The sequence below is a fragment of the Mustela nivalis genome, assembly GCF_964662115.1.
Source record: "Mustela nivalis genome assembly, chromosome: 9".
Classification (NCBI taxonomy): Eukaryota; Metazoa; Chordata; class Mammalia; order Carnivora; family Mustelidae; genus Mustela; species Mustela nivalis.
Window position 1 is genome coordinate 65,529,795 of NC_139028.1, and position 71,717 is coordinate 65,601,511.

At 41.0% G+C, this 71,717-nt stretch overlaps 3 protein-coding genes and 2 pseudogenes across 6 annotated transcripts in view; 4 read left to right on the forward strand and 1 right to left on the reverse strand.

Moving 5' to 3' along the window:
- Nucleotides 1–18,607: 18,607 nt before the first annotated feature.
- Nucleotides 18,608–19,047, forward strand: LOC309840239 (large ribosomal subunit protein uL23 pseudogene; annotated as a pseudogene). Its single transcript has one exon. The product of its transcript is annotated as a large ribosomal subunit protein uL23 pseudogene (transcript).
- Nucleotides 19,048–28,664: 9,617 nt separating this feature from the next.
- Nucleotides 28,665–33,568, forward strand: LOC309840092 (olfactory receptor 52I2-like). The gene has a single exon (XM_082682159.1). The coding sequence runs from the start codon at nucleotides 32,322–32,324 to the stop codon at nucleotides 33,294–33,296; it is 975 nt and encodes a 324-aa protein (XP_082538285.1). The 5' UTR covers nucleotides 28,665–32,321; the 3' UTR covers nucleotides 33,297–33,568.
- A 751-nt stretch (nucleotides 33,569–34,319) lies between these two features.
- On the reverse strand, nucleotides 34,320–46,276 carry TRIM68 (tripartite motif containing 68). Of its 2 annotated transcripts, none has more exons than XM_082749898.1 (7): nucleotides 46,200–46,276; nucleotides 42,925–43,398; nucleotides 41,203–41,298; nucleotides 40,105–40,365; nucleotides 39,694–39,716; nucleotides 39,027–39,127; nucleotides 34,320–38,829 (listed from the first exon to the last, which is right to left on the reverse strand). In XM_082749898.1, exons 2-7 carry the CDS (start codon nucleotides 43,348–43,350, stop codon nucleotides 38,279–38,281), a joined length of 1,458 nt encoding a protein of 485 aa, XP_082606024.1. In that variant the 5' UTR covers nucleotides 43,351–43,398; nucleotides 46,200–46,276; the 3' UTR covers nucleotides 34,320–38,278. The 2 variants fall into 2 exon arrangements, with proteins under 2 accessions (XP_082606024.1, XP_082606025.1); XM_082749899.1 differs by having other exon boundaries at nucleotides 40,105–40,359; nucleotides 46,200–46,268.
- Nucleotides 45,954–52,982, forward strand: LOC309840285 (annotated as a pseudogene). Its single transcript has 3 exons — nucleotides 45,954–46,031; nucleotides 46,104–46,629; nucleotides 52,047–52,982. The product of its transcript is annotated as an uncharacterized misc_RNA (transcript).
- A 17,921-nt stretch (nucleotides 52,983–70,903) lies between these two features.
- LOC309873707 (olfactory receptor 51D1-like) overlaps nucleotides 70,904–71,717 on the forward strand; it is a gene marked incomplete at both ends in the record, with an annotated part of 1,017 nt that continues 203 nt past the window's right edge. The window contains one exon of the mRNA XM_082749908.1: nucleotides 70,904–71,717. This exon is cut by the window's right edge and continues 203 nt beyond it. Coding sequence (XP_082606034.1) covers nucleotides 70,904–71,717 — 814 coding nt within the window.

Sequence of the window (71,717 nt, forward strand, 5' to 3'; positions counted from 1 at the left end):
AGTCTTACATGGGTTGAGAAAAACCAATGTTTACTATAGATGCCATAGGTGATATTGGCTTAGTTGGTCTAGTTTTTGGTAATCAAAACTCATTTTCAAAGAAGGATACATATTTTTACAGTTCAGGTAGAAAACGCTTTCAGGAAGTAGCCATATTTGACCCTTTAAAAATAGCAATTACTTTTAAATGCATTTCAATAGTGGGGTGCTTGGGTGGCTCAGTCTGTTAAGCAACGGACTCTTGATGTCAGGTCCTGACTGAGCTCCCTGACCACACACAGCACAGTGCCTGCTGGAGATTCTCCTCCCCCCTTCCTCTCCCTCTGCTTATGTCTAAATAAAATCTTTTAAATGTACTTCAGTAAAAAGCTCACAGAGGCCTTCATGTTGACTAAATGAAAGCAAAATAATCCTTTTAAACTTACCTTATTACATGTGTTTAACAATAGTTAGATTTCAAATTCGGCTAAAAATTTAACTTGAGAATCTTTGAGTATGAGATTTCACAGCCAGTTCCACATAATTCAAAAGCTCCCAGTTAGAATGGCCAAAATTAGCAAGACAGGAAACGACACTTGTTGGAGAGGATGTGGAGAAAGGGGAACCCTCTTACACTGTTGGTGGGAATGCAAGTTGGTGCAGCCTCTTTGGAGAACAGTGTAGAGATTCCTCGAGAAATTAAAAATAGAGCTTCCCTATGACCCTGCCATTGCACTACTGGGTATTTACCCCAAAGATACAGATGTAGTGAAAAGAAGGGCCATCTGTACCCCAATGTTTATAGCAGCAATGGCCACGGTCCCTTCTAGAGAGAAATAAAATGGAACAACAATTGTTATTAAGCTCAGTAGTTGGAAAAACAAACAGCTTTGGTCAGGAGAGCAGGAGGAAACCCCTGTTGCCTATCTTTTTTTTTTTTTTTTTAAATTTATTTTTTATTTTCAGCATAACAGTATTCATTATTTTTCACCCCACCCAGTGCTCCATGCAATTCGTGCCCTTTATAATACCCACCACCTAGTACCCCAAACTCCCACCCCCCACCCCTTCAAAATCCTCAGATTGTTTTTCAGAGTCCATAGTCTCTCATGGTTCACCTCCCCTTCCAATTTCCCCCAACTCCCTTCTCCTCTCTAACTCCCCATGTCCTCCATGCTATTTGTTATGCTCCACAAATAAGTGAAACCATATGATAATTGACTCTCTCTGCTTGACTTATTTCACTCAGCATAATAATCTCTTCCAGTCCCATCCATGCTGCTACAAAAGTTGGGTATTTGTCCTTTCTTTTTTTTTTTTTTTTTTTTTTAATAAACATATATTTTTATCCCCAGGGGTACAGGTCTGTGAATCACCAGGTTTACACACTTCACAGCACTCACCAAAGCATATACCCTCCCCAATGTCCATAATCCCACCCCCTTCTCCCAAACCCCCTCCCCCCAGCAACCCTCAGTTTGTTTTGTGAGATTAAGAGTCACTTATGGTTTGTCTCCCTCCCAATCCCATCTTGTTTCATTTATTCTTCTCCTACCCACTTAAGCCTCCATGTTGCATCACCACTTCCTCATATCAGGGAGATCATATGATAGTTGTCTTTCTCTGCTTGACTTATTTCGCTAAGCATGATACGCTCTAGTTCCATCCATGTTGTCGCAAATGGCAAGATTTCATTTCTTTTGATGGCTGCATAGTATTCCATTGTGTATATATACCACATCTTCTTGATCCATTCATCTGTGGATGGACATCTAGGTTCTTTCCATAGTTTGGCTATTGTGGACATTGCTGCTATAAACATTCGGGTGCATGTGCCCCTTTGGATCACTACATTTGTATCTTTAGGGTAAATACCCAATAGTGCAATTGCTGGGTCATAGGGCAGTTCTATTTTCAACATTTTGAGGAACCTCCATGCTGTTTTCCAGAGTGGCTGCACCAGCTTGCATTCCCACCAACAGTGTAGGAGGGTTCCCCTTTCTCCGCATCCTCGCCAGCATCTGTCATTTCCTGACTTGTTGATTTTAGCCATTCTGACTGGTGTGAGGTGATATCTCATTGTGGTTTCGATTTGTATTTCCCTGATGCCGAGTGATATGGAGCACTTTTTCATGTGTCTGTTGGCCATTTGGATGTCTTCTTTGCAGAAGTGTCTGTTCATGTCCTCTGCCCATTTCTTGATTGGATTATTTGTTCTTTGGGTGTTGAGTTTGCTAAGTTCTTTATAGATTCTGGACACTAGTCCTTTATCTGATATGTCGTTTGCAAATATCTTCTCCCATTCTGTCAGTTGTCTTTTGATTTTGTTAACTGTTTCCTTTGCTGTGCAAAAGCTTTTGATCTTGATGAAATCCCAATAGTTCATTTTTTCCCTTGCTTCCCTTGCCTTTGGCGTTGTTCCTAGGAAGATGTTGCTGCGGCAGAGGTCGAAGAGGTTGCTGCCTGTGTTCTCCTCAAGGATTTTGATGGATTCCTTTCGCACATTGAGGTCCTTCATCCATTTTGAGTCTATTTTTGTGTGTGGTGTAAGGAAATGGTCCAATTTCATTTTTCTGCATGTGGCTGTCCAATTTTCCCAGCACCATTTATTGAAGAGGCTGTCTTTTTTCCATTGGACATTCTTTCCTGCTTTGTCGAAGATGAGTTGACCATAGATTTGAGGGTCTATTTCTGGGCTCTCTATTCTGTTCCATTGATCTATGTGTCTGTTTTTGTGCCAGTACCATGCTGTCTTGATGATGACAGCTTTGTAATAGAGCTTGAAGTCCGGAATTGTGATGCCACCAACGTTGGCTTTCTTTTTCAATATCCCTTTGGCTATTCGAGGTCTTTTCTGGTTCCATATAAATTTTAACATTATTTGTTCCATTTCTTTGAAAAAGATGGATGGTACTTTGGTAGGAATTGCATTAAATGTGTAGATTGCTTTAGGTAGCATAGACATTTTCACAATATTTATTCTTCCAATCCAGGAGCATGGAACATTTTTCCATTTCTTTGTGTCTTCCTCAATTTCTTTCATGAGTACTTTATAGTTTTCTGAGTATAGATTCTGTGTCTCTTTGGTTAGGTTTATTCCTAGGTATCTTATGGTTTTGGATGCAATTGTAAATGGGATTGACTCCTTAATATCTCTTTCTTCTGTCTTGCTGTTGGTGTAGAGAAATGCAACTGATTTCTGTGCATTGATTTTATATCCTGACACTTTACTGAATTCCTGTATAAGTTCTAGCAGTTTTGGAGTGGAGTCTTTTGGGTTTTCCACATATAGTATCATATCATCTGCGAAGAGTGATAATTTGACTTCTTCTTTGCCGATTTGGATGCCTTTAATTTCCTTTTGTTGTCTGATTGCTGAGGCTAGGACCTCTAGTACTATGTTGAATAGCAGTGGTGATAATGGACATCCCTGCCGTGTTCCTGACCTTAGTGGAAAAGCTTTCAGTTTTTCTCCATTGAGAATGATATTTGCGGTGGGTTTTTCATAGATGGCTTTGATGATATTGAGGTATGTGCCCTCTATCCCTACACTTTGAAGAGTTTTGATCAGGAAGGGATGCTGTACTTTGTCAAATGCTTTTTCAGCATCTATTGAAAGTATCATATGGTTCTTGTTCTTTCTTTTATTGATGTGTTGTATCACATTGACTGATTTGCGGATGTTGAACCAACCTTGCAGCCCTGGAATAAATCCCACTTGGTCGTGGTGAATAATCTTTTTAATGTACTGTTGAATCCTATTGGCTAGTATTTTGTTGAGTATTTTCGCATCTGTGTTCATCAAGGATATCGGTCTATAGCTCTCTTTTTTGGTGGGATCCTTGTCTGGTTTTGGGATCAAGGTGATGCTGGCCTCATAAAATGAGTTTGGAAGTTTTCCTTCCATTTCTATTTTTTGGAACAGTTTCAGGAGAATAGGAATTAGTTCTTCTTTAAATGTTTGGTAGAATTCCCCCGGGAAGCCATCTGGCCCTGGGCTTTTGTTTGTTTGGAGATTTTTAATGACTGTTTCAATCTCCTTACTGGTTATGGGTCTGTTCAGGCTTTCTATTTCTTCCTGGTTCAGTTGTGGTAGTTTATATGTTTCTAGGAATGCATCCATTTTTTCCAGATTGTCAAATTTATTGCCGTAGAGTTGCTCATAGTATGTTCTTATAATAGTTTGTATTTCTTTGGTGTTAGTTGTGATCTCTCCTCTTTCATTCATGATTTTATTTATTTGGGTCCTTTCTCTTTTCTTTTTGATAAGTTGGGCCAGGGGTTTATCAATTTTATTAATTCTTTCAAAGAACCAGCTCCTAGTTTTGTTGATTTGTTCTATTGTTTTTTTGGTTTCTATTTCATTGATTTCTGCTCTGATCTTTATGATTTCTCTTCTCCTGCTGGGCTTAGGGTTTCTTTCTTGTTCTTTCTCCAGCTCCTTTAGGTGTAGGGTTAGGTTGTGTACCTGAGACCTTTCTTGTTTCTTGAGAAAGGCTTGTACTGCTATATATTTTCCTCTCAGGACTGCCTTTATTGTGTCCCACAGATTTTGAACCATTGTATTTTCATTATCATTTGTTTCCATGATTTTTTTCAATTCTTCTTTAATTTCCCGGTTGACCCATTCATTCTTTAGAAGGATACTGTTTAGTCTCCATGTATTTGGGTTCTTTCCAAACTTCCTTTTGTGGTTGAGTTCTAGCTTTAGAGCATTGTGGTCTGAAAATATGCAGGGAATGATCCCAATCTTTTGATACCGGTTGAGTCCTGATTTAGGACCGAGGATGTGATCTATTCTGGAGAATGTTCCATGTGCACTAGAGAAGAATGTGTATTCTGTTGCTTTGGGATGAAAAGTTCTGAATATATCTGTGATGTCCATCTGGTCCAGTGTGTCGTTTAAGGCCTTTATTTCCTTGCTGATCTTTTGCTTGGATGACCTGTCCATTTCAGTGAGGGGAGTGTTAAAGTCCCCTACTATTATTGTATTGTTGTTGATGTGTTTCTTTGATTTTGTTATTAATTGGTTTATATAGTTGGCTGCTCCCACGTTGGGGGCATAGATATTTAAAATTGTTAAATCTTCTTGTTGGACAGACCCTTTGAGTATGATATAGTGTCCTTCCTCATCTCTTATTATAGTCTTTGGCTTAAAATCTAATTGATCTGATATAAGGATTGCCACTCCTGCTTTCTTCTGATGTCCATTAGCATGGTAAATTCTTTTCCACCCCCTCACTTTAAATCTGGAGGTGTCTTCGGGCTTAAAATGAGTTTCTTGGAGGCAGCATATAGATGGGTTTTGTTTTTTTATCCATTCTGATACCCTGTGTCTTTTGACAGGGGCATTTAGCCCATTCACATTCAGGGTAACTATTGAGAGATATGAATTTAGTGCCATTGTATTGCCTGTAAGGTGACTGTTATTGTATATGGTCTCTGTTCCTTTCTGATCTACCACTTGTAGGCTCTCTCTTTGCTTAGAGGACCCCTTTCAATATTTCCTGTAGAGCTGGTTTGGTATTTGCAAATTCTTTCAGTTGTTGTTTGTCCTGGAAGCTTTTAATCTCTCCTTCTATTTTCAATGATAGCCTAGCTGGATATAGTATTCTGGGCTGCATGTTTTTCTCGTTTAGTGCTCTAAAAATATCATGCCAGCTCTTTCTGGCCTGCCAGGTCTCTGTGGATAAGTCAGCTGCCAATCTAATATTTTTACCATTGTATGTTACAGACTTCTTTTCCCGGGCTGCTTTCAGGATTTTCTCTTTGTCACTGAGACTTGTAAATTTTACTATTAGGTGACGGGGTGTGGGCCTATTCTTATTGATTTTGAGGGGCGTTCTCTGAACCTCCTGAATTTTGATGCTCGTTCCCTTTGCCATATTGGGGAAATTCTCCCCAATAATTCTCTCCAGTATACCTTCTGCTCCCCTCTCTCTTTCTTCTTCTTCTGGAATCCCAATTATTCTAATGTTGTTTCGTCTTATGGTGTCACTTAATTCTCGAATTCTCCCCTCGTGGTCCAGTAGCTGTTTGTCCCTCTTTTGCTCAGCTTCTTTATTCTCTGTCATTTGGTCTTCTATATCACTAATTCTTTCTTCTGCCTCATTTATCCTAGCAGTTAGAGCCTCCATTTTTGATTGCACCTCATTAATAGCTTTTTTGATTTCAACTTGGTTAGATTTTAGTTCTTTTATTTCTCCAGAAAGGGCTTTTATATCTCTCGAGAGGGTTTCTCTAATATCTTCCATGCCTTTTTCGAGCCCGGCTAGAACCTTGAGAATTGTCATTCTGAACTCTAGATCTGACATATTACCGATGTCTGTATTGATTAGGTCCCTAGCCTTTGGTACTGCCTCTTGTTCTTTTTTTTGCGTTGAATTTTTATGTCTTGTCATTTTGGCCAGATAAGAGTAAATGAAGGGGCAAGTAAAATACTAAAAGGGTGGCAACAACCCCAGGAAAATATGCTTTAACTAAATTAGAAGAGATCCAAAATCGTGAGTGGGGAGAAAGGGGATAAAAAGAGGTTCAAAAAGGAAGAAAGAAAAAAAAAGAAAAGAAAAAAATTTTTTTTTTTTTAAAAAGAAAACACCTGAGAAAAATGTAAAAAAGAAAAAATATATATATTAGATAAACTAGTAAAAAATCGTTAAAAAAGAAAAAGGTAACAGTTAAAAAAAAAAAATTTACCCGAAGGCGAGAAGCAAAAGAAAAAAAGAAAAAAAAAATGAAAAAGAAAAAATTAAATTAACTGCAAGACTAAAAAAAATCACAGGAAAAAAGCCATGAGTTCCGTGCTTGGCTTTCTCCTCCTCTGGAATTCTGCTGCTCTCCTTGGTATTGAATCCGCACTCCTTGGTAGGTGAACTTGGTCTCGGCTGGATTTCTTGTTGATCTTCTGGGGGAGGGGCCTGTTGTAGTGATTCTCAAGTGTCTTTGCCCCAGGCGGAATTACATCGCCCTTACCCGGGGCTGGGGTGAGTAATCCGCTCAGGTTTGCTTTCAGGAGCTTTTGTTCCCTGAGCGCTTTCCGTAGAGTTCCGGAGGACGGGAACACAAATGGCGGCCTCCTGGTCTCCGGCCTGGAGGAGCCGAGAGCCCAGGGCCCCACTCCTCAGTGCGCCCTCAGAGAACAGCGCCCAGTTACTCCCGTCTGCCTGACCTCCGGCCGCGCTCCGAGCTCACCGAGCCTGCGATCGGCTCAAGGTAACACCGAGCTGTGAGCTTACTGTCGGCTCTGTCTCTGTAGCCGGCTTTCCCGTTCCAATACCCGCAAGCTCTGCGACACTCAGACACCCCCGATCCTTCTGTGACCCTGCGGGACCTGAGGCCACGCTGACCCCGCGTGGGCTTCGCCCCGGTTTAGCCTCTGGAGTGATGTCCCTCAGCGGAACAGACTTTTAAAAGTCCTGATTTTGTGCGCGGTTGCTCCGCCGCTTGCCCGGAGCCGGCCCCTCCCCCCGGGGTCTATCTTCCCGTCGCTTTGGATTCACTTCTCCGCCGGTCCTACCTTTCAGAAAGTGGTTGTTTTTCTGTTTCCAGAATTGCTGTTCTTCTTCTCTTCGGTCTGCCGATGGATTTTCAGGTGTTTGCAATCTTTAGATAAGCTATCTAGCTGATCTCCGGCTAGCTGAAGCAGTCTCAGCTTGCTACTTCTCCGTCATCTTGACCCAATATCTCCCCTGTTGCCTATCTTTTGTGCTTTCTCCCGTGAGGGTTTCTTTCCCAGAAATGAACATTTTTGTTCCTTCTTGGACTTATTCCTTCCCAAGAGGAAAATATTTGATTGTATGTTCATAAAGCTGATGCTCTATTCTGATCTGGTTGCTTGTGCTGATTCCATTGTCAATGACAACCTCTGGAAGGAGAGGTTTTGTGTTCTGGGAGGGCTGATAACCTCTATTCCCACCTGTTTAATGAGTTACTCTGTGCAACATCATGAAGTCTGCTCAGCTGTTTGATTTCATCTGTTCCTTTCAGATTATGGAGCACAGAGAGCTTAGAATGGCAAAGAGGCTGATTTGCTCCATTCTTATGTGGCAGGAATCACAGGATCCTAGACATGCCTGAAGAAGGGCCATCACAGCCCGACACAGAAGATTTCATTTGAGTTACTCTGGATCCAGAGAAGTTTGCCAAAGGAAGGTAGCTACAGGTGAGGACAATCTAACCCTGCTGGGTCAACAGTTCTCCGGAAGTGTAGAAAGCCATTTTTGAGCTGCTGTATTTAGGGATGAGGGGGTTCTGGAATTTCTTAACAAAATACAGTTATGAATCTGTTCTGGAATTTGAGTCTGATGACCTAGGTCAACCTGTAGGGGCCTACTTAGCCAGAGTGACTACATCTTGGTTAAACAGCCATTTTGTTGTTTGTGCAGTAAAACTTAAACTGACCCTGCCCTCCTCCCCCGAGATGAACTTACTTAAAAACAAGTCTGGGAAACCAGTAAAATATGGTCAACCAGTCCCTGATAACAGAGCCCAAATACAAGGACAGGTCAGGTCAGGTGGAGATAACAAAGCCCAGAATGTAAGGACAAGTCAGGCCAAGTGGAGACAATCTCATTGGCCAGGCTCGACCACATGGCCTTTGCTGTATAAAAGCTAGTCTGTGAAGCTGGGGGTGGTCGCTCTCTCTGTAAGAGACGGCCTCGGCTGGTTTTTGATTCTTGATGTTGGTGCAAAATAAAGCCTTGCTTGACCTTTGCTTTGTATCAGTCTAGCTCCTTTGATCACAGGCCCCTCAAACCCTTAAACATTCAGGAAGAATTAACTTTTCATGTGCTTCAAGGAAAAACACTTGAGACCTTGTTGCTAGGAGAGAACCCATAATCAGATGGGAAGGCTGAAGAGCATGATGCCAATTTGGGTGTATAACTAAATTCCTTAACCATTTCATCTCTCCTGATCAATTCACCCTATAAACTTTAGCTAACTAGTTTAGTTCAATACTACAAGGTGGTTTGATTTTCCTAGACTCCCTACTAAGTTACAGATGTTATAGTTTGAGTTGCTTCCTGAGGGGGAAATAATTCTTGGAAACAAAGGCTTTTAAGCTTCAACTACTGTATCACACACTCAACAGCATAACATAGCCCTTTCCCCAAGAGGCAGAGTGGTTGGATCTCAGACCTTCCCAGACCTTCCCCTCCGATCCCAAACTCTGTGCTGCCTCAGTATCCCATTAAACAAGGTATCATTCTTGACCTCTCATTTCCGGTCTTGTGGTGAGATACTCCTGCATTCATTTTCACTCAGCCAATATATTGAAATATATTCTGCCACTACAAGGTTTCAGCTATTGGTCATATAGAGGTGAACATATCTCACAATAGGAATTAGTCTAGCAGGAGAAAGGGCCTCAAAAAAACATGCTTCAAGCAAGATTCCTTCAAGTGATAGCTGAAGGCTAAGTGATAGAAGACAAAATTACACCTATTAAGAAATCTTCCAGACTGAAGACACTGGAAGTGTGAAGATATGGAGGACAAAGCTTGGTAACAGAGTTGGTGTGGATAAACTATAGAAGAGCCGGGGTTCCCAAGTGATAGTTACATTCCTTCTCCTATAGGTGCTTAAACAATTAGCAGCTGTGAACCAATATTTTAGTGCCTGCTATCATTTAGATACTCTAAGCTCTTTATATCCATTTACTCCCTTGGTTTTCATGACCATCTTGTAGTCTAAGTACTATCACCCTGTTTCACAGGCACTGAGGAGCAGAGGTTAGTTTCAGAGGACACACAAGTCCTAAGTAGGAGAGCTGTGAATCAAGCCCAGATAGTCTGGCACCAGCATCCAGGCTTCTAACACACAACTGCCTCACCATAGGAACTGAAGTATTGATTTGATGGATTCACCTGAATTGGAGTATGGGAACAAGACCTAAAGCCATTCACTACCCATCTGCTTCTCAATCCAAAAGGATAGTTGAGCGGGCTGAGCAAAACACTAGTCCACTTCGTGAAGAAGTCCTTTTATTTAAAAAATATATATATTTATTTATTTATTTGACAGACAGATCACAAATAGGCAGAGAGGCAGGAAGAGAGAGAGAGAGAGGAGGAAGCCGGCTCCCTGCTAAGCAGAGAGCCTGATGTGGGGCTCCATCCCAGAACCCTGGGATCATGACCTGAGCCGAAGGCAGAGGCTTTAACCCACTGAGCCACCCAGGTGTCCCAAGAAGTCCCCTTTTATTGCAGGCTACAGATGGCACCAGGATTAGATGTAATGGCTTAGAACAGTGTGGACCAGTACTTGGCTTTTGCCATCTCCATGAAGCTGATGGATTGATAAGCATCCCTTGTGAAAGGGCCAGTGTGGTGGAGAGGAGTCACAGGTGGTTTCCAGTGCTGCTCCCTTCATGGGGGTGTAGAGGTCAGACTTCAGGGACATGGAGATTAAGTGGTCATCTTTTCATTGATCCAGCAGTGGAGGCAAGCAGGAATGGGATTCCCGTAGTACACCAGACTTTGTGCATTCAGAAGACTAGAGACTTAAGCAAAGTTCCAATTTCAGGAACCACATGCAAAGTTCTAAAAGAATCTCGTTAAGTCTGAAGATGATTTTTGTGGGCAAGGATAAGAAATATTTTGAACATTAGGCGTCCATCACTGATGAAGGGACTGCTTATAAGAGCTACTGTTAAAAGGGTGGGTGTTTGTGTCTTGTGATTTGACAAAGTGATAGAGAATGTGCATTATTAAAGTAATTGCAGGATTACAAATATGACAAAGCAACAAGTAACAGCAGCTGGAAGGAAAAAAAAGTACTACATTTGTATTAACCGTATGTTCCCACCAACACATCCTTTATAGTTGTTAATGCCACTAGCTCTATAAAAACTTGGAGTAAAGCACATAATCACAAGTCTGCTTTTAGGAAAAGAGAGGAGAAAAATAACTTGCATTATGAGTTTTTCTCCTATGCTAGTTGAATATAGCCTGAAATCAAGCATTTTTGAAGGTGAGAAGAATGGGTTCAAAGATACATGTACTGCAGTCATTAGTAAGGGCTACAGGAAATTCAGGTATCTCACTGCAGAAAGGCCTTTAGTGTAGGTCTGTGAAGGGAATCTGGGATTACCTGTTTCCAGAAGGACTGCTTCCTATCTCCATCTACTCAAGTGAAGTCTTAGTACAAATGTAGGATATGCAAACCCTGGGGAGCCTTTGAATGGAATTTGGGATTGTCCGTGACAGAACACAGCAATGACAGCTGAAGGAAGATGCGGTCACCATGGCCATGTTTTCTGAAACTGACCATTCACCTTGCTCTGACCTTGACTGTTGTCATAAGACCAAACAGCCCAGGTGTAAGAGGGCTTTAAAAAGCATCCTAGGGGGGCACCTGGGTGGCTCAGTGGGTTAAAGCCTCTGCCTTTGGCTCAGGTCATGATCTCAGGGTCCTGAGATCGAGCCCCACATCCGGCTCTCTGCTCGGCAGGGAGCCTGCTTCCTCCCTCTCTCTCTCTGCCTGCCTCTCTGCCTACTTGTGATCTGTCAAATAAATAAATAAAATATTTTTTAAAAAAGCATCCTAAATTGAATCCAGCTCAGGAGTCATCAAGTAAGAATTATAAACAAAAAACTCCCAGGGGACTGGAATAATTTTCAGCTGAAGACATTACTCAGGTACAGAAATCTAGTGAACCACCAATTAGACCATCAACCTTCAGTTCATAGGAGGGGGAAAAAAAATCCTATGGTAAGACCAAAGCAATACTGGGAACCAGGGCGGAAAACAGGAAGATCTCCACTGGGATGTAATGTCTCTAAGTGTCAGCACTAGGATGTGTTAGGTTGAGCAGCAACTCCAGGTGCTCTGCTGCACTTCCCCAAGGGAATCCTTGAGACACCGACAGCCATGGTGCCCCACTACCAGGAACACCTCCTGGAGCCAGAGGGTTGTCCCCACCCTTGTCTTCCCTGCTCCAAACTCCTTCAACATTTGATCCAGGTTTTTAACACCTTCCCCCCCCCCACCAAAGGTCAGTTTGCACTTTCTACCACTCTAATTGCCATTGTTAGGGGGTAGTTTGTCTGCTGTAGGACATCTTTAGATCCAAACCTCTGACAATTACTAGGAAATAGATCCTAAGATATTTCTATCATGAGTCACAAAACAGGAATTTTCATTTTACACTGAATCAGCATAAGCTCTCCAGGGAAGCAGCCACAATGAGGTGATCCAACTCTGCTGGGTTGTCTTGTTAATGAGTGATGAACAGCATCTAAGTTTCTGAATTAAGGACACAGCTCATCCCTCAGACAGGAGTAAGTGCTTGTATATTTCAAGGAAAAAATAACCTTAAAATGCCCTATAAGGGACAAAGGATTTCTTCTATAAGAAAGGGCCCTTAGAGTTCACCCCTCAATAGGTTCTCAATGTTCATGGCTACTTCTACTTGTATCAGGATTCATGCCCTGTGTACAGAAGTAGCACGAGGGAACGAGCGAAGTTTTAAGATCAGCATCACAATCCCATCTCCTGGTTCAGTTCCATCACCTCTACAGCTCATAAACATTCTGGGAATCTTGTTGCTTAAATTGGTGTTAAGTGGAGACCCTTTAGGCTGAGCAATGTCTGAATACAAAGCCCTAGGAGAAAATGGAGTTCTCAGGCAGATTTTTGAAATATCTGTAGGTTCAACATGAGGAAGTAGGAAAGGGAACTCTTGGGTCCCACAAAAACACTGAAGACTGGACTTTAAAGGACTGTTATGATCTACTGTCATCTAAACCCCAAGGGCAGGAAAGATTGAAATGAGGCCACTTAGGACGGAAATAAAATCTCAAGGACTAGAACAGCTAGGGGCCCAGGAAATACACAAGAGGGACCATATACTTTTATGAGGACAAAATAAATACCAAGTCAGGAGCTTCAAAGAAAGGGAGAGCTGAACAGGAATAGAACTAGGTCCCAGTAAAAGCCATTCATTTAGAGCCTGCCTCTCAAATTCCAGCAAGATGAATTAGAACCTAAGTGAACACCAAAGTGTTTCTCTGGTTTCAAGCTACCTGATTGAGAGGAAATATAGAATTAAGGAATGTTCAAACAGTCCAGGGGTCCTGAGGAAAGGATTTGTAAAAGATCTCAGACAAGGCAGTTATCCTATAGCTTTCTCTAGACATTATGGATCATTCCTCAAAGAAGGTTAGGATGGCTTGGAGGCAGAAAGTAGCTATAAAGCCAGCCTACTGAAAGCACCAGGAGGATAATGGGCTACAAGTAAAGCGCTCTTCTGACATGAGATATTTTAAGTCAGAATAGGAAAGATAACAGCCAGTAACACTATCAAGAATGAGGGAGGGTTGCTTTAAGAGATTATGCCAGAGTTAGAACCAAAGATTGAAACAACTAAAGAAAGTCCTTCCTGCAACCTTGCATTGTAAAACACAGTAAATCTAGGAGTTAGAAATACCCTTCCTAATAAAAGGGGGGTTAATTCTCTTATCCCAACCAGTAGCTAGCATCAACCTCTAATGTTCTTTAGACACTGTTCCTGTCCCAGGTTTTCCAGCAACCCCACAACAGCAAAGTAAAGGAAGCCCGGATAGGAAAATGAGCTCCATCTGGTCTAAAATGGTTTCTAGTATTTGATCAGCTCAAAGCGCTTCTCTCAACTCAATACCAAATTTTGCTCCGATGTTAGTGAAAATAAAGTGCTGTTTACTGCTTAGGTCTCAACTAAATTTTGTGATTTAGTGAGATAAAGGGAATTAAGTCTAGGTGTCTCGTTCATCTTGCTTGTCTTTCCCACAGCCAGGCAGCAGGAAATTCCCGGTCTCTTAAGGCAGAAAGAGAAAAGCAGAGAGAAAGACACTAACAGAAAAGAGAAACTGATAGATCCAGTCACCCACATTCAACCTTCACCTTAGTTAGCCCACAAAGACCCTAGTGGACTCCGGAAGTCTCACTTAAATAAAAGGTGAAAGGACGTGATTGGGCAGAGTTGGAAGCTGGAGCCAATGAGCCAATGAGCTTCCTGTGTCTTTTTTTTAAATTGGGAGACCCCCTCAGTGCGTACACCTCAAAGATAATTAACTCTCCAGCATTTATTCTCGGGATTCACATGGAGGTAAAAATGTTGCAACTATCAAAAATAGGATTGAATCTGAAATTTGGTAGTAAAGAAAATAAACTCAATAAATAGTGATAGGACTCTATTCCACATGAAAAACAATAAATATTTTTTCCTTATTACTACAGATGACCCAAGTCATATAACTTTCTGTGTAAACAGAGACCACTGCCAACACCTCCTTTTTAAAGTCTTTTCTAAGAAGACTAAACTTCTTCCTCCAGAAACATATTTGGACAAAACAAGAATGTGGAAGTAGTGGCCATCCAGTCACTTTGTGGTCTCAAGCAGATGGCTTCTCTTGATATCAAAACCTACTTTTCATATCTGAGACTGTTATTCAACAATAAATCCACGTCCTCAGCACCGAACTTAGGAAAATTGGTGAAATCTCTAAGGAAGGCAGCAGGAGTACAATTATTATCTGTACTTATTCATGCAATTCATTTTTCTAAGTATTCCTGGCAGGTTTCAGACAAGAATAAAGAGATCTCAGGGGTGGTTACTATATGGTTATTTTAAATCTATGATTTATTTTTCCTAGGTTGCAGAAAGTTATCAGAGGTTAGGTGTCCACCCAGAGAAGACGTAGATGCATCATATTTCAAAAGGGATGCCAGGGATCCTACTAGCAGTACTTAAAATTCCCCATATATGGAAGCCTCAACCTTGCTGCACCTGCCCTCTTAGATTGGGGAATTATGTCACCACTCAAGAAAAGTTTAAAGGGGCACCTGGGTGGCTCAGTGGGTTAAAGCCTCTGCCTTTGGCTCAGGTCATGATCCCAGGGTTGGGCTCTCTGCTCAGCAGGGAGCCTGCTTCTCCCTCTCTCTGCCTGCCTCTCTGCCTACTTGTGATCTCTGTCTGTCAAATAAATAAATAAAATCTTAAAAAAAGAGGAAAGAAAAAGTAACAAGCACTAATTTTATGTGTGTCCTACAAGGGAATGTTCACAGGCATCAGCTCCTCTATCTTCTTGAACCAAACTCCATGCGAATTAGGCAAAATTTTCACTCATGGCTAGAAAGCAGAATGAGTGCCCATGAATTTTTTTTTTTTTTTTTGCCTGAATCTTTAAATACCATTTCCACCTCCAGCTTCTTTAATTCTTAAAATATCATTTCCTTTCAATTATGTTAATAGAATTAACACAAAATTACTATTTCTTTCAGTTATTTAACTCATGTTTAACTGTCTATTACTTGATAAGAATGTTACTGAGGAAAAAGGGGGCAAACCAGAAAGACACAGTACCTGCCTGTATAGAGGACAATTCTAGAGTAGAAGCTTAAGAAAAGTGTTTTTGCCTGGGTTCCACTGGAAGGAAAGCCCGAGTCATTAGCATATTTACTAGTGCTTTATTGAGGGTTGTAATTTCAGGCAAGCAGGAGAGACAGAAAGGGGAAATGATTAGACAAAATAGGCAAGTCAGTGTAATGTTATACCAAGCTGGTTACCATTTTGAAACAAGTGTGACTGAATGTTACCATCATGGTACCATCTTTGCATTTTAGAAAACCTACTCAGAATAAGGAGAGAGGGAGGAGAATTTATCTGCTAGCTTCCATATCTTGTTAAAAAATAAAGGTTGGTTGTTTTAGGAGTTAACAGATGCTGCTCTGCATTGTCCCTGTATGAGCACAAAGCAGATTTTATAGGATCTTAGGACTTAGTGTCAATAAGAAAAACCAGAGATGAGAAGTGAGAGATAGGTTCTTTTGGGCAAGAACTGTCTGCTAGTGTATACATGAACTTGATCAGGCTCCACATGGAGAAGCTGCTACAGCTGGGGATGGAAGGAAACAAGCAGACAAATTTCCATGGGACAGCTGATGATGAGAGGATCCAAAATGGTGTGTACAAAGAGTTAGATATATTGCACTCCTTGCACCATGCATATCTACCCATGCCCCATTATATCCAGCTCCTCTACCACAGTGAGTACAACAGTTATGTAGGAGAATGTCCTTATGCTTAGGAGATGCACGTTGGAGTAAATGTACACTGTCTTCATATGTGTATCAAGCGTATGTGTAAGATATGGTTTATATATAAATACACTCATACACCTATCCATGCGTGCATTTATTTATTTATTTATTTATTTTTAAAGATTTTATTTACTTATTTGACAGACAGAGATCACAAGTAGGCAGAGAGGCAGGCAGAGAGAGAGAGAGAGAGAGAGAGAGAGGGAAGCAGGCTTCCTGCGGAGCAGGGAGCCCGATGCGGGGCTCGATCCCAGGACCCTGAGATCATGACCCGAGCCGAAGGCAGCAGCCCAAACCACTGAGCCACCCAGGCGCCCCTCATGTGTGCATTTAAAACAAATATGGCAAAATGTTAATTTAATCTAGGTGGGGGGTTTACTGATATTCATTGTACTATTTCAATGATTATGCATATTTAAAATGTTTTATGGAGTTGAAAAAATTGTCCTACCACTCCATCAACTTTGCTTTCATGCTTGTTTAAAAGTGAATACTAATGAAACATTGAACACCACACCAAAAACTAATGATGTCTTTCTCTGCTTGACTTATTTCGCTAAGCATGATATGCTCTAGTTCCATCCATGTTGTCGCAAATGGCAAGATTTCATTTCTTTTGATGGCTGCATAGTATTCCATTGTGTATATATACAATGAAACAAGATGGGATTGGGAGGGAGACAAACCATAAGTGACTCTTAATCTCACAAAACAAACTGAGGGTTGCTGTGGGGAGGGGGTTTGGGAGAAGGGGGTGGGATTATGGACATTGGGGAGGGTATATGCTTTGGTGAGTGCTGTGAAGTGTGTAAACCTGGTGATTCACAGACCTGTACCCCTGGGGATAAAAATATATGTTTATAAAAAATAAAAAATTAATAAAAAAAACTAATGATGTACTATATGTTGGCTAATTGAACTTAATAAAAAATACATAAAACATTCAAAAAGAAAATGAATGACACTATTTTTAGAGACAGATGTCTTTAAAGTCAACTTGTGAGGAAATACAGTACTCAGTTATCCACTACTATCCTAACCCCAAAGCCATGTCCTTTTTATATGATTCCAAACATGCAATTTATCACTAGATTCTGGGGCTCTATGCTTAGCACTTGATTTGGAAAGGCTCATATTAATAAGGCTAGGGGAAAGTATACCGTAAGAAGTATCAATCCTCTGTTTTAGTTACCTATTGCTGTATAACTAACGACCCTATATAAATATAATGTTTATTCTGAATTGAAATTAAGATCTTCAAGTTATATCAGCACCCTTTTGTTCACTGCAGCACTATTCACAATAGTAAAGATATGGAAACAACCCACCTGTCCATCAACAGCTGAAAGGAAGAAGAAAATATGTATATGCATAGAATGGAATGTTATTCTGCTTTAAAAAGAAGGAAATACTACCATTTGTGATAACATGGATCAACCTAGAGAACATTACGCCAAGTGAAATAAGAGAAGGCATGGAAGGATAAATACTGCATAATCTCACTTATATGAGGTATCTAAAATAGGCAAACTCACAGAAGCAGAGAATAGAATGGTGGTTACCAGGAACTGGGGGGAGGAGAAATGGAGAACTGGTGCAGGATAGATACACAATTTCAGTTCTGCATGTTGAAAAAGTTTTAGAAATTTGCTGTACAATATAATACTCATAGTTAACAATGAAGTATATGTCCCTTTAACGCATGTTAAGAGAACAGTTCCATGTTAAGTGTTTTTTACCACAAACATACAGATATAGGGAAATTTCTGGAGGTGGTGGATATGTTTAGTATTTTGATTGTGATGATGGTATGACAGGTATATGTACATATCCAAACTGAAGAAAATGTATACATTAAATAGATATAAATTTTTGTTTGTCAATTATAGCTCACTGAAGCTTTAAAATTATAGGTTTAGTAGCTTAAAACAAATGTTTATCATGTCACAGCAGTCAGAAATCTGGACATGACTGAGCTGGATGGTCTGCAGTCAAGGTGTCATCCAGGCCTTAGTCATCTCAAGGCTCAACTAAGGGAGGATCCGATTCTAAGCTCACTCATCTAGCTCAGCCTCAGGTCCTCTCTGGCTGCTTGCTGAAGACATCAGTTCCTTGCCACATGAACATCTCCAAAGGGCTTCTCAAAACATGGAAGTGGTCAACACTCCTAGCTACTGAGTGAAATGCTTCAACCCTGCAGGGGGATCTGTGTGTTGCTCTGCAGTCTAGAACTAGGGAATGTTCATAACTAAGTAGTCTTCTGAGGGGACTTGGAGGTGGGTGAGGAAATAAACCCTTAAAAGTTTTCCTGGTTGGAGAATGGATTCTTCTACTGTTGCTTCTGTGCTTAATATCATATTTCTTCTTGGTTAAGAAATCATGAAATAGATACCATAAAAGTGAAAACAGTTTTTAAAGATATTATTAAGACCAAACAAATAGACAAAAATCCCAGAGAAAGAATGTAAACAGACATTATAACAACAATACATCCACCTCAATTTTGATTGTTACTTTTAAGATACAAATAAATGAGCCTTTTACAAAGATGGCACCGAAAGCTAAGAAGGAAGCCCCTGCCCCTCCCAAAGCCGAAGCCAAAGCAAAGGCTTTGAAAGCCAAGAAAGCGGTGCTGAAAGACGTCCACAGTCACAAAAGAAAAGAAGATCCGCACATCACCTACGTTCCGACGACCCAAGACTCTGCGTCTCCGAAGGCAGCCCAAATACCCTCGAAAGCACACCCCCAGAAGAAACAAGCTTGACCACTATGCCATCCTCAAGTTCCCCCTGACTACTGAGTCAGCCATGAAGAAAATAGAAGACAACAACACACTTGTGTTCATTGTGGATGTCAAGGCCAACAAGCACCAGATCAAACAGGCTGTGAAGAAGCTCTATGACATTGATGTAGCCAAGGTCAACACCTTAATCAGGCCTGATGGAGAGAAGAAGGCATACGTTTGACTGGCCCCTGACTATGATGCTTTGGATGTTGCCAACAAAATTGGGATCATCTAAACTGAGTCCAGCTGGGTAAATCTAAATACAGTTTTTTCATGATTAAAAAAAAAAAGATACAAATAAATGAGATATAACTATTACAACTAAAATATGAGAAATGCATAAGTTCAGAAAATAAAATCAAATAATTTCTTTTGTATTTATTGGTTAACTTTCTTTTGTTTTAATTTAAATGAAAGATTGTGGGCTCTGAGAAATAAATTGAGGATTTTGGAGGGGAGGAGAGAGGGGATTAGGTGAGCCTGGTGATGGGTATTAAGGAGGGCATATATTGAATGGAGCACTGGGTGTGGTGCATAAGCAATGAATCTTGGAACAGTGAAAAAATTAAAAAAAAGATTTTGTATGATAATATTCACTTAAAATTAATAAATTTTGTCAAAAAAATTAAATTCAATTATCCAACATACATCATTGTTTCAGATGTAGTGTTCAAGAATTCATCAGTGTATAACACCCAGTGCTCATCACATCACATGACCTCTTTAATGCTCATCACCCAACTGCCCCATGCCCCCACCCACCTCTCCTTCCACAACTCTTTTTCCAGAGTCAAGAGTCCTTCATGGTTTGTCTCCCTCTCTAATTTCTTCCCATTTAGTTTTCCCTCCTTTCCCCTATGATTCTCTCTGCACCATTTCTTATATTCCACGTAAGTGAAACCATATCATAATTGTCTTTCTCTGCTTGAATTATTTCACTTAGTATAATAGTCTCCAGTTCCATCCACGTCAAATGGTAGGCATTCATCCTTTTTGATGGCTGATAATATTCTACTGTATATATAAACCATATCTTCTTTATCCATTCATGTCTTGAAGGACATGTCAGCTTCTTCCACAATTTGGTTATTGTGGACACTGTTGCTATGAACTAGGGGTGCAGGTGCCCCTTCTTCTCACTTATCTGTATCTTTGGGGTAAATACCAAGTAGTGCAATTCCTAGGTCATAGGGTAACTCTATTTTTAACTTTCTGAGGAAACTCCAAACTGTTTTCCAAAGTGGATGTACCAACTTGCATTCCCACCAACAGTGTAAGAGGTTTCTCCTCTCTCCACATCCTTGCCCACATTTGTTGTTTCCTGTCTTGTTAATTTTAGCCATTCTGACTGGAGTGCGGTGGTATGTCATTGTGGTTTTGATTTGTATTTCCCTGATGCCAAGTGACGTTGAGCATTTCTTCATATGTCTGTTGGCCATTTGTATGTCTTCTTTATAGAAATGTTTGTTTATATCTTTTGCCCATTTCTGGACAGGATTGTTTGATATTGGGGTGTTGAGTTTGAAAAGTTCTTTATAGATGTTGGGTACCAGCCCTTTATCTGATATATCCTTTGCAAATATCTTCTCCCATTCTGTAGGTTGCCTTTTAGTTTTGTTGGCTGTTTCTTTTGCTGTGCATAAGCTTATTTTGATGAAGTCACAACAATTCATTTTTGCTTTTGTTTCCTTGCCTTTAGAGATGTCTCTACCAAGAAGTTGCTCCAGCTGAGGTTAAAGTGGTTGCTGCCTGTGTTCTCCTCTAGGATTTTGATGGATTTCTCACATTGAAGTCTTTTATCCATTTTGAGTTTTTCTTTGTGTATGGTATAAGAGAATGGTCCAGTGAGAAGCAAGACGGTGGAGGAGTAGGAAACTGAAATAGCATTAGGTCCTGGGAGTTCAGCTAGCTAGTTATCAAACCATTCTGAACACCTACAAACTCAACAGGAGATAGAAGAGCAGCTATTCTAGGAACAGAAAATCGACCACTAAAAGAAGTCCTAGCCTCAGCAATCAGACAAAAAAAGAAATAAAAGGCATCTGAATTGGCAAAGAAGAATTCAAACTCTCACTCTTTGCAGATGATATGATACTTTATGTGGAAAACCAAAAAGACTCCACTCCAAAACTGCTAGAACTCATACAGGAATTCAGTAAAGTGTCAGGATATAAAATCAGTGCACAAAAATCAGTTGTATTTCTATACACCAATAACAAGACAGAAGAAAGAGAAATTAAGGAGTGGATCCCATTTAAAATTGCACCCCCAAACACAAGATACCTAGAAATAAACCTAACCAAAGAGGTAAAGGATCTATACTCAGAAAACTATCAAGTACTCATGAAAGAAATTGAGGAAGACATGAAGAAATAGAAAAACGTTCCATGCTCATGGACTGGAAGAACAAATCTCGTGAAAATGTCTATGCTACCTAAAGCAACCTACACATTGAACACAATCCCTATCAAAACACCATCAGTTTTTTTTTTTTTCAAAGAAATGGAACAAATAATCCTAAAATGTATAAGGAACCAGAAAAGACCCCAAATAGCCAGAGGAAGGTTGAAAAAGAAAACCAAAGTTGGCAGCATCACAATTTCAGACTTTAAGCTTTGTTACAAAGCTGTACTCATCAAGACAGTAGGGTACCGGCACAAAAACGGACACATAGATCAATGGGACAGACTAGAGAACTCAGAAATAGACCCTCACCTCTATGATCAACTCATCTTCAACAAAGCAGGAAAGAATGTCCAATGGAAAAAAGAAAGTCTCTTCAGCAAATGCTGTTGGGAAAATTGGACAGCCACATGCAGAAGAATGAAATTGGACCATTTTCTTACACCACACACAGAAATAGACTCAAAATGGATGAAAGACCTCGATGTTAGAAAGGAATCCATTAAAATCCTTGAGGAGGACATAGGCAGCAACCTTCTTGACCTCAGCCACAGTAACTTCTTCCTAGAAACATTGCCAAAGGCAAGGGAAGCAAGGGCAAAGATGAACTATTGGGATTTCACGTTTGTTGTTTCCTGTCTTGTTAATTTTAGCCAACAAACCAAAAGACATCTGACAGAATGGGAGAAGATCATTGCAAATGACATATCAGATAAAGGGCTAGTATCCAAAATCTAGAAAGCACTTACCAAAACTCAACACTCCAAGAATAATCCAACCAAGAAATGGGGAGAAGACATGAACTAAGATTTTTGCCAAGAAGACATCCAAATGGCCAACAGACATATGAAAAAGTGCTCAACATCACTGGGCATCAAGGAAATCCAAATCAAAACCATGGAGATAATACCTCACACCATTCAGAATGACTAAAATTAACCAGTCAGGAAACAACAGATGTTTGCGAGGATGCAGAGAAAGGGGAACCCACCTACACTGTTGGCAGGATTGCAAGCTGGTGCAGCCACTCTAGAAAACAGCATGGAGGTCCTCAAAAAGCTGAAAATACAGCTAACCTATGACCCAACAATCGTACTACTGGGTATTTACGCTCAAGATACAAATGTAGTGATCCAAAGGGTTATGTGCACCCAAATGTTTATAGCAGCAATGTCCACAATAGCCAAACTATGGAATGAACCTATATTTCCATCAACAGTTGAGTGGATAAAGTGTATAAAGAAGATGTGGTATATTATATACATATATATGTATATGTAGATATATTATATAGATATCTACATATATTATATATCTATACATATTATATATGTATAGATATAGATATCTATATAGATATCTTCACCAAAACTGTCTCTTTGTATAGAAAATGAAGAATTAGAATAGGTATAGATTCCTATAGATACCATATCTATAGGAATCTATATCTATAGATATCTACTATATCTATATATATAAAATGTAGCCATCAAAAGAAACAAAGTCTTGCCATTTGCAATGACATGGATGATACTGGAGGGTATTATGCTGAGTGAAATAAGTCAACCAGAGAAAGACAATTATCATATGACTTCTCTATAGGAGGAATTTGAGAGGCAGGGAACAAGCTTGTGGGGGGTACAGAATGAAAAATATGAAACAAGATGGATCAGGAGGGAGATAAACCATGAGACTCTTAATCTCACAAAACAAACAGGGTTGCTGGGGGTTGTGGGGTAGGGATAGCATGGCTGGGTTATGGACATTGTGGAGGGTATGGGCTACAGTGAGTGCTGTGAAATCTGTAAGCCTGATGATTCAAAGACCTGTACCCCTAGGGCAAATAATACATTATATGTTAATAAAAATAATTTTTTAAAAAGAAGGTCCAGTGTCATTCTTCTGCATGTGGCTGTCCATTTTTCCCAGAACCATTTATTGAAGAAACGTCTTTTTTTCCATTGGATATTCTTTCCTGCTTTGTTGAAGAGCAGCTGACCAAAAAATCAATGGAACAGAATAGAGAATCCAGAAACAGACCCTCCATTCTGTGGTCAACTATTGGTTAACTTTCTAGCAATGGAAACCTTAGGGAGGGATCCATATAGAGAGCTGGAAATAACAGATTCTCATAGCAGGAGCCAAAGATCTTTAGTAATTGATGTCTCTAACTGCACCCTGACCTCAAGAGACTGATTATACTGATCCAACTCTAAGGAGGATTATTTTGCTGTTTGGAAAATTCTGCTTCATTTTCTATACAAAGAGACAGTTTTGGTAAAGAAACAACTGAAATCTTCATTAGGTGGTATTGTGGTTGGCTCCTAATGCCACAAACTGAAATTCCTCCCTTGGAAGGTACAACAGGGTCCTAATGAATAGTATCTCCAGCAAAAAGAGCTGTGTGATTGAAATGGGATTGTGTATCAGTACTTATTTGTCAGTATACACATATGCACACACAAACACTCCTGCACATATACACCTGACACTTGCCCTTATGCCTAGGTTTTATTTCCAAACAAAGCTTTGGCCTAATGAACTGTAGACAAAATTTCCTAGTTCCTCCAACATAACTTCTGAGGTTCAATGCCTGCAGTCCGTGAAGATTCCCACTACTGCCTAAAATCCATCCACCTGTTGACTAAACCCTCTCTTCCTTTCACATTCTACTTTCTTATTTTATGTGTCCTAGGCCAGTTAAGTGTTAGATTTTTATTTTTGAAAAGACCATAGGGTAATACTCCATTGTATATTTTATCCATTCATCTACTTATCCATTCATCTACTGATGGACACTTGGGCTGCTTCCATAATTTGGCTATTGTAAATAATGGTACAATAAACATAGGGGTTCATATATCTTTTTAAATTAATGATTTCATTTTTGTATGTTAAATATCCAGTAGTGTGATATTACTGGATGACATGGAAATGCTATTTTTAATATTCTGAGGAAACTCCATACTCTTTTCCATAATTTGGCTATTGTAAATAATGGTGCAATAAACATAGGGGTTCATATATCTTTTTAAATTCATGATTTCATTTTTGTAAGTTAAATATCCAGTAGTGTGATATTACTGGATGACATGGAAATGCTATTTTTAATATTCTGAGGAAACTCCATACTCTTTTCCACAGCGGCTATAGAGTTTGCACTCCCGCCAACAGAGCATGAGCATTCCCTTTTTCCTATGACCTTGCCAACACTTGGTATTTCTTAGGTTTTTGATTGTAGTCATTTAAAAAAATTATTAGCTAAATCATTAGCCTCTACATTCTCCTTCCTGGCTGCTCTCTGGGACGTAAAGCCATACCCCTGATGTGATTTTTATTTTTTAAAGATTTTATATATTTATTTGAAAGAGGGAGAGAGAGCACAAAGGAAGAATGAGAGGGAGAAGCAGACACTCTGCTGAGCAGAGAGCTGGATGCAGAGCTCCATCCCAGGCCTCTGAGATCATGACCCAAGCCAAAGACAGACATCCAACTGACTGAGCAACTCAGGTGCCCTGATGAGATTTTTCAAAAGAGTGGTCCATACTAGAGCTTCTCAAATGTTAATATGCATGTAAATCACCTGGAAGGTCTTATTAAAATGTAGACTCTGATTAAATGAGTCTGAAGTGAGGATGCCTGTGTGGCTTAGTTGGTTAAGCATCTACTTCAGCTCAGGTCATGATCCTGGAATCCCAGGATTGAGTCCCATGTTGGGTTCCCTTCTCAGTGAGAAGAAGTCTGCTACTCCCTCTGTCCCTCATCCTGCTCTCATGCTCAAATAAATAAATAAAATCTTAAAAAAAATAAAATAAAAAAAATAAATGAGTCTGAAGTGGAAGACAAAATTTTGTATTTTTAACAAGTTCCCAGGTAATTGTACTACTGGACTAAGGATCATACTTTGAGTAGCAAGAGTTTAATAGACCCTGATCATTTCTTATAGTATAAAGACTCTTCTACTGGGAAATTTAAAAACTCCTTATTAAACAACTCTGGGTGGAAAGGAAGAACTAAACAAATGTAGAATTTCAAAAAAAAAATGGTATATACTGAAGATACTTCACATTAGAATATATGTGATAAAATAAAAGCAGAAGTCAAAGAAAAAACTTCACTTTTTTAAAAAAATTTATTTTCTTTAGACACAGAGAGTGAGACAAAGGGAAAGAGATAGGGGCAGAGGGAGAGTGAGAGAATCTTAAGCAGGCTCCACACCCAGTGCAGAGCCTGACAAAGGGCTCAATTTACCACCCTGAGATCATGACCTGAGCTGAAATCAAGAGTCAGACACTTTATCAACTAGGGTGCCCAGATGCCCCAAATACCCATTTTAATAAAATAAGAAAATGAAATTTATAAGGATAGAACAAATTAAGTTAAAATAAAGCAAAAAGAATAAAGATTAGTGAATAAGTAAATACATATAGTTTAAAAACAATAATAAATAGAATACATAAAAATCCTAGTTATGTAATACAGTGAACACAGCAGAATAAACTAGCTGAAATAGGGACACTGAAGGACTCCATTAAAAAGTCTGCGTTTTTCTTCTTTTCCTGCTTCTGTTCTTGCTAGGACCTGCACCCCTACTTTACACATACAAGCAATGTATATCCTCCTTGTAAGAGACAAAGAGTTAATGATTTCTTTGGAATCTTCCAGCATAATAGATAACATCCAAAGATGACCATCATATGCATATTCCAGACCACTGGCACTAGACATCTTGATGTTCAGACCCCCTGGCTCCAAGGAAATAAATGACTTACAAAAGACACCTGGACCATTGTCCTTGCTGTAACTGGTTTCTGAAAGCCTGAGAGGACACACACAGCAGACCACCATCCTCAAAAAAACAAACAAACAAAACCCAGACCCCAAGCAAAGATGAGACTTTTTCCTTTCTGAGTCTCTTAGGTGCTCTGTCTGGGTCTTCACTCTCTATATCTTCAGTAAACTCTGCTCTCACTCCGTCTGGGCTCATGTTTGATTTCTCCCCTGTATGTAGCCCAAGGATTCTTCTAGCGGGTTCTGTGGGGCCCCCTCTGGGTCCTTGGACTCAGCCTGCCCACATCATAGCTAATCAAATCAAGGATAAAAGGGATAGCCCAAAATATAAGATAAAAAAAGGACAAGAGGAAATAACCACTGAAGCTGATTAAAGAAAATAAAAATGACTAGAGAACATTTTGCGCAATTCTATGCACATAAATTAGAAAACCTAAATGAAAATGATATAGTATAATGCAGTACATTCTATCAAAATTGATCTCAGTAGGGGTGCCTGGGTGGCTCAATGGGTTAAGCCTCTGCCTTCGGCTCAGGTCATGATCTCAGGGTCCTGGGATTGAGCCCCCCATTGGGCTCTCTGCTCAGCAGGGAGCCTGCTTCCTTCTCTCTCTCTCTGCCTGCCTCTCTGCCTACTTCTGATCTCTCTCTGTCAAATAAATAAATAAAATCTTTTAAAAAAATGATCTCAGTTGAAAGCACAAATCTGCACTTAAAAAAAAAAAAAAGTTAAGAATTACTCCTGATACCGAACTGGGCCCTTGTGCCCTCTAAACAATGGAAATTGGTAAGAGACCAATTGGGAGTTTCAGGCAAGGCTTTTTTGGGTTTATGCTAGCACACAAGGGAGGCAGCACAAAGGAAAAAATCCTCAGACTGACTGCTCAAGGAGAGGTAAGGGGGAGTTTTTTCAAGAAACACGGGTGGTAAAAGGATGATGTTAAGTCTGAAGAGGTGGGTATTTCTTAGCACCTATGCACTTAAATGTCATGCTTCCTCATGTGCTGCATGTCTAATATGTTAAATCTCCACGCATGAGCATGATGTTTAGTGTTAAAATGATGGGAAAGCGTTGGTGATAGTTCAGCAGTGGGGTCTATCTTGGGGGAGATTCATTTGGTCAGGTCTTCACCAGTCTTTGTAGTCTAGTCTCTTCTTTCTGTAAACCTGCTCCTTTTAGTAAGCATGGTGCCCCCACATTCCTGAAACATATGCTATGTAAGAGCATGGAGTTTTAGCTATCCTGGAAGATCTATTACTCGGGACATACAGCTTCAGCTACCAAGGATTGCTGGACTTGGTGGTTAGGGTTGAGAGGACCAGAGTCCAGTCCCTGCTCTCATTTCCACAAACCAAAAACAAAACACAAAACCCCACTAGATTCAGACAATTTTATAGGAGACTAGCAGAAAAAGAGAGAGAGAGAAATTGTAGAGAAAGAAAAACAGTCATATTTTTCCTTACAAAGTATTACACTGATGGCTGTACCTGATAAAAACTGCACAAGAAAAGGGAAACTAAAGACTAACTTCCTTACAAGTACTGACATAAAATTCTATTATCAGCAATGCAGAATTCTTGTACCACACCTTTATTCCTTTTCAGGCTATGTGTGATAGCTTTGTCCAATAATTAGTGGTATAAAAAGCTGGGTATCCTTCCATATTATGCAGGCTATGACATTCTGAAAGGAGAAAAAAAAAAAAGATGCTGAAAAGTCTTGCTTCTACATAGAATACCTTTCCTTTATCATTATTCCCTTGGGTCTTTGCCCTTTTGGGAGTGCCTTTTCTTCCTCTTGGAACTCTTCTGCGTGGGTCTGGGTGTGGTGACCTAAAAGCCACCCCTTGTTTGTGAGAATCCACCACTGCCACTTATGCCTCTGCAGGGGCCAGGGTGAACCCCAGGGGAAAGCAGTCCATCTGTCCCAATTGGCACTGTTGCAGCTTAGCTGCCTCATCTCACATTGGGGCTACTTGGGTTAGCAGTCCTTTTGTCTCCTGCATTTCACTGCCTGCCTGCTTTTCCTACCTGTATTCCACATTGTTGTTTAGGTTTACATTCTGGCCTGTTCTCTGAATTATCCTGTAGACAATAGGGACCCACAAGTTTTAAACTTTTTAGCACAGCAGTTTTGGGGATTAATTCTCTTGCAGGTGTGAAGACTGGACCTTCTAATAGATGCTAAACCTAGTAAATTGAACTTAAACCACCCTGTGTCATCATTAGGAATATGCTGTCAGGCTGAGAAAGACATGAAGCACCCTTCCTCCTGTCAAAGGCAACAGAATGCCTTCACCATTCACATCACTGAGAACTCTGTTTCTGATGAGGAATTAGGGAGCTGGGAGCATGCAGCATTGTCTCTTGATTTTTTTGGATTTCCAATATCTCTATATCCTTTCCCACTAAAAAAAGAGAGAGAAATTTTAACTGTGCTGGTTGGGCTTCTCTTTTTGTCTTCTTTCTTCTCATTCCTGCCCCATCATGATGCCCAGGCAGAAGTCACAGCCTTTAAAATGTCCATTCAACCCTCTAGCCTCATCTACTGTCATTCTCTCTCTCTCTCTCTTTTTTTTTTTTTTTTTTAAGTACCCTGCATTCTATCTTCTCTGGTTTATTCTCTGCTTGGAGAATATTTTGTCTTTTTGTGCTGAGGTCCATGCCCTTCCCCCAGTTTGAAAAGCTTATCTTCCTTGGTCTACCTTATACTCTTTCCCTTCTCTGTCAAATAAGATTTTATAACACAATGAGGTGAGATATATTTAGCCCAACCTAAAAGCCCAGGCAGAACTGAGGAACAGTGAAACGAACTTTGAGAGATTAAGTATACTATCAGCATGAAGAATTCTACAACAAAGTAAAATGAATTATGACTACTAGAATTTGAATCCTGATTCTCTGACTTAGAAGCTTCATGACCTTCTATGCACTTCAGTGTCATCTATAAAATGTTGATGTGCTGATCATTTAGAGGGTTGTGAAAATGCAACAAGAGATCACCGTTGTAAGTCGTTAGCAGGGCACTTGGCACAAAGCAGGCTTTAATAAATCTAACTCATTGTGGGCCTTTTGTTTTCTTTTCAGGATTCACTCTATATTCTCTTAGGTATCTTCTGAGCACTTGAAAAAAAAAAAAAGACTCTTCATCCACTAATCATCTGCTTCCTTCTGTAATCTGGAAAGCCCCAGAGGCCAGAACACAGAGGGAAAAAACAAAAAACAAAAAACCAGTCTCTGGAGGAGTTGCAGTATTTGGCTGTTGGCAGAGGCCAAGAGAAGCGGGGGTGTCCAAGTGGAAAGCAGGATGATAGAGATTCTAAAGGGGAAAAGAGGACTCCAGTGGGAGATCTTTGAAAGTGATAACACTCCTCATTGTGACTCTGTTGTTCATCTTTGATTTTATGTGGCTCTTCCTGCTCCTCCTGAAGGGTACTGAATAAATCCCTCTTCTTTTGAGTGAAAAGAAATGTGGACACATCAGAGGAAGCTGAATAGAGAATACAACAGCAATGTGGGTAACTGACCTGGGGACTTGGTGTGGGGCTGACTTGGAGTTTAAAGGCCAGGATCAACCTAGAAAGGAAGATATAAGTCCTCCATCACACTGTAAAGGGCTGGCCAGGTCTGGTGGGTGGTGCTGATATGAAGATCATTACTTGGAAATGGTGAGAGGGGGGAAGGAGAAAGAAGGAATGGGGAACACTTTACTTTGCTTCAAAGCTGAGAAAGGAAGGAGTAAGTCCAAACTTTCGATAAGGGAGAGCTGGTTTTCAGAGTCCAAGGGGGAGTTTTGAGAAAAGAAACTGAGCAGTAGGACTGATTGGGAGCACATTTATTTGGTTGTAGAGGGGAGGCACAGGGTTATTATAAACACAAAGGCTCCATTCAAGTAAGTTACGCATTATTGCTTTTTTCTTTAAGACAATTTAGATTTGAACTGTGTATTTCTGACAATTTAAATAGGAATGAAAAATCCCATGTATCTTTTGATTTAGTTACTGAAGTTGACTTGTGTAAACTTGTGTAAACTTGTGAAAACTTTCAGGTTTTCACGTAAATGTCTACAGGATTGAAGGAAGAGGCAGATTCTGAGTTAGAAAAGTCTTAGAAGAGCTTGACCAAAGCTTTCTTAACAGTACACCTCAACGATCAGGAAGCAATTTTATCTGCATGTTGCTCTAGGTAGTAGTTATGTGGGTGTGTTCATGTGCTAACTTTATAAAAATCTATCAAACTGTACACCTGAATCTGTACACTTTACAGTATGTTGTTACACTTCAAATAAAAATTTAACAAACTTGGGAACAAACAGTAATGTTAAATGTTTTGGGTAGGGCAAGTAAAATAAATAATGAAAGAAACTACTAGATCGGCCACACATCATTGATGGGGACCACCACTGATCTTAGCAAGAAAATTTTCAGTAGCAATAAAAAATGAAATAGAAATGAAAAGACGACTAACCTGTCCTGTCATTTGAAAAGATTAATAAATTATATATAAACCTCCAGCTATTCTAATTAAGATGTAAAACATATGAGGACAAAAACCCTAAAGGGAAGGAAAGGTATGCCCAGCGAGAAGTTGCCAGGGCTGGATAAAGGAGGGATGAGCAAGGAAAGCTGGGACAGCCCTCAGAAGAAAGGTGGATATAGGGCAGTGCCAGAGGAGGAAAATCCTGGATCAGAGGTGAGTGGGATGGTGGGGGAGGCATTCTCATCTCTCAGGTTCCTCTTCAGCTCTTTAAGCAATGATGGGTCAACTCTGAGTTTGTGGCATCCAGAAAACACATGACAGTCTTAAGGATATGATGAATTATTTTTTCCCCCATTCTTTACTATCATCCAACTTCAAAAAGCTTTCCACTGTCTTCTCATTGTCTATCACTGACAATGTCTCACCCAGTGGCTATACACAGCAAAGTTCTTTTAATATGACCATGAAGCAGAGCTCAGTACTTTATTCAACCTGTTCCATTATAAGGCATTTCTATGTTAGGGATTTTTGTTGTTGGTGGTGGTGGTGCTGCTGGTTTGTCGGTTTCAATAAAGACCAGTTTGTAATCATCGTAGAAATTTGGATTTTTAGAAAACTTCTGAGGACTCCCATCAAGCCTGTGTGTGAAGTCAATTAGTGCTAGCGGCTAAATAGAAGGAGCAAATATATGTTCTATGTTAGGATTGGGAAACAGGAAGAGTGTCTAGTTGGTTAACAGAGAAAATGTCTATTGTAGTCTGGGATCCTGGGGCAGTCCTTTCCATCAATCTGACATAACCAATTATTTAGGGATATACTCATGACAAAAAATTAAAAGGGAAAGTGGGGATCATAAATATTTCTGGACAGTTTATTACCTCCCACAGAAAGCACTAATATTGTTCTCTTCCTGAATCCATCAATTTATTTCTTCAAGGATGCTTTATTCATCTATTGTCAAGGCACTGTACTGAAGACACAAATGTGATGTGTTCAATCTTAAGAAGTTCATTGTTTCATTCAATAATTAAGGATCAGAAACTTAACATAAAAAGTTAGAAGACAAACTCCTCTGTTTTCTTATTCATTTTATGGAAACTGTTTGCTATGATCTTTTTTTTTTTTTTTTAAATAGACTTGTGTATCACAGCTTTGGGTCACACACTTGGTATAAGGCCATGAGTAAGACACACGTAGTTAACTGAATACAATAAAGTCATAGGTAGAGTATTAGGATTTTCAGTTTACGTCCTTCAGAGGTCAACATGGGAGATTCCATGAAAGCTCAGAAAAAGATACCTAATTTAGCCTCAGCATGGGATGGGGAATGAAGTAGAGAAGACTCCTCAAAGAGATAAGCCATGAGCCAATACTTGAATAATAAACAAAAATTAGGAAGGTGAAGAATACTAAGATGGAAGGAGGAACAGGATAAATTGTCAGATTTCAGTTTTCTGATCTTGTCCACTGAGTTGAAAATGCCACCAGGTGGTGGCGCCTGGGTGGCTCAGTCGGTTAAAGCCCCTGCCCTTGGCTCAGGTCATGATCTCAGGGTCTTGCAATCGAGCCCCACATCGGGCTCTCTGCTCAGCAGGGAGCCTGCTTCCTCCTCTCTCTCTCTGCCTGCCTCTCTGCCTATTTGTGATCTCTGTCAAATAAATAAATAAAATCTTAAAAAAAAAAAAAAAAAAAAGAAAATGCCACCAGGTGTCCCTAGCACTATACAGTGGGGAATAAGTCTTACAGGACTACATCCATTTCTTACATTGTTTTATGTGTTAACAGGAAAGCAGTTTCATCTGTGATGCTGGGGATACCAAATAACCACACAATGGAAAACCCTGACACCTTCTTCCTTGTGGGCATCCCAGGTTTGCAGTCTTCACATCTTTGGCTGGCTATTTCACTGAGTGCCATGTATGTCATCTCTCTGTTAGGAAACATACTCATAATGACTGTAATCTGGATGGATTTCACTTTACAAGAGCCCATGTATTGCTTTCTGTATATTCTGGCTGCTGTGGACATTGTTATGGCCTCCTCTGTGGTACCCAAGATGGTGAGCATCTTCTTCTTAGGAGACGGTTCCATTAGCTTTAGTGCTTGTTTCACTCAGATGTATATTGTCCATGCAGCCACATCTGTGGAGACAGGGCTATTGCTGGCCATGGCTTTTGACCGCTATATAGCCATCTGTAAGCCCCTACACTACAAGAGAATTCTCACACCTCAATTGATGCTGGTAATGAGTGTGGCCATCACTGTCAGAGCTGTCATATTTATGACTCCATTGAGTTGGATGTTAAGTCATCTGCCTTACTGTGGCTCCAATGTGGTTCTCCATTCCTACTGTGAGCACATAGCTGTAGCCAAGTTGTCATGTGCTGACCCTATGCCCAGTAGTCTCTACAGTGTGATTGGTTCATCCATTATTGTGGGTTCTGATGTGGCCTTCATTGCTGCCTCCTATCACCTGATTCTCCAGGCAGTATGTGGTCTCGCCTCAAAGAATGCTCAGCTGAAAGCATTAAGCACATGTGGCTCTCATGTGGGGGTTATGGCTCTGTACTACCTACCTGGGATGGCATCCATCTACGTGGCCTGGCTAGGGAAGGATACAGTGCCCCTCCACACTCAAGTGCTGTTAGCTGATTTGTACCTGGTCATCCCACCCACCTTAAACCCCATCATTTATGGCCTGAGGACCAAACAAATACGGAAGCGAACATGGAGTTTGCTAATGTACTGCCTCTTAGACCACTCCAAACTGGGTTCATAAACACACATTCTGTTCAGATCTTGAGCAATCAAGATGACTCAAGATTAAGCATTCAAAGACATCTCAGAAATCTGTAGAGCTGGTTTGGTGTGCCTAGCACCATAAAGAGTTCTAAGATGAAGCTATAGAGTGTATTCTTCTCCAATTTTCCGACTTCTAGCAAGAATGCGTATGAAATGATTAATTTTCTGACATTTTTAATGATTTCAATCAACTAGTATCTGTGTTTAAGTCTGGGCAGAGAATATAGATTTGGGGTTTTTCTTTCCTTAGCTTCTGACTCTTATTTTCAAATGAGTATCAGTTGAACCAACTCTTTGGCCCCTCACACCTGACTAATTTTTATCAGGATTATTAATTTACTCATGTGATTATTATGAAAGCAACTATTAATATGTAACCCTGCCTTCTGGCCCAGTGATGAATCCACTCAATCTGGGTCTACTTGGGTCATGTGCTTATACATGGACCAGAGTCCTCTAGTCAAACTGAGTCCCAGTTTATCTGAGGAGATATAAACTTGGGATCACTGACTATGGTCATTTTCTAACCTGTGAACTTGGGAAGAGAAATATGTTCCACAGCAAGATAAACAGATTAGCAAGATGAGATGAAGAAATGGGAGTCTCTGGTTCTCTGATTCCAATTCATTTTGGGCACCTAGGTGCATCCCTGCTATTAAATTCTGTAAGATACTTCTATATTCTTTCAATTGATCCCTATTGTTAATCTAATTGGAGTCAGGATACTAATCACCAGCTTTTTGCTTCGAAGTAACAGAAGCTAAGGCAATGTGAGTTTGATTGTGGACATCTTTCTCTTTGCTTCCCAGTCTGGTTCTGTATAACTTAACTGCAAGGCATAAAAGAAAGGGATCAGATATAATATACGTCTTTTTTCAACTGGACACCACTATGGAAGTGTGCTCTGGGATGAGATGGTTAATAGAATATAGGTCATGTCATGATCTTCCCTTTCAGAAAGTCTTAAAGTGAATAACCAGTGTATATTGAAAGAAAAAGATTTCAAATGTAAAAGATACATATATTTGACTCTGGTACATTTGAAAATCTTAATAAAACATAATTTCCTAGTACTGTTGATAACAAGTTGTTATATCTGAGTCTTACTATTTCCTTGCTATTGATGGAGGATACAATGTTAACTCAAAGATAGTAAAGATTAAAGAAATGATTGATAGAAACCACATACACAACATCTGACATATTGTCTGTACTTAAAAATACACCAAATAAATTTCTAATTCCATACTTTTAAGGAGTAGTTCAAGGCACTATTGAAAGTGTATTCCTTTGTAGGTTAACACTCATGTGATAGCTGTTCCAAACAATCTGCTTAACAACTTGGCATCCATACCTTTTGCCAGTACTAAACTTATTTGCCTACCTAGAATGTGTTCTATTTCTGAATACCAGTGAAGTAGGAATCAGCTTCTAAAAACCTGGTAGTGATGCACTGAATTCCCAAAGAGTATGAAAATGAAACTCCTCCTCAACGTAAAAACAAATCAATATCATGAGGTGGTTAAATGCATTTGATAAGATTTCTATTTTGAAAAGTCACACTTTTGTTTCCCTATAAGCAACCCAAAGAACTGTTGTTTTCCTATAAGCAACCCAAACAACTACGTTCATCAAATACAGGAATATTAGAATGTGATGTAGAGCAACAAAGGCATAGTTCAACCTGCACTCAAAACAGTAATTTCTCCCCAGCATTTCCCTCAGAAGTCTGCCCTGCTTTGTGTTTCATTCACACTGGTATTCCCTGAAACTAACTGGGACCCACTGTTGGTGCTCAGATATTGAATTACATATTTCCAAAGTGGACTAGTTTCCTGCCATGGCTACCCCCAAACAGGAAATCCCGTGCTTCTCCTAATAGATCAGCTATGACCCATGTCCTCTCACACTAATCAATATATACCATTTAACTAGTGCCTAGGACCCACAAAGAGTCTCAGTGTTGAGATCTTGAGAGATTAAAATACATCCTGCTTGAAAAATGGGAGACTGGACTTCCTGTAGGGAGTCCAAGAATTCTCCCTGTCTCTCTGCAGGACTATTTCCCCCTTTCAGTCTTTTGCCTCAAGGCTCATTGCACCCCTTGTTTCTCTGCTAGTAGAATAAGGATGGGCAAAGCTTATACCTGCCTTGCAGTAAATGATCTTACCTAGATGGAGGAGATATCCTAGACATTCAAGGGAGTGGCACAGACACTCTTCTCTGCATGACCCCCTGCTTCCTCCTTTTCTGGGCCACTTTTGTGATTATCTATTGAATCATGTTTTTTTTTTTTTTCAACAGAATTATAATTAAATACCATATAGTTGTTCACACCCCTAGGACACAAAAGCTTACTTTTGTTTTGATTCTAGGCATATGAATTAAAGTTCCCTCATTTAAATATTTACACACACACACACACACACACACACACACAGTGCTAGGCTGGGCTAAAATTGTGAACCAGACAAATAAGGTTCTTGTCTTCATGGCGTTCTTAGAAAGGAAGTATAAGCAGTTATCCTAGAGAAAAGGGTTTTCAAATACTTAAGAGTCAAGATTCTTGCCTGGTCTTAAAATCAGACAATTTGAAATAAACAATGTGTTTAACCTTGTACTTCTCACAGGTAATCATAGCCCCCAAATCAGCTTATAAAAGTAAAAAAAACAACAACAAAAAAACTCTTCCCAAAACAGCATGTTAACAATGAAGTCATTCCACTACTCAATTTACTCTACTTTTAAATGATTTTATCAGCTAAAAATCCTTTTTCTAAGAGACTTTCAGGATTAGTCCTAATAAAACCATTGTAAAAGAACAATACTGGTTTGTTTCCTAGCTTCTTCTGCTAAGCATCCATGGACATAACTGGAAGAACTTCCTAAAAATTGATTTCTCAAGTTTATAAACAATTCCCCAGGGAGTCTCCCTATACAAAGACATATGGTCCCTTTAATGTAGGTCAGCTCTATCCTTTGCCAAGACCAGGTCTGTGACTTACCAGTTCATTCCTCTCCAAGCAGGGAACCAAGCAGGGAATGGAAACTTCTCCCCTTCTGCTAATGCTTGAGGAGTGACTTAGAAGCATAGTGGGCAGAATGAGTTTATTTCTCCATTTTAGCCTATTTTACTTCTTCCATATGTGAACAACCAACACAATTAAAGTAGAAAGACAATATTTACTCTTCTTTATTACAGGAATTACTTTGCTTCTGCCTATACCTGACCTGGTAATTATTTTGCGGCCCAATCCTGACTCAACAGTCACTACTTTCAAGCTTCCACTACCTCAGAAGTTGTTTTCCACAGCACCATGGAGACAGTGTTGATGTACACATCAGAGCCCCTTGCAACAGGCAAGGCCAATGGTTTCCACATGCTTGCCTTGCAATTTATCTCCAGGCACAAGCATTCCCACATCATACTCTTAATCCCTGTAATGTATTATTTTTGGCACATATAACCATCACTCTAAGGTCAACAGCCCAGATACATAGTTTTACTTCCCTTTCATTATAACGTATGGCTCCTAAGTTGGCTTTTCATGCCCTTTCCTTCTTCTGTCATAGATTTAGAGAAGAGAAAGGCAGACTATTATGTAGTTACCAGATCCATGAAGAGTCCCTTGGTGACAAAAAGATCCAAACTTTAGCCCAACTAGCTTGTGCGTGAGCCTTCTTTCCAGTGCATCTGTTTTAAATTTTTCTTATTATTTCCATTCTCTACCCTGATGTCACAGTCCCCATTCTAATCCAAACAATAACACATACAATAGATGCACAACATATCACGGTGGCCCAGAATCTGCCATTGGCAAGAGACCTTTCTGTCTAACTGGCTGAGATTATCAGGAGAGGCTCTATGAAACAAAGGCACTGCTGTACGGATGCTGGCTCTAAGCAGGCAAGGCAGGAAGGCTACTGCAGGCAAAATCCATGGCCTGCCTTTCTCCATGCCTGAGAAAGGAAAAATACAGGATGGATCTGAGATCTTCAAAACAACCCTGTGAGGTAGGAGAGTCTGCAATTTCTATACCCACTTTTCCATTGAGGACGCCTAAAACCCTTCCAACACTGGGATGTTTCAGACCCAACTGTAATGAATGATATGCAGACAGGTGACCTGAGAAGCAAGTCTGTCCATCTTGTTTCATTTGAATTTGGGAAATACTTTATAAGCTTTACAATCTTTTTTCAACCGTTTCGTGAGAAGTAATTTACTGCATTTAAGGCCACTTCAGTTTTTTCATCCTTAAAATGAACACAAGAACAAAGCTCACAGGTTTTCTGATCCTGACGCTTGGAGGAAAGGCAGGACCAGGACACAGATCTCCTTAGGTCTGAGACAGAGTGACTTTCCCGGCTTATGCTCAGAGAGGGGTTATGCATATAGGGGTGGCCTGTGCAATGCTGCTAGGCACTTCTCTAGTTAGGGGGTCAGAGAGTTGGGGTCAAATATGGGTTACTCAGTAGCAGGAAACCTCAGGCAAAGCATCCTCTACTAGTATCAGCACAGCAACCAGCTCTGGACATGAACAAGTATCTTTTGGCTTTTTGGCAAACCCTATGCAAAGGGTTTCCTGTAGGTTGGATCAACTTCATCATCCTTGCTGACTTAATTATGGCACCTACAGGGACTGGGGAAGAGGAACATGAGCTACAGAAAGAACAGAGTCCTGACTCTCACAGCAACACGTTACCTTACAACTGCTCAGATCCTTGCTCTTAGCCCTGTCATGCTTCCCTCACTGGGGTGCCATCCTCATTTGACTGCACCTCAGCTTTTTTATATGAGTAGGTTAGTGAGAGACCTTGGCCCAGTAGCAACAGACTACTGGGTCAGGCAGAGGGCTCCCTGGATCTTAGACTCAGCATAGTTCAAGGGGATCCTTGGTGGTGGTGGACCCTCCAAAAGCAGGTGACACTCCAAGGCCTCTGGCTAAGATGGTGGCCCTCTTAGTCCTCCCCGTCTAGGGAGCAGATGGCCAGAGGAGCCGTGTTGTTCGCTCCAATGCTGTAGCAAGGACTAAAGTAGGGCAGGAGGCGCCCGGGGAAGGGATAGTGGGGGAAAGTGAAAATATGGGAGCCATTGTCAGTCACATTGTAGAAAGAGATATCATGGGCCTCATAATCCAGGAAGACCCCCACCCGGCGGGGAGGGACAGGCAAGGACAGGAGTGGGTATTCATCGGTGCCTGCTCGGTACTCATTTCCCTTCCGCAGCCTGATCACCCAGAATCCATAGTGGGGGGATAAATAGACCACCTCCTTCCGGTCTACATTTTCCTTACACACTCCCAAGCCCCATTCCGACCTGTCTCCCACTTCCACCTCCCAGTAGTGCCGGCCTGAGGAGATGCATTGGCTTCCCAGGACGATATTGTAGCGGTAAAATCTCTCAGGATTGTCAGGCAGTTTCTGCTTTGTGTCTCCATAGCGCACGCATTTTCTGTCCTCAGACACAATGAGACGAGAATAGGCGGTGTCTGGATCCAGGCGCACGTCAGCTGGGAATAAAGATCCTGGTTGGAGACACTGACATGCAGCAGAGGGTGTGGGCATGGTCTGATAAACACAGCCACAGGTTTCTCAGAGACGAGCAGGACGGGGGAGAGCGGGGGCATCCAGAAGGCACTCAACCATTTTCATTCTCTAGGAGGGGTCCCTCCCACTGCCCACCATAACCTCTCCTAGCATTCGTTACCTGCATAGGTCTTCAAAATCTCTCTTAGCCCCAGCACACGACAGTCTGTCTTTAGCTCCAGGGAGACTGGTTCTGGCCTCCGCAGACTCCAAGACTTGCTCCTGGCAGAGAAAAGGTAAACTTTGGGGCCAGAAGTCCTGCTTTGCTATATGGGCCTTCCTTACTATAGGAAAGACAGGCTTGGCCAGAGATAGTCAGTGGGGTGCCCCTCCCCAGCAACACCAGGCAAAGCAGAGATGTGATTATTTGACTGAGCCTGAACGGTTTGTGGCACAGAGAGAACCCTGGCATCCCCGTGCTGGGGGGAGAGGCAGATGTGCATTTGGCACTGGGAAAGGAAGCAGTGTGCCACAAAGGAGGAAGGCGGATACTCAGGCTGGAGCACAACTGGAGACATCTGTGGTCTTAGTTCCTTTTTTGGGCAATCCACCTGAGACTGCGTAATTTATAACTTTGTCTGAAATTCTTAACACTTGAAATGAACTTGACTGAGTACGAAGGAAAAAGAATGAGGAACAAAGCTTCTTTAGCAAATATAATGAAAGATGATGCTTATGAACCACTCTTCTGTGGGTACTGGGTCTATGTTCCTTTCCCACTTCTGCCTCTGGCCTGGGCCCATTATCCCCTAATAGGGCTGCTTAGGGGCTCCAAGGATGGAACATACCTGTTTAAGACTTCCTGAATACCCTAGAAGGAAGGACAAAAAAAGCAGCATATGAGTATGTTATTCCTCAGATGGACCAGACAGCAATGAGCTCTGGGAGGGGGTTTCTCTGAGGGAAAGGGAGGTAGAGAGCAAGGCTGGACTTCTTAACTTCAGGCTCCACCTTGGTTCCCAGGCCAGAGGGTAGGGGTGGGTATTATGCCAGAGCTGCCCAAGTGCTGTCCCACCTACCAGGCGACAAGAGGCCATGCCAGGGGTAGAGCAGCAGCATAGTGGAGGGGGCAGTATATGGGATCCACGTCTGCTGGGCACAGTGCTGACAGGTCCCACGGAAGACTAGCTAATCCTCTCCTAGAGCCCCACACCATCTTCAGTTCTCTTTTAGAGTGCCCAGAAAAATCCGCCACTCACCTGCAGCATCCAGCGGACAGGCCTCTGAGACCTCTCTTCCAGTTCTGCAATCATCCTCCAAAGCACCTGGCTCTGCTGGACGAGCTCATTATGATTCTGCTCCAGTTTTTGCACAGTCTCTGCCTCTTCCTGCTCTAGGCTGGCCAGAGCTGCGGCTGCTTCCACCTCCAGCCGCCGACCTGGAGGCTGTGTTTTTTTTAGTAATCGCCGGTATTTCTCAAACTCCCACATGATACTCTGCTTTCGGGTTTCCACCTGTATCTGGAGGGCCAGGCAGGACCAGAAATCAGCACTGATTCTGGTAGAACGCCTCAGGACTGAGGGTACTGGCACATGCATATACACACACACACTCTGGAATGTGTGGGTGCCATGTATCAGGCACTGCAGAAGCCACAAGAAAGGAGACTGTTTTACCTACCTCTCTGTTCCCAGAGCTCCAGCACATGCTTCTGGGTCCCTATCACTACTCTTACTGGGCCTAGTTGGGCCTAGAATATTATTTTGGTACTATGTGCTCTAGACTATTTTCTAGTCTCAAAATAATATATTCCATTTTCAGAATAATGACCAGAGGGATTGTGCTTAAGCCTCTAAGACAGTGTAACTTAACTACAATGTGAGCTTCACTCCTTACTGATACCCTATCAGTTCACTATGCTTTCTTAGGCAGGCAGAGTGTTACCCTCTGTGGATCAAACATTCTTGTCCTCAAATTTATTACAGGGATGATTTTCTAATATTTTAATAACTTTTAGTAAAAATGCTCTACCTGGGGAAAGTGAAACAGAAACCAGGCTTTACTAAGCATTATATAATTCTTACCACTGTGAACTAACAACACATACCTGAGTCACATGGTTTTCCTTTCTCACATACGCAGACATAAACCCAGAGATTATCCCTTTATCACTCCCAAGAAACTGGAATTGGGAGGGTACATAGCCTGCCTACGGTAGAGCATGCTGGTTGGAGACCCCAGGCTCTCTGACTTCAACGCCACATTCTGCCTCACAGAGACAAGGAAGAAGCGACCACAGGCCAGCTCCCGGACAACACAGTGACCATCCAGCCTTCCTTCCCCAGGTGGCAACCTGCCTTCCAGGTGGCAGTTCGTTTCCTCTCACCAACTTCCAGCTTCCAGGCCTCATCTTGCTCTTTCCTCAGATGCTCCAGAGCCTCGTGGAGTTTCCACTGAAAGAAGTAAAAACCTTGTGAGGACACATCAGGCAGCCCAGGTTGATGATGAGGCTTCCTAGTGTTGGCAGGTGATCGGAAAATAAGCATCCTTTGGGCAATGGGCCAGAATGAATGTTACAGGGGGAGTGATTCCTGCCCCTGACGTCCAGGGCAGTTTTCCAACCCACAATCCTGTCAACTCCTACAGTTTCTAAGTTTCTGTGAAGTATAAGAAAAGGTCCATCTCCAACCTTAGACATTCCTATCCATGCTTATTTTTATCCGTATCTCCTTTGTTATCTCAAAGCATCTTAAAACCTTATTATTCAAAGTGTGGTCCAAGAGGGTTAGCAGTAACCACATTACCACAGAGCTTGCCAGAAATGCAGAACCCCAGCCTCACCCCAGGACTACTGAATTAGAACCTGAATTCTAGCAATATTTTCAGGTGGATTGCATGCAAATTATAGGAAAGAAGCACTATCCTAAAATACTGCAACAGTAGTATATTGTTGGAAATCATAAAGTGTTCTGATAAAAATATTAACCATTTTATTAAAGATTTACCAGGTGCCATATGTGGCTTCAGCACTAAACTTACATTTAGTACTCATGACCCTTTAAGTATTATCCCTATTTTATAGATAAGAAAACTCAGGCTTAGTGAGTGAACTACCCAGTCATTCAGCTAATAAATGGTCGGGCTGGGATTTAACCTAGTTCTCTAACTGCTACGCCTATATTTCATTGCCTCCCTGTTTTAAAACTCAAAGTAAAATGAGTGAGTAAATACTTGTAATTTTTTAGAAATTATTCATGCATAGAAAAACACCTGATTCAGGGGATTTGTCATGCACTCTTAGCTTCTAACCTTAACTTCAGGAAAGAAAATTAAGACCAGTACTAGATCAATAGATCACAGTCACTGGAATAATGAATCTGATAAAGACATGTCAGCGTGGACATCTGGAAGTGGATGAAGGTAACAACAGAAACAGAGTAGCAGGTGTGACAGAAATGGCCCCTGCCCCCAAAAAAAGAAAGGGTAGGGAGAGGAGAAAGAACACTGGCTGAAGAGAAAGACCTGAGTCCTGGCCCTTGATCTTCCTTTACTTAATTTAACTTAAAGTCAGAGGCATCTTACGAAGTTAGATTATTCCCATTTAATCCTAAATAATTCAGCCACAGTCCCTTCCAGCTCTAAAATCAATTATCATGCCCTCAAATTTCTAAGCTTCAGTTTTGTTGATAAAAGAGGGAATTGAAGTGACTGCCAAATGACTATTGGTGGTAGAGTGAGGAGTCTGTGGGTTCTGCAGGTTGCAGCCTTGACTATCTCATGCCCAAATTCCTCCAAGGCATTTGGGGGAGCTAACTCAAATTGGCCTCCTTCAAATTCTTGGCATTGAAAGCATGCTTGAATTAGGCATTAGCCATGCTAGGATCAGGGAAGGGGTGTGGACATGGGAGATTCCCATGCAAGGAGAGGTGTGGCTAAATTGCATCAGGGCCCCAGGATCTGCTGGTGGGAGGAGCCAAAGGAATCAGCTTTCATTTAGTCTCTGGGGTCAAGTTCTAGATCTGGAGATAGCCAAGAATGGGGAAGGGAGAGACTGGGATGCCTGGCCTCCCATCTCCCACCTTATATTCCCAGGTGACATCCTCCATGGGTACGACACTGTGGGCCTCATGCTCAGGAGACTGGCTGCAGGCCTCACAAACGATCAGTCCATCCTCTTTGCAGAACATCTTTAGCTGTTCCTTATGGAGCTCACACACATCACCCTTCAGTCCCATTCCTGGATGCAGCCCCAGCAGACGAACTTTTTCTACAACATTGGCCAGCTGCCAATTGGGTCGCAGGTTCCTTGGCTGGACCGGAGCCCGGCAGAGGGGACAGGTGTAACCCCAGTTCTGGGATTCTCCTGGGACCTCCCACAGTCCAGAGAGACAGCCATGGCAGAAGCTGTGGCCACAGTCGATGCTCACAGGCTCCCTCAGGAAGGTCATGCAGATAGGACAGGCCACTTCTTCCACCATGGCTTCCACCAATGCTGCAGGATCCATGGCTCCTTCTCACTCTGTCCTCAGACAGCCAGGTAGAAGTAGTCAAGGCTGAGAAGAAGAAAAAGAAGAAAGAAAGAAGATAAAAATGTTCTTATGTTAAAGAGCACAGAGATCAGCAAAAGGGAGAATTAGTGACTGAGGAAAAAAAACAAAACCCAACAACCCAACAACTTCCTCCTTTGGGTCCTTTATTGACCTTGGTTAACGTAAGTGGTGGCCTTCCCAACTGAAGTTCCGACTGGGTCACATTACCCATACCACTGTAGAGACATCTGGGGATGCCTAAGTGAGTGGATATTGGGAGTTTTCCATTTTCATTCATTTGGACATCTCTGAATCTCCTCTGAGTTTACTCAACAGACCATTTCCACCCTACTTCAATCACACTCTCCAAATCAGTATTGTTTCTCTTGAGCTTGGGAAAGGTCCCACAAAATGTGGTGTTTTAGTATTCAAAATAAGGCCAGAAATACCCCTAGCCTTATTCTCTAGTATGTTTATATGTATATATATTTCAAGGTGCAGAAGAGGTAATACGCTGGAAGACCATTGCCTATATGCGGTTTGTTCTCCTGTGTTGCACACTTGAGTATAAATATAAAATATATGTAAATTTCTCCACAGCCTCTAAACCCCTGCCCATTTCTCTAGCACTAGCATTCACTAAGTTGCCAAGACACTCTCCTTCACCTTCAGTGATATGTTTAGAAGCAGAGATGAAACAACACCCAATGGAAGGTAAAAACACAGCTCATTTGATGATAGTCAAACCCATATTGATGGAAGTCACTACCTCAGCAAGAAACCTGAGATTTCTGTCTGGACCAGATATGAGATATGGAACTTGAATGATCAATGGCAGGCTCTTGGCTCAGTAGACAGTATTTCTTTGTTTACTATCCAAGTTTGTGCTACTGGCTAGAATCTATAAAGGGAAGAACCCTGTAGCTTAGTCATGGCTGTATCCTCCACACTTAAACGGTACCTGCCATGCTGCTGCTGTTGAATAAACAAACTAGCCAGACAGGAAATAGCTCCTAGACCTAAAATCTTTTTATAATTTGTTAGGTAACTGACAGCATATACAGTAAAAATAATAGCAAACACTCCTCAAGCACTTACACTGTGTGCCAGGCAATATTCTGAGCCCTTTACACAGATTAACTCAGTTTATTTCACAACTCTAAATCAAAACCATTATTCTATTATTTTCATTTTACAGATGCTTGGTCCTGGGGCCCACCATTCTATCTTGGGCAAATTACTTAACCTCTCTACCTTTGAGGTAGAATAAAAATTCAAGAGAGAGAAACTGGGTGCCTGGGTGGCTCAACTGGTTAAGCCTTTGGCTCATGTCACCTCAGGGTCCTCAGGGATCAAGTCCTGCATCAGGCACCCTGTTTAGCAGGAAGTCTGCTTCTTCTTCTCCCCCTCCCCCCTGCTTGTGTGCACTCTCTCTCTCCTAATAAGATCTTTTTTAAAAAAGAGAGAGAGTGAATTCACTGTGATTTAGGGTAGTCCAGTAGAAGAACCTGGAGTAGTATGCAGATTTTGCAGGACTCTCTGTAACAGGCTAGCAGCAGGCCACACCTTCTCATTGGACTCCGTGCCTCCTGACTGTCCACCTCCCACTATCACTGCCAAAATGCAGGACCCAGTATCCTCAAACCTAGTTTTGTGAAATCCCTAACCTATGGAGGTCCTCTCCTGGTTCCCCACCATCAGTCCAATAGGGAAGCTCTCTCTTTAACCCTGAAACAGCAATTGTGCCCAGTTAAGCAAAGAGAGAAACTTTCACTTTCTTACAGACCCCCATGTCCATTTATCCTACCTCACTTGGGTCCCTGCTGTTTTCACAGCTTGGAATGACTTCTCCATGATCCTACTCTTAACATCATCTGATACGCCCACGTTTATCATCTTACTTTCCACCCCGGAAACTTGACAAGGATAGGGATATTCTCTTACTTTGTTCCCCACTATATCCCCAACATAAAGGAGAGTGCTTCAAATACAAACATTTTTTGAATATGAAAGAATTAAGTGTAAACGTTGAGGTCTGATAGTAGGTTGGGAGTGGAAATATCACCATCCAGTGGGGCACTAAGAGCTGCCACCTAAGGGTGACACGAGAAGTTGAGATCTATGATTTAAAGCCACAAAGATCAACAGGAGAACACCAACAGAAATTGAAAATTGAGATGGTGGCAGTAGGAAGGTGAGGTAAAGAAATATCAAAACGATACATCAAGAAATGAGGCAAAAGCATATTTTAGATTTCTGAGTCATAAAGATTTAAATGTGAAGAAGTTCAAAGTGGTGGCCTCCGCAAGAAGGACTTAGGGTCACGTAGCTACTTTTGCTCTTCCATATAACACCGGCTTTATTGATTTAGTTTTTATTACACATGAATTGCTTTGACAAAATTTTAATTATTAAACGTTTGATTGCTTCGACCTTGCCTTTACCAGGGTGGGGAGCCAGTATGAGAAACACATTTCAGGGCGGGAACCAGAGCATGGAAAAGCCTGGGGAGGAGAGGCCAGAGTGAAGCGAGGGGCGAGGGCGGCCGTGACCCGCGGGGAGTTCTGGAGCGGAGGGGGATGGTGACCTCCCGGCCACCAGAAGGCGGAGCAGGGCCCGCGGACCGCCGGACAGCCGACGGGTGCGGACGGAAGAAAGTGAGCCTGCAGGACTTCCGACTTTAGAACAGGCACAGCTGTCCACCCACCTCCCTCCTCAGCCGGGTCTAGCGCGCCGTGGCGGAAAGCGAACGTGGAGACTCCCGGTTGCCACCGCCGAGCGCTCCCGCCGGCACAAGCGCCCGGTCAAGCCACCGCAGCACTTACCGCCCGTGGGAGATGAAGGCCCCAAAACGCCCGGTTCCTCTGCTCCCGCAGGGCTCCCAGGCCCCGCCCACAGGTCCGGAGCCAATGAGCGGCGGGCAGGGCCCGTTCGCCGGAGCGCACGCCGCCGGCGTCTTTGTGGGAACAGCCAATCACAGACAGGGGTCCAGACAACTCTGGCCAATCGGAGATAGGGTCTCGGCGTGCCGGTGTTTTTTCTCTGCTACGTCGTTTTTTCTGGCTCCTTCCACTCGGAGTCATTTAAACTGTGAAGGGGTCAGGAGTCATTCCCACGTTAGTGGGAGGAGTGTCGGCTCCCGAACGAGACCGCTGGAGCCCAGCCTTAGCAGAGGCCCCGCTGACTCTCGACCCACGGAACACACTCAGTCTCACGCTTCTGCTCTGACGACAGAGCGAGCCTTGTTCCTTCCAGGTAATAGCACCGGAGACCTAACGCTACTCCTTTCCCAGTTTTCTGTGTTAAACTCAGCAGCCTATGAGCTCAGTCGCGTCTGGTTCTGTGACCCCAATTTAGCGCGGGGCTGAGCGCTCAAGTGCAGTTTCTTGTAAGATGAGCGACCTCTCCTGGCTCCAACTGCAGATACTGGGTTCTTAGTGAAAAACAAAACAAAAAAACACGCCCCCCCCCCCCCAAGCCCTCCTCCGTTTTCCTGGCAAACTCTTGTCCTTTGATATTTAAGCAGGCAGCTTCTTATTATTGCCACAATCCACTTTAAAGTTAGAAACAGAAATGGGGGTTAAGGAGTGCACTTTTCTTTCTTTCTTTTTTTTTTTTTTTTAAAGATTTATTTATTTGACAGAGAGAAATCACAAGTAGACAGAGAGGCAGCCAGAGAGAGAGAGAGGGAAGCAGGCTCCCTGCCGAGCAGAGTCCGACGCGGGACTCGATCCCAGGACCCTGAGATCATGACCCGAGCGGAAGGCAGCGGCTTAATCCACTGAGCCACCCAGGCGCCCCAGGAGTGCACTTTTCTGATGAGCATCCCGTGCTGTATGGAACGGTTGAATCACTGTCTGATACCTGAAGCAATAACATTGTATGCTAACTAACTGGAAGTGAAATGAAAACCTAAAAAAAAATGATAAAAAAAAAAAAAAGAAACATTCTGGGATCTGGTAGAGTCGAAGTGGAATCCCTGGTTATAAATTGTCATTATTATTACTATTTTGTAAATTTTAAATGACTGCCGCCCCCCCCCCCCCCCCGCACCCAGAGACATAGAGTTGGTCACGTGCACACACAAACTGCTACTTAAGGCAGTGATTTGGGTTTTTCTTGGCACTTACAGCACCTGTCCTTCTCCTGATATTTAGGTGTTTACGGAATAAGCAAATAAGGGCATATGTAGTGTGGACATGGAATAGAACCAGGAAATGCTGCAACTGAAGCCCAGTTCCAGATGATTTCATTGTTGGGACTCCTTGGATCCTCATGCCAATGTCCGGACTCAGACCATAGTTAAAATTCTGAAGAGTGAGGACCAGAAAACTCCTGAAACAAATGGGGCCATGAGCAAAAAAACAAAAAAGAAGAGGTAACTGATGTCTCAGTTGGATCATCTTATTCACCAGGATGTGGACAAATTGCTGCCATAACAGAAGAGTCAGTGGGTTGAGTTAACCAAGCCACTTTAAACATTTATTGAGCACCAGCTTTTTGTAACATTTTGTACTGGGTGCTGGTATAACTAAGAGCCACATAGTCTCTGTTCTTCAGGAGCTAGGAATCAAGTTGGTTGTATTTTGAACATTCTGTGAAGTTAAAATAGTTAATGGGGAGATCATTTTCATTTGTAACTTGCAATTGTCCATGACCATGACTGACTCTCAAGGGCCCAGGCAAAGCGGCACCTTAGGGTTGCTGGGGGAGAGGGCTTGTGTTCACCAAGGGAAGGCTGGACAGAGAGCTTTTGAAGGCCTATCAGCCCATCACCCCTCCAGAGAAGCTGTCCTTCCCAACCTCACTCAGGGTGCCTTGTTTGCTGTGAAAGGCAGACATGTGTTTGCAGGCGAGTCTCTATTGCAGAGATATTCCATGGCTGTAAGTGCAGACCACAACCCTCTGCCTGAATCCAGCACAGACCAGTACAACAAGGTGAGTGGCTACCTGTGAGATGTTGTCTGTGCTGTGGGTGAGGAATGTTACCATAAAAGAAGTAAAGACTGAGAACTGACTGGGGGGCAAGGAGGAAGGTGAGGGCATTGAGGAAGTGGGTAGGAAGGGGTAGGAAGCCAGTGCAAACCCTGGGGCCTCAATAAGCTTCATGCAGACTTAGGCTTGAACTTCAGAAGAGAGCTGCCCATGATAGTGGCACAGAAGTCAGAAGAAAACCTGTGAGGGGTGGAGGCTAAGTGGAGGCTAAGAGGAGTGCACCCCAGACAATGGTTAGTTGCCCCACTCTACGTCAAAAGTCTCTTTCTGGACCTTTTATATAGAATAAAGCCTCCTGTTCTTCCAGTATTCTAGATTGTCTTTGGTTTCCAGAAAGCAAGGCTGATACTTCTTCAGAGTCCCAAGGAGGGGAAGTTAGGTCCTCTTCCCGCATCCCCTCAGTGTTAGCCCAAGCTAAGAGAGAAGTCCCGGCTCAGAGTAGCAAAGCCGCAGACCTTTGTTAATACTCTCACTTAGGCAGGGAAAGAGCTTAGAAGCTAAAACCTAGAGTTCTGTCTAGAGGACATGGGGAGCCTTTCTGGAAGTGTTCCTGAGTCACTGAAGGCCTCTGAAACTGACTGAGGAATCATTGAGAGTGTATATTAGTTATCCCAAGATACTGAGAACAGGGAGTAGAGAGAAGGGAGCAGCTCTAGAGGCAAAGGAAAGGAGCAATAGTATGAAGAAGACCTACTTCAATGTGAGATGCCACGGCTGGGAATATAGGAGTATGGATGTGTGTGTGAGATGTTCTCAAAAATAAATATGTATTTCTATTTTTTTATTTATAGTTACTGAAATATGTTTATATCTTTGTTGTCTATATATGAGAATATAACTATATATTACAATGGCAACTGTTAATATAATATATACAAATGGCAAGGTGTTTGGATGGTTGGCTGAAGAACGAGCCAGACAAATACTGTTCTTGGTTTTGATATCAGTGTTGTGTTGGATTACAAAAAAGAAGAAATAGCTTTACATTCATTGTATTGGTATTTATTTAGATTTCTTTCAACTTTAATTTGTTTTAGTAAGTTATTATCTTCAAAATGTCAGTGTTAACATAATTTATGAGTGTGTAATTATACAAAGTTGTGATATTATGGTTTATAATAAGAAATACATATTTGGTCTTCTTCCCTGCATTTGGCACAGAGCTCCTGAAACCCTTGGAGTTTTGTGTGTAATGAGAGCCTTAAAGGTGTCTTTTATTATGTTAATGAGAAGACTTTTGGACCTCACTGAAGGATTGAGGGGGGCTTGTAGCCAGGAGAACTCATGTTATGATTAGAGGGTTGTGACTTTTAGTCATACCCTCCCCACTACCTCTGATATCCAGGGGAGGAGAAACGGGTTGGAGGTTGAATCAGTCACCAATGGCCAATGATTTGATCACTTGTGCCTACATAATGAAGCTTCCATAAAAATCCAAGAGGACAGGGTTGGAAGAGCTTCTGGTTTGGTAACTGTGGAGGTCCTGGGAGAGTGGCAAGCCTAGAAAGGTCGTGGGGGCTCTGCACGCCTTCCTGTACCTTGCCCTCTGCATCTCTTTCACATGGCTCTTCCTGAGTTATATGCTTTAATAATAAACCAGTAATCTAGTAATGGTTCCCTAAGTTTTGTGAGCTGCTCTAGCAAATTAATTGAACCCAAAGAGGAATCTGTGGTTTATAGCCAGTAGGTAGAAGTACAGGTAACAATCTGTGTGTAGGTGGTGGTTGGGGGGCAGTCTTGTAGGACTGATCCCTTAACCTGTGGATCTGATGCTATTTTCAGGTAGACAGTGTCAGAATTGAGTTGAATTTTCACCCTGCTCATGTCTGGGAATTGATTGTTCCTGTGGAAAAACAACCCCCACTCCTTCAGAGGTTGAGATTGGGTCCAGCAATCTAAATTAAAATAACTTTTATTTTTCTCCATTTCTAGGCTTTTTCTTGATTATGATCTCTAATAGTATGTGCTTACCACTACTTTTTTTTCCTCCCAAGAGACTTATGTTTATTGCCAAATGTCTGTTTAATTTATGTTCATTCAAGGTACCTGTTAATTTATGGCTATTTTAACTTGCTTTTTTTCCTGATTTCATCCCTACTGTATTTTCCTTTTTTTTTTTTCCCTTTTGCTCATTCTCCTCCCCCCCTTTCTTCTTGCATTACTTTTTATTTATTGGGGAGTGTAAAGTTTTCTCTAAATTAAAATATGTCAGACTATATTTCATACATTTAATGATGTATTCATTGTCATTAAATAAACTGTAACTACAATTTTGAATTTAGTTTTCTCCAGAAATTGTTGAATTAGGTATTGTTTTTTTAAACTGAATATAGTTGACATACAATGTTACATTGATTTCATGTGTGTAACAGTTATTTGACAGGTCTTTATATTATGTTATGGTCACCATAAGTGAAGTTTTGTTTTTTTTAAAGGTTGTATTTATTTATTTGACAGAGACACACATAGCAAGAGAGGGAGCACAAGCAGGGGGAGTGGGAGAAGGAGAAGCAGACCTCCTACTGAGCAGGGAGCCCAATGTGGGGCTTGATACCAGGACCCTGGGAACATGACTTGAGCTGAAGGCAGATGCTTAATGACTGAGCCACGCAGGTGCCCCACAAGTGAAGTTTTAATTATATAAATAAAGCTGACCCTTGAACAACACAGGTTTGAACTGTGTGGGTTACTTATACACAGATTTTGTAAAGTACAGTAATGTAAATGTATTTTCTTTTCCTTATGATTTACTTATAATATTTCTTTTTTTTAGCTTACTTAATTGTAAGAATGAAGTATATAATACATATAACATACAAAATGTGTGTTAATTGACAGTTTATGTTATTAGCAAGGCTTCTAATTAACAGGAGGGTATTAGTAGTTAAATTTGCGGGGAGTCAAAAGCTAAATGTGGATTTTTTTTAAGATTTTATTTATTTATTTGGCAGACAGAAATCACAAGTAGGCATAGAGGCAGGCAGAGAGAGAGAGAGAGAGGAGGAAGCAGACTCCCTGCTGAGCAGAGAGCCCGATGTGGGGCTTGATCCCAGGACTTGGGGATCATGACTTGAGCCGAAGGCAGAGGCTTTAACTCACTAAGCCACCCAGGCGCCCCTAAATGTGAATTTTTGACTACAGAGTATATGTGGGGTGGCTAGTGCCCTTAACTTCCATATTATTCAAGGGCCACCTATAATTTTTTTAGACTGGCTCTTATTTTATGACCCCATGGCATAAAAATTTATTTTTAAAATGCCCTTACAACCTGTCTTTGGGAAAATATTTTATGGCCAACCATATACATATAGTATTATTCAGTAGGTTTTGGAAAAGGAAGTATATTTCTACAGTAGAAAAGATTAAATTGATAGAGTCTCTTTATTAGAGTGTGGTAGCGTTTAGAGGTATCTGGCCAAACTCATTGCCTTGGATGTGGATAGTGGAAGACTAAGTCAGGAGCTAGCCAGCAAAATGCTGACTAATAACAAGAGTTTAAAGTTCCAGGAATGTATTTTAATCAGAAAAAGGACTTACTAAGGAATATTAGGTAGCTCATGGATGATGCAGGCAGGAACACCATCAAATTACTCTGTAGGTCCACTCTGGTAGAGATGTCACTACTACTTCCATGGTGTGTGGTTAACTTGGATCTCACTCTCAAACATGGGCACTAGAAGCTGTCACTGTGATAGCTTCAAGTGACGTTAATCTGAGGGGAAGCAAACAGAAAACTGGAGGTTTTGGTGGTGTGCAACAGAGGAACATCGCTCAAGAAACTAAGCAAAACCAAGTGCCTCTGCTTTGTTCTGCTGGCTGTAGATTTTATGGAAAACCTTGTACAAAGGGCATGTGTTCAGTGTGCTCTAAAGGACATCCTCAAAGACGGAATAGCACTAATGGTAGAATAAGCCCACCCACAGCTTCTGTCAGTAGTCTGCCTCAATTTTTACCCATCCCAGTGCACGGATGGCAGTGTTACCTATGCTCAGTCTCTGCTAGAATCCACGTCTGCATCTGTGCAGCCAAGTGCTGTACCAAATCAGTCACCTTTATCATAATCTGCAGCATCTTCCCAGGTGGACAGTGCATCTGCGGACAAAGCAGTACCTGAAACAGAAGACCTACAAGCATCAGTGTCAGATATGGCAAGGCGACCATCTGAAGAGCAAAGTAAGGCTCTTGAAAAACCAAAACCAAAATATAATCACTGTTTCATGTATAGGAAGAAAGTGCAACTTACTGGGTTTCAATGCTGGTGTGGAAATGCTCAGTGGGGCGTACACCGTGACTCCAGTGTACACAGTTGCTCTTACAAAGCTGATGCTGTGGAGAAAACCAGAAAAGAACATCCAGTAGTTGTTGCTGAAAAGATCCAGAGGATTTCAACTTCTGCTGGAATACAAAATCCTTTGATCATCTGCAAACTAAAAATTGACTTAAGGTTTTTTCCCCCTGGTCATTAGGAATGTAGAGCAGTGTATCTTACATAGACATTTTAATCATGCATGTTATCAGAAGAATAGATGTTGTTTTTGTTTTAAAAATGACTCTTGACATTTATTTCCATTGCAGTTTCTGTGGCTAAAAAGACTTAAGTAAACTTTACAAGTATTATCCTTTAAAGATCATTTTAATTTTAGTTGAGTGTGGAATGCTTTTAAAAGAAACATGGAGAAATTTTGGAAGGCCATGATTTTTCCAGTATTAAACATGCATGCATTGATCTTGCTGTTTATTTTCTGGTTGTGTGTGTACATAGATTTTTTTCCACAACACAATCTCTGTTGATGGTGCCCCTTCAGGGCACAACTCGTTATGAATCACTGAACATATCTTCATCCTTATGGCTGCTTCTGGGTTTTCATTAACAGAGGTTCTACATGTATCTGTTACATGTGTCTTTTTTGGAGATGTGTCTGTTCATGTGTTCTGCTCATCTTTTGACTTGACTTTTTTTTTGGGGGGGGGTGTTGAGTCTGAGACATTCTTTATAGATCTTGGATATCAGTACTTTATCTGTAATATTAGTCAGCCATCAGAAAGGATGAATACCCAACTTTTGCATTAACATGGATGGGACAAGAGGAGATTATGCTAAGCAAAATATGTCAAGCTGAGAAAGTCAATTATCATACAGTTTCACTTATTAGCAGAACATAAAGACTAACATGGAGGACCTTAGGAGAAGGAAGGGAAAAATGAAGAGGGGAAAGTCAGAGGGGGAAACAAACTGAGGTTTTTTAAAAATTTTTAAATTTAATTTTATTATTATTTTTAAAGATTTCATTTATCTGAGAGAGAGAGAGAGAGCATGAGAGAGGGGAGGGTCAGAGGGAGAAGAAGACTCCCTGCTGAGCAGGGAGCACAATACAGGACTCAATCCCAGGACTCCAGGATCATGACCTGAGCCAAAGGCCGTCGCTTAAGCAACTGAGCCACCCAGGTGTCCCCAAACTGAAGGTTTTAGAGAGGAGGAGGGCAGGAGGATGGGTGAGCCTGGTGACAGGTGTTAAGGAGAGCATGTATTAGATGGAGCACTGGGTGTTATACACAAATAATGAATCATGGAACACTACATAAAAAACTAATGAGGTACTGTATGGTGAGTGACATAATAAAAAAAAGAAAAGTTAAAAAAAAAAACCCAAAGGTTCTACATATGTTAGCATATAGTTTCTTTGCACCCATTATTTATGTCTGAATCATTTGTCACAGGAGAGTATGTGCTGATAAGTTCTAAGTTTGTGCATTTTTAAATTTTTTTGAGTGGGGGAAGGAAAATCTGTATTCATTTCATTGCCAACTGCATGTTTCTTTCTGATTATGTTCATTGGCCTGTGTATATGCAATACGAAGAATGATCTGAATTAATTGTGCTGTATTTATGTTTATCCACCAGTCTTTGATTAGATAAAAGGGCAAACCACAAAAAAAGAAGCTGTCACGATAATCTCTACCTCTGCTTTCTCTAGAAGATGGAGTCGTCTTTTTTATTTTTATTTTTTAAAATTTTTAATTTTTTTATTAACATATAATGTATTATTAGCCCCAGGGGTACAGGTCTGTGAATCGCTAGGTTTACACACTTCACAGCACTCACCATAGCACATACCTTCCCCAATGTCCATAACCCAACAACTCTCTCCCTCCCCACCCCCTGAAACCCTCAGTTTGTTTTGTTAGATTATAGTTTATCTCCTTCCTGATCCCATCTTGTTTCATTTATTCCTTTCCTACCCCCCAATGCCCCCATGTTGCCTCTCAAATTCCTCATATCAGAGAGATCATATGATAATTGTCATTCTCTGATTGACTTACTCACTAAGCATAATACCCTCTAGTTCCATCCACATCGTCACAAATGGCAAGATTTCATTTCTTTTTTTTCTTAATTTTTAATTTTTTATAAACATATATTTTTATCCCCAGGGGTACAGGTCTGTGAATCGCCAGGTTTACACACTTCACAGCACTCACCGAAGCACATACCCTCCCCAATGTCCATAACCCCACCCCCCTTCTCCTAACCCCCCTCCCCCCAGCAACCCTCAGTTTGTTTTGTGAGATTAAGAGTCACTTATGGTTTGTCTCCCTCCCAATCCCATTTGTTTCATTGATTCTTCTCCTACCCACTTAAGCCCCCATGTTGCATCCACTTCCTCATATCAGGGAGATCATATGATAGTTGGCTTTCTCCGCTTGACTTATTTCGCTAAGCATGATACGCTCTAGTTCCATCCATGTTGTTGCAAATGGCAAGATTTCATTTCTTTTGATGGCTGCATAGTATTCCATTGTGTATATATACCACATCTTCTTGATCCATTCATCTGTTGATGGACATCTAGGTTCTTTCCATAGTTTGGCTATTGTGGACATTGCTGCTATAAACATTCGGGTGCATGTGCCCCTTCGGATCACTACGTTTGTATCTTTCGGGTAAATACCCAGTAGTGCAATTGCTGGGTCATAGGGCAGTTCTATTTTCAACATTTTGAGGAACCTCCATGCTGTTTTCCAGAGTGGCTGCACCAGCTTGCATTCCCACCAACAGTGTAGGAGGGTTCCCCTTTCTCCGCATCCTCACCAGCATCTGTCATTTCCTGACTTGTTGATTTTAGCCATTCTGACTGGTGTGAGGTGATATCTCATTGTGGTTTTGATTTGTATTTCCCTGATGCCGAGTGATATGGAGCACTTTTTCATGTGTCTGTTGGCCATCTGGATGTCTTCTTTGCAGAAATGTCTGTTCATGTCCTCTGCCCATTTCTTGATTGGATTATTCTTTGGGTGTTGAGTTTGATAAGTTCTTTATAGATTTTGGATACTAATCCTTTATTTGATATGTCCTTTGCAAATATCTTTTCCCATTCTGTCAGTTGTCTTTTGGTTTTGTTGACATTTGGTTTTGTTGACATTTTCCTTTGCTGCACAAAAGCTTTTGATCTTGATGAAATCTCAATAGTTCATTTTTGCCCTTGCTTCCCTTGCCTTTGGTGATGTTCCTAGGAAGAGTTGCTGCGATTGAGGTCGAAGAGGTTGCTGCCTGTGTTCTCCTCAAGGATTTTGATGGATTCCTTTCTCACATTGAGGTCCTTCATCCATTTTGAGTCTATTTTCACACGTGGTGTAATTAAATCATCCAGTTTCATTCTGCATGTGGCTGTCCAATTTTCCCAACAGCATTTGTTGAAAAGACTGTCTTTTTTCCATTGCACATTCTTTCCTGCTTTGTTGAAGATTAGTTGACCATAGAGTTGAGGGTCTATTTCTGGGCTTTCTATTCTGTTCCATCGATCTATGTGTCAATTTTTGTGCCACTACCATACTGTCTTGATGATGACAGCTTTGTAACAGAGGTTTTCAACATTCCTCTGACTATATGAAGTCTTTTCTGGTTCCATATAAATTTTAGGATTATTTGTTCCATTTCTTTGAAAAAAAGTTGATAGTATTTTGATAGGGATTGCATTCAACGTGTAGATTTCTTTAGGTGGCATAGACATTTTCACAATATTTGTTCTTCCAATTCATGAGCATGGACCATTTTTCCATTTCTTTGTGTCTTCCTCAATTTCTTTCATGAGTTCTTTATAGTTTTCTGAGTACAGATTCTTTGCCTCTTTGGTTAGGTTTATTTCTAGGTATCTTATGGTTTTGGGTGCAATTGTAAATGGGACCCACTCCTTAATTTCTCTTTCTTCTGTCTTCTTGGTATATAGAAATGCAACTGATTCCTGTGCATTGATTTTATATCCTGACACTTTACTGAATTCCTGTACAAGTTCTCGCAGATTTAGGGTGGAGTCTTCTTGGTTTTCCACATAAAGTATCATATCATCTGCCAAGAGTGATAGTTTGACTTCTTCTTTGCTGATTTGGATGCCCTTAATTTCTTTTTGTTGACTGATTGCTGAGGCTAGGACTTCTAGTACTATATTGAAGAGCAGTGGTGATAGTGGACATCCCTGCTGAGTTCCTGACCTTAGGGGAAAAGCTTTCAGTTATCCTGCATTGAGAATGATATTTGCTGTGGGTTTTTAATAGATGGCTTTGATGCTATTGAGGTATGTAACCTCTATCACTACACTGTGAAGAGTTTTGATCAAGAAGGGGTGTGGTACTTTGTCAAATGCTTTTTCAGCATCTATGGAGAGTATCATAGGGTTCCTGTTCTTTCTTTTATTAATGTATTGTATTACATTGATTGATTTGCAGATATTGAACCAACCTTGCAGCCCTGGAATAAATCCCACTTGATCATGGTGAATAATCCTTTTAATATACTGTTGGATCTTATTGGCCAGTATTTTGGTGAGAATTTTCGCATCTGTGTTCATCAAGGATATTGGTCTGTAGTTCTCTTTTTTGATGGGATCCTGGTTTGGGGGCCAAGGTGATGCTGGCCTCATAAAATGAGTTTGGAAGTTTTCCTTCCATTTCTATTTTTGGAACAGTTTCAGGAGAATATGAAATAATTCTTCTTTAAATGTTTGGTAGATGGGGCGCCTGGGTGGCTCAGTGGGTTAAAGCCTCTCCCAGCATCCTGGGATCGAGCCCCACATCGGGCTCTCTGCTCAGCAGGGAGCCTGCTTCCTCCTCTCTCTCTGCCTGCCTCTCTGCTTACTTGTGATCTCTGTCTGTCAAATAAATAAATAAAATCTTAAAAAAAAATGTTTGGTAGAATTTCCCTAGGAAGCCATCTGGCCCTGGGCTCTTGTCTGTTGGGAAATTTTTGATGACTGCTTCAATCTCCTTACTGGTTATGTGTCTATTCAGGTTTTCTATTTCTATTTCCTAGTTCAGTTGTGGTAGTTTACATGTCTCAAGGAATGCATCCATGTATTCCAGATTGTCAAATGTGCTGGTATAGTTGCTCATAATAAGTTCGTATAATTGTTTGTATTTCTTTGGTGTTGGTTGTGATCTCTCCTCTTTCAGTATATATTTTCTTCTCAGGACTGCCTTTGCCGTGTCCCACAGATTTTGAACTGTTGTGTTTTCATTATCATTTGTTTCCATGATTTTTTTCAATTCTTCTTTAATTTCTTGGTTGACCCATTCATTCTTTAGAAGGATGCTCTTTAGTCTCCATGTATTTTGGGTTCTTTCCAGATTTCCTCTTGTGATTGAGTTCTAGCTTCAGACCATTGTGGTCTGAAGATGTGCAGGGAACGATCCCAGTCTTTTGGTACTGGTTGAGATCTGATTTGTGACCCAGGATGTGATCTATTCTGGAGAATGTTCTGTGTGCACTAGAGAAGAATGTGTATTCTGTTGCTTTGGGATGGAATGTTCTGAATATATCTGTGATGTCCATCTGGTCCAGTGTGTCATTTAAGGCCTTTATTTCCTTGTTGATCTTTTGCTTGGATGATCTGTCCATTTCAGTTGGGGGGGGTTAAATTCCCCTACTATTATTATATTATTGTCGATGTGTTTCTTTGATTTTGTTATTAATTATGTAGTTGGCTGCTCCCATGTTAGGGGTATAGATATTTGAAATTGTTAGATCTTCTTGTTGGACAGACCCTTTGAGTTTGACATAGTGCCCTTCCTCATCTCTTATTATAGTCTTTGGCTTAAAATCTAATTTATCTGATAGAAGAATTGCCACCCCAGCTTTCTTTTGATGTACATTAGAATGGTAAATTGTTTTCCACCCCCTCACTTTAAATCTGAAGGTGTCTTTGGGTCTAAAATAAGTTTCTTGTACACAACATACTGATTTTTTTTTTAATTCATTCTGATATCTGTGTCTTTTGATTGGGGCATTTAGCCCATTTACATTCAGGGTAACTATTGAGAGATATGAATTTAATGCCATTGTATTGCCTGTAATGTGACTGTTACTGTATATTGTCATTGTTCCTTTCTGGTCTACTACTTTTAGGGTTTCTTGTTGCTTAGAGGACCCCTTTCAATATTTCCTGTAGAGCTGATTTGGTGTTTACAAATTCTTTCAGTTTTTGTTTGTCCTGGAAGCTTTTTATCTCTCCTTTTTATTTTCAATGATAGCCTAGCTGGATATAGTATTCTTGGCTGCATGTTTTTCTCATTTAGTGCTCTGAATATATCATGACAATTCTTTCTCTGTGGATAAGTCTGTTGCCAATCTAATATTTTTACCATTGTATGTTACAGACTTCTTGTCCTGGGCTGCTTTTAGGATTTTCTCTTTGTTGCTAAGACTTGTAAATTTTGCTATTAGATGATGGGGTGTGGACCTATTTTTATTGAATTTGAGGGGGGTTCTCTGTGCCTCCTGGATTTTGATGCTTGTTCCCTTCTCCATATTAGGGAAATTCTCTACAATAATTCGCTCCAATATACCTTCTGCTCCCCTCTCTTTCTTCTTTTTATGTGTAACTGTCCCTCAGAACAATGTGTTACTTAAAGTATAACTCATGAGAAATTATACTAGTTACCAAGCACGTTTAGATATAGCCTTAAAAAAACATATACTGGCAACACGCCTCTGGGGGAGAGGACAATACATGTTCTTTTTTTTTTTTTTAAGATTTTTATTTATTTATTTGATAGACAGAGATCACAAGTAGGCAGAGAGGCAGCAGAGAGAGAGGGGGAAGCAGGCTCCCCGCTGAGCAGAGAGCCCAATGTGGGGCTCGATCCCAGGACCCCGAGATCATGACCTGAGCTGAAGGCAGAGGCTTAAACCACTGAGCCACCCAGGCGCCCCACGATATATGTTCTTGAAGCCAAGCAGGGGGGGATGCCTGGCTCACTCAGGGAAGAATGCCCCCTGCTTCACGGAAGCCAAGCAGCTAGGAACACCCAGCCCACTCAGGGTGGAATGCCACCTGCTTCATTTTTCTGTTATTTTTCCCCTTACCCCCTGCTTCATTTTTCCATTATTTCCCCTTCCCCCGAGAGCACCTGTGGCTAATTAGATGAGCCCTTTGAATGTGCTTTCTCAACTGTAAACTTTATACTGCTTGACCAGATATATTTTGCCTTCATTCTTGCTTATCTACAAGGCATATGATTAATAGTTAGCCTTCTTCAGCTCTTTTGGTGATTACTGTCTATATCTAATAAATATGGGAATGAGGAGTTGTTCAGGTCAACAGTCTTTCCTACTGTTGTCCCCTGCTTCCTTTCTCTTGCAGGTGACTTGTTTGTGCCTCATTCTTCTCCTGTGCACTGTCAGGAAGCAGCATTCTGGAATTCCAATTATTCTAATGTTGTTTCGTCTTATGGTATCACTTATCTCTTGAATTCTCCCCTCATGGTCCAGTAGTTGTTCATCTCTCTTTTGCTCAGCTTCTTTATTATATGTCACTTGGTCTTCTATATCACTAATTCTCTCTTCTACCTCATTTATCCTAGCAGTAAGAACCTCCATTTTTTATTGCACTTCATTAATAGCTGTGTTGATTCCAGCTTGGTTGGATTTTAGTTCTTTTATTTCTCCAGAAATATCTTTTATTTCTCCAGACAGGGTTTCTCTAATATCTTCCATGCCTTTTTTGAGCCCAGCTAGCACCTTGAGAATTGTCATTCTGAACTCTAGATCTGACATGTTACCAATGTCTGTATTGGTTAGGTCCTTAGCCTTTGGTACTGCCTCTTGGTTTTTTTTTTTTTTTTTTTTGGTGGTAAGTTTTTCTGCCTTGTCATTTTTTCCCAGATAAAAATATATGAAGAAGAGAATAAAACACAAAAAGGGTGTCAAAAGACTCCAGAAAAATGTGCATTAACCAAGTCATAAGAGACCCCATATCATGGGGGGAACAAAGGGGATAAAAAGAAGTTAAAATTTTTAAAAAGGAAAAAAAAAAGAAAAATAAAATTTATATATTAGACTGGTGAATAGAACAGAGCCACTCACTTAATTTTGGGAGTATTTTGTTCTCTTAGAAGAAACTACCTCCAAAAATTTTAAAGGAAGAAAAAAATACACACACACACACACACACACACACACACACAAAATAAGGGTAAACACAATGACGGGAAGTCATATTCTGACTGTAAGGATGAGAATTTTTAAAAAATTCTAAAAAAGGAGTTGATAAGTTGGCTGGGAAAAGAAAGAAGAAAGTGGAGATAATTTGCTTAGGCTGGAGACTAGAAAAAAGCCCTGTGCTAGATTTAAGGTATATTTTGTTATATTAGAAGAAGTTGTATCCCAGAATTTTTTAGAAGAAAAAACCCTATGTGTGTACAAAAAATAAGGTTAGATACAATGAAGGATAAAATATGACTATAATAATGAAGGTTCAAAAAGATTTTTTTAAATGAAAGGTATTGTTAAGATAAACTAGTTAAAAACATTAAAAGAAGAAAGTAAAGTTAAAAAAATTAGAATAAGAAAAAAATAAAAATAAAAAACAATTAACTTTGCAAGACTAAATAATCATGGGGAGAAAGCCATGAATTCCATGCTTTGCTTTCTCCTCCATTGGAATTCTGCTGTTCTCCTTGATAAGTGAGCTTGGTCTTGGCTGGATTTCTTGCTGATCTTTTAGGGGAGGGGCCTGTTGAAGTGATTCTCAAGTGTCTTTGCCCGAGGCGGAATTGCACTGCCCTTGCCAGGGGCTGAGCTAAGTAATCTGCTCAGTTCCTCTTGGGAGCTTTTGTTCCCTGAATGCTTTCTGTAGAGTTCTGGAGGCCAGGAATGACAATGGCGGCCTCCCAATCTCCAGCCCTGAGGAGCCAAGAGCTCAGGGCCCTACTCCTCAGTGCACCCTCCGAGAAGAGTGCTCTATCACTCCCATATCCCTGCGCACGCCAAGCTCACCCAGCCTGTGACTGAGCATCTCTGTCTCTGGCACACAGCCCTACCTGGAGTCTCCAAACCCAGCAGATCCCTGCCACTCTTCCAGGGTGGTCTCCCTGGATCTGCCACTTGTGGAATCCCTGCTCAAAGAGCAGTGGTCTGACTGTGCCACAGATCACAGTTTAAGGTAACCCCGAGTTGAGAGCTCACTCCTCAGCTCTGTCTCTGTAGCCGGCTTCCCCACTCTAATACCTGTGAGCCCTGCTACACTCAGACACCCCCAATCCTTGTGTGATCCTGCTGGACCTGAGACCACGCTATCACCAGAGGGCTCCACCTCTGCTTAGCCTCTGGAGTAATGTCCTTCAGTGGAGCAGACTTTTAAAAGTTCTGATTTTGTGCCCTGTTGCTCCATGGCTTGCCAGGAGCTGGCCCCTCACCCTGCAGTCTATCTTCCCATCACTTTGGATTCACTTCTTTGCAGGTCCTACCTTTCAGAAAGTGGTCAATTTTCTGTTTTTAGAATTGCTGCTCTTCTTCTCTTCAATCTCCTGTTGGATTTGTAGGTTTTCAGAATGGTTTGATAAACCATTTAGCTGATCTCCTGCTACCTGATGTCATTTCAGCCTGCTACTCCTCCGCCATCTTGACTCCTCCCAAAGATTGAGTCTTCTATTAATGATTTTTACCAGCACAATTCAATGTAGCATCTGCATTTTTATGTTCTTAGCTTCCATGTCTGCTTCTTGCAAGTTTACATGATTGACAGCACTAGATCATATGTTTTCACCCATGGTAGTAGATTGGATTATTGTTCCCATCGATTTTCTTGTAAGGGCAATATGCAACCCCATCCATGGCCTTATGACCCAGAGTGCCTCTATATAGGTGGAGAATACTTCCCCAGGCCATTATCAGACTTGGCTATATGACTGTCTTGGATCATTGGAATGAGAGGTAAGGGTGTGTTTCGGTTTCCTACAGAAGATTTATGAGACATGCTTGCACCACTTCTTCATATTTTCCTTCTGTCACTGTAAAGACAAGTCTCAAAGAAGAGCTTCTCCTTCAGCTAGGGTCCTAAATGAGAAGACCTATGGATCAGAGTCCCAATAGTCTACCTGCAGCTGAGGACATGACAGATGAATGAAAAATGTTTGTTGTAAGCCCCTGTGATTTTGGAGTTTTTATCATGGTAGAAAAATTGATTATATAGCCAGGAAGTTGAGTTTATGGCTTCCATCTTGGAAGGATGTAGAATCATAAGGAGGAAAATTCCTCAAAGAGGAAGACCAGTCCAAATGCTGAGTGGCTACAGTGAATGACAAATATCCACTACATATACCAACTCTACATTCATAAAAATCAGAAAACACACATAAGTTTTCAGAACAAAATGTGGCCACCACATTGTATAATAGCATTTTTTTTGGTCAAAGGATGTTCACATGAATTTTGCCATCACCAGCCATAGTCCTTACAGAGAAATATAATGTCATCTATGGAGGGGTCAGAAAGGAAAAACAAAGGATTGATGATTTCACGGTTTTGAAATTGTTTTTTGTCAATCAGTGCCCATTGTTTGGTGTATACAACCAGACTCAGGATTGTCCCTAATTAAGAAGTTAGAAGAGTGATGCTATGATTTTCACACAACATGAAACAAACAAACACTCACTCACTTACTTAAACAATTTTCTTTTGAGAATGGTTTATGAAAAACTTCTCAATTTAGGAATTTTCAATGTTCCATTCTTCCCTTAGGTTTTATTATGTGTATTATAAAACCACTATATTTTCCTATCTCCTTTGTCCCCATACTTTCCAAGCATCCCAGCTGCAGAATGGAGAGTATGCTTTTTCTGAGGATACAACATCTACTTTCTTTTGAGCAGGATGCATGACATTCAACAAAAACAAATTTCAGTCAAAGGTTAAGACCCAACATTTTCCACAATCCTGATTAACTGCTTTTATTAATTTATTTATTTTTTGGTATTTCTCTGTAGCTACTGTAGGATTACAAGGACTCCAGCTCTCACCAAAGTGGCTAGTGTGCTGCTGGACTTTCTTAGATTTGTGAGTTTGACTTTCTTGTGTGGTTCCCCATTATTGTTTATATTCAAATGCATATTCATGACCAGCTCATTCCTGAACCAGAGCTGCTATTTTCTTCCAGAGCTTAAGTCTTCAGGGACCCAGAATGGCCTATCTTGGTCTAGCTATGTCTTCCTGTATTCTTACTTTTTCTCATTGAGCTCTTATATTTTCCAGAACGTCTGTAAATGTTGTTACCTCTTCCTGGTTAGTAAGATATGACTCTACTCCCCCCCTTTTTCCCCTGTCAGTTCAAGAAAGTTCAGCATTAAAAAAAAACCAAAAAACTTCTAACATTAACTCTATATTTTCTCTACCACTTGTAGAAACAATGCATTTACCAGATCAGAATGTTTCCTAGGGTTCCCTCACTTGCTTTTTCAACTCAATTCCAAAGGAGGATCCTCTCCTCCTTCAAATTATGACACATCCTTACTTTGTCTATGATCACTTCTAAAGTTCACAGGTATCCCTCTATCTCATCGTTAATATATATACCATCATTATTTTACCTGCTGAGATGAGCATATAACTGCCACTGTGGTTTCTATGCCAATCTGATTACCAAAGCAATGACATTCTTGTTATAGATTTCCTTTAATTATTTATTGACTTGAGGATTTATAATGATTTTATTCACACCTCTTGCCCTCCAGGAATTTAAAATGAGGCTGCTTCTTATCTGCTTATTAATGACATTTATTATTCTTGGAACCACATTCCAGGTCTCTGAAATCAATAGCTTTGATCAGGGCTTAACTAATGAATGAAACCAAATATGATTTTTGATACATAGACAATGCCCAGAGACAGATTTTGGACAAGATACACAGTTCCTTAAAAGTTAGTCCTACCTTAATCCTGGATATAGCTTAAAGAAGAAAACAACCAAAATTTGGGGAATTGTATGTAATGCTGTTTGCTAATTCATAGTAGAAACATCCTAGAGACCTAAAATGACCTCACTAAATCAAAACTGACTTTGGGATTAATTCATTCTTAGCCTACTTAGAGTTATTCCATTCTTACTATCTGATCTAATGAAGAAGTTTCCTGCCTTCCAAGGTGATTTCCTGGCTCCACAACCCTGCATCCAGGAAGGTTTGGGGAAGATGGAAACTTAACTTTGATTTCTGCTTTCTAATTTCGTGTGTCCAGAAGTTCAACTAAGAGGATAAAATTTATCAAGAATTTACAGTCTTGTCATGCAAAAGAGAGAAAAATTCATTCTCACATTTGTTAATCCTGTGAATCTATTGAGAATAAGATAGAGGGAAAGCTGTCATGAAACCATACAAGGAGTCCCTCACTTCAGAGCCTCCAGTATTTGGCACCTGTGGAAAGAACTCTGACTCATGTCTCTATGGGTCTTAGAGTATTGGTGGCCAGATCACCTGAGATGTTCCTCATAACCCTCCTAGAAAGAAACCCAATCTGCATTCACTGAAAATGCAGAACATTATGAGAATATATGTCAGCTATGAAGAGTGATTTGTCAAACCATCATTCATAACCAGGAATAGAAAGCTAGGAATGTGGAAGAATATCAGAGTTTGAAAAAAAAGAGAACAGATATGAGAAATCAAACTAAATAACCCAGTAAAAAACAGGGAAGCAGTGAGAGAAACTTAAAAGATGAAAGCATAATATTAATGAGAGGTGATAATATCCTATTGTCTTAAAACAAGAAGATGACTACAGAAGAAATGCAATGTGCAAACAATAGCAAATTATTAGAAATCATAACAACAAAGTATAGTGTGCAAATTTTGTGGGGAATGTTTGGTTGTTTTGAACCAAGAAAGAGAAGAGATGGGAACATTTTCTTAAACCCCTGAAACTTCAAGGTGTAAATTAAAGAGAGAGAGAGAGAGAGAGAGAAAGGGAGAGAGAGAGAGAAAGGGAGAGAGAGAGAGAGAAAGTGAATAGAAACAGAATAGCCATTGTCTTTTGGCACAGTGTTTTGGGAAATATCTCTCAAATTGATCATGCATAGTTCTTTGTTTTTCACAGAATACATAGACTTGAGAAAGAAAAGAGAAGAGACATGGAGGGCAAATATAGACATTCCAGAAGGAAAGAAAGGCAGGGATGGAGATGGAATGAAATCAATAATCAAAGAAATAGCTAGGAAAAAAATTCTATAAAGACCGAAGTCTTAAGATGCTTGCTCACTCATAAAATGAAAGCTCCATACCTAGATAATTTCAGATAAAATTTCTGAGATCTAAGGAAAGAAGACTATTTGGCATAATTTAGACAGATATATCTATAAAGTAATGCTAAGTCATAGTGGGTAGTGTGTGAGCTCCACAAAAGCATTTATTTGTTCTGTTCACTGATATATTTTCATCAATTATATGAGTGGCTGTCACATACAAATAAATATTCATGAATGAATTAGCCGGCATTAAAAAATCAGTATTTACCTGAGGCCATGGAAATACTCTTTTGTATTACTTTGGAAAGTTTAATTGCTTTGCTTTTTATAGTTCTACTTATAACTTATGAAGGATTCATACTTGTGAGTGGTATGAGTTTGAGCTCAAATTTCATTTTTTCCCCATAGATATTCAGCAGTTCCAGTATCATTTATTAAAAATATCCTTTTCTCATTGCTCTGTTGTGCTACCATTGTCATATAATAACTGGTTGTTGGGGTGCCTGGGTGGCACAGTTAGTTAAGTGTCTGACTCTTGATTTAGGCTCAGGTCATGATCTCCATATCCTGCAGTTGAGCCTCGTGTTGGGCTCTGCACTCAGTGCAGAGCTGGCTTGAAATTCTCCCCCTCCCTCTAACCCCACTCTGGGTTTTGTGCTTTCCTGTACTGTCTTGAATAAAGAAATAAATCTTAAAAAACAAAAACACAAACAAAAAACCCAACTGGCCTTAAATGGGATTTTATTTCTGTTCATTGGCCCAGTTGTCTGGGCACCAATATCACACTTTTATAATTGCTGTAGCTTTATAATGTCTTGCTATTTGATATATCACATTTCCTCATGTTGGTTCCATTCTTCAAGAGTGTTGTGGCTATTTTCAACCATTTATATTTTGCTATAAATTTTTAATTAAGCTTATCAAGTTCTACAAAATGAGCTGTTAGGATATTATTAAGATTGCATTGAATTTGTAGAAAAATTTTGGGGAGAAAATTAAATTTTTCACATTTTTGAGTTTTCCTATAAAAGAACATAGTTTTTTCTTGTTTTATTCTTCAGTTTCTCTTAAAGATGCCTTCTCTTAAAGATGCTTTTCTGTATAGAAGGTCCTCTGTATCCTTTGTTAGATTTACTCTTAGACATGTGATTTTTCTATGCCATTGTAAATGTTTTAAAAAAAATCATGTGTATTTTATAAAGAAATATGGTAGAATTTTGTACATTGACTTTGTATTTACCAACCTTTATATATTTACTTATTAATTCAAATGATCAGTATTCAGAAGACTTTATATATTTTCTTATTAATTTAAGTTACTTATCAATGGATTCTTTTGGATTTTTATACATATAAAATCATTAATTCACAAAAAATTACTAATTCTTTTTCTAAATTTCATAGCATACCTTTCTTTCTCTTGCCTTATTACAGGTTGTTAACACAAGAAATCATTTTTATCTTCAGGTAAAACCATGCTTTCCTTTCATGGTGGGTGTTTGTGGCTTTGTATTGACACATCCGTTAGTATATTCTAATGAAAGACAATGGCATTATTCATCTACAAATGGAATTTGGATACCCTTGGAAATAAGAGAACATTCTTTTTTAAAGATTTTGTTTATTTTTTTAGAGAGAGAGAGACAGAGATAGTGTGCACCCACGTACATAAGCGGGGGGGGAGGGGTTGGGAGAGGGAGAAGCAGGGACCCTGATCTGGGGTTCGATCCCAGGACCATGGAATCATGACCTGAGCCAAAGGCAGATACTTTACTGACTGAGCCACTCATGCACCCAAGAGAACATTTTCTTACTGGAGAGGTTTTCTTGTAGAAGCAACACCTAAAATGGAGTGGTTACTACTGGGTAACAGAGTCATTTTGTGACAGGCAACAGAAAACATAAATTGGGGGCATAGACATAGACTGGGGATCAGAGATAATGTGCTTAGCTGGAGGCACTGAGTTTGGGGTGCCTGAGGAACACCAAAATGGTGATTTCCAGTAGAAAATATGCAGTTCAGAATATTAGTCAGGCCTGTTTTGGTAAAGAAGCTATGAGCACAGGTAAGATTTCTCATGGTTACTCTATAGAGGCTGAAGGGTCATAGCCTTAAAGATCCCCACCAGGAATGTTAAGAGCAGGGAGCTTCCCTACCAAGTCCATATACTTGTGTTCAATCTCCTGTAGGTCAAATACACATTTAAAAACTCCTTAGAGCTATCAGTGTTTCACATAGTTCCCATTTCATTCCTTCTCTTCACATGCAGACTTACTCCAGGAGTTGTCTACATCCACTTTCTCCCTTTCTTCCCAACCCCCTTACTCCTCACTTGCTGAATTCAAGATTCTTTTCCCATACGACTTTCTCAAGGTAACAAGTGATCTTTTATTTTCAGTCCTGATAGTGCTTGATCTCTCAGCTGCCTTCTGTACAACTGTCTATTCTTCCTCCCCAATGTGCTTTCTTCCTCTGGTTGTTGTAGCACTATCTCAACTGAATTTCTTATTTCTTTTGTTCTTCCAGTTGTTTTGAGTAATAATAATGAACACAGACATTCACTGGAAAATTGCAAATATCTCATTTTATTTTTTACATGAGGCTAAAGGTGGTCACACCATGAGCAAGTGGTTGTACTCCAATTTGGACACAACTGTTTCCTGACAGAGCCCCACATTTAAATAGCCTGTGTACACTGTCCCATTTCTGGTGTGACAGGTGAGCTATGATTAATGGCTTAAGGAGGAAAGAGTTGGCCCGAGAGGGATGGTGAGCCAAGGGGCAGCATACTGCAATGGAAGGAGTTCAAATTCAAGACCACTGAGTTAGGTCCTTGGGCATCCTTAGAGCTATGGCCTGGTTACCATGAAGCTGCAGGTTTCTGGCATGACCATAAGGGGGAAGCATCAAGAAGCATTAGGCTGTCAAGGAGCACAGTCGGGATCCGCTTGGATAATGCCTTTGGGAGTGTGATTTGAAGTATCCATGGCTGTGCACTTTCTAGTACACACCCACACCTCCATTCAGGGCTCCTTTTCTTCCAGCAGGTCATCCCTCTTCTCTCCGCCCAATGGCACTCGCCTTCCTCTAGTCTTCTGAAACTTAGAACAAGTAACAGCACAGCCACTTTGAGTAGGAGTGCCTGAGTGGAGTGTAGGTCCCAGGGAGCCCAGGCTAATTTACTCTTCATTATCCTCTCACTCCCTAGGGTCGGGAAGAAGTTATAAACTTGCTCTGGCTTTGGGCAGAGGCTCTGTTGTTGAGTGAGCCAGGCTCAGCCCTGGGGAGGGAAAGGGAAGGGTGGGGAGGGTAGACTCGACAGGGAGTCTTGGCCACATATCCAGGCAGGAAGCACTGCAGGAGGAAACCTGGCCTCTGCTCTGTTCTCTTGGTTTCTTGGAGAAGTCTGTCTGCGAATGCACTTCCAGACTACAGTGCCTGGGATCCCAGACCTTGTTCAGCAATCAGCCAAAGAGGAGTTTCTTCAAATGTTGTGAGGTCCATTCCAAACTATGTTTATCCCTTGAGCCAGGAAGGACTCCCCAGTTCCAGCCTCCTACCCTTCACCTAAGAAACAAGGCAAGGGAAATGAATTTATCCAGGGAAATTACATGTGGGGGACAAATAGATGTGTGGTGGTGGTAGTGGTGGTGGGTGATCCATAATGAAAAAGGAAACTGAGAAGCTGGGCTTTAAAGTTACGTATAAACCACCTTATGAAGGACCTTGAATGCAGACCACACGGTTTCAACTTTGAGCACTATGGGAGTCAACAGTAACTTGCTAGACAGGAGCCTGACATGTCTAGTTTTGCTGTTTAGATAGCAGTGATGCAGAAGTTGCACTGAAATATGTGGGTTTGGAGGCAAGGAGGTGAATTAGGAAGCTCCTTTCATAATCAGAGCAGAGTGGATAATATAATGAGGTTGGGAAGAAACTGCCCTGACCTGGATGACTTGGATGAGTGGGTGGTACCATTTGGAAGGGGTTCCTTTTGGGGCAAGATAAGTGTGAGGTGCATAGGCTATCCAAGAAGAAGTACGAAGAGGCAGCAGCTTATAGGGTTGGATCTCAGGACAGAAGCTTAGAAAAGTGTATGTGAGCCAAAGGAAGTTGAGCCTGGTGGTTTTATGATCCCCAGGGAGAGTGGTGGTGGAAGGGGGGCATGCCTGTGGATATCACAAAGTACCAGCTTCAGTATGGACTGCTTTTCTCTCCATGTCTCAGGTGTATGTCCTTTCCATGTCACACCGCAGCCAAGCCACAGTCTGGGACTGACTCTCATGCAACTTTCCAGAGATCTGATGAAAAATTCTGTTCTATTCTTCATTGGGGGCTAGAAATTATAATCTTTCTTCACCCCCATCTCTCTACCTCCCAGAAAACCAGAACTGCTTTTCACAAATTTCCCTGATTAAAAACAAAAATCACCTGGGGAGAAGGGAATTACTCTTTTTAACCAGAATCCTGGACCCCCCTGTCCTGGAAATTCTGATTATCTTGGCCTGGAATCAGACTTTGGGTATAGGGTTTTCAATAACTACTTCAAATGAATCTATCAGGTAAGTTTGGGAAATGCTCTTCAGGCTTAAACACAAACTTGTCTCTTGAAACCCCATACCAGACCGAACCCCTGCTTTTTGCCCTAAATCAGATTAGAGTGGAACTTAAAAGTAATCACAGACTGAGCCTTAGGCTTGGGACCCAAATGAACTTTAACCTTATATGCACCAGCAGAGCTGGGGTCAGTGTGGAACATTCTGGGCAGGTCCACTATGTTGGAGAAGTGCTTAAGAGCAGTGCCTTGTCCACAGCTTTAGCTCTGGAAAGAAGAGCTGTTGCATATTTTCTGAGTGGATTGTCACACACTGAGATTAATGGGACCTCTAGGAAATGTGTATAAGGGGACACAGAGCACAGAGAGACTGGAGTTCAGAATTATAAGTACTTAATCTTCTGTTTGCTACTGTCATCACGACTCCGGTGCTCTTTCCTGGTAAGTCCTTAGTCTCCTCTGAACCATGACTAAATGGTGTTTCTCCTTTTCCCCTTCATAGACCCTGGTCTTGGAATGCAGAAGCCTCAGTGCTTGGTTCCTGTCATAGCCACTCCAAATGGAACTCTGGTACACCCAGCATATTTCCTACTGGTGGGCATCCCTGGCTTGGGGCCTAACATACACTTTTGGCTGGCTTTTCCACTGTGTTTTATGTATGCTTTGGCCACCCTGGGCAACCTGGCCATTGTCCTCATCATCCGTGTGGAAAGGCGCCTGCATGAGCCCATGTACCTTTTCCTGGCTATGCTTTCCACCATTGACCTAGTCCTGTCTTCTGTCACCATGCCTAAGATGGCCAGCCTCTTCTTAACAGGCATCCAGGAAATAGGATTCAATATTTGTCTGGCCCAGATGTTCCTCATCCATGCTCTGTCAGCCATGGAGTCAGCTGTCCTGCTGGCCATGGCTTTTGACCGTTTTGTGGCAATCTGCCATCCACTGCGGCATGCTTCTGTGCTTACGGGGCCTACTGTGGCTAAGATTGGACTAGCTGCTCTGACCAGAGGATTTGTTTTCTTCTTCCCACTTCCCTTCCTCCTGAAGCGGTTGTCATACTGCCAAACACGTACCGTCACACACTCCTTCTGTTTGCACCAAGATATCATGAAATTGTCCTGTACTGACACCATAGTCAATGTAGTGTATGGACTCTTCATTATCCTCTCAGTGATGGGTGTGGACTCCCTCTTCATCGGTCTCTCCTACATTCTCATCCTGAAGACTGTGTTGGAGCTGTCTTCTCGGGGGGCAGCACTCAAGGCTTTCAACACCTGTGTCTCCCATC

What these genes read in the sequence shown, in the direction of transcription:
- TRIM68 (XM_082749898.1), bottom strand. Translation starts at nt 43,350, where the DNA reads ATGGATCCTGCAGCATTGGTGGAAGCCATGGTGGAAGAAGTGGCCTGT. An exon ending in AACGAACTGCCACCTGGAAG is followed by an intron (nt 40,366 to 41,202) that starts GCAGGTTGCCAC and finishes CTGGCCCTCCAG; the next exon opens with ATACAGGTGGAAACCCGAAA. An exon ending in GATTTTGAAGACCTATGCAG is followed by an intron (nt 38,830 to 39,026) that starts GTAACGAATGCT and finishes CTTTATTCCCAG; the next exon opens with CTGACGTGCGCCTGGATCCA.
- LOC309840092 (XM_082682159.1), top strand. Translation starts at nt 32,322, where the DNA reads ATGCTGGGGATACCAAATAACCACACAATGGAAAACCCTGACACCTTC.